At 41.9% G+C, this 69,882-nt stretch overlaps 6 protein-coding genes across 8 annotated transcripts in view; 4 read left to right on the top strand and 2 right to left on the bottom strand.

Moving 5' to 3' along the window:
• mtcl3 (MTCL family member 3) overlaps positions 1 to 6,317 on the top strand; it is a 6,495-nt gene extending 178 nt beyond the window's left edge. The window contains exons 1-10 of the mRNA XM_085366816.1: positions 1 to 548; positions 789 to 1,013; positions 1,147 to 1,305; positions 1,956 to 2,027; positions 2,398 to 2,717; positions 2,944 to 3,103; positions 5,022 to 5,091; positions 5,310 to 5,856; positions 5,963 to 6,092; positions 6,207 to 6,317. The exon at positions 1 to 548 is cut by the window's left edge and continues 178 nt beyond it. Coding sequence (XP_085222942.1) covers positions 1 to 548; positions 789 to 1,013; positions 1,147 to 1,305; positions 1,956 to 2,027; positions 2,398 to 2,717; positions 2,944 to 3,103; positions 5,022 to 5,091; positions 5,310 to 5,856; positions 5,963 to 6,092; positions 6,207 to 6,317 — 2,342 coding nt within the window. The remainder of the gene's footprint in view (positions 549 to 788; positions 1,014 to 1,146; positions 1,306 to 1,955; positions 2,028 to 2,397; positions 2,718 to 2,943; positions 3,104 to 5,021; positions 5,092 to 5,309; positions 5,857 to 5,962; positions 6,093 to 6,206) is intronic.
• Positions 6,318 to 8,039: 1,722 nt separating this feature from the next.
• On the top strand, positions 8,040 to 20,991 carry mtcl3a (MTCL family member 3a). Of its 2 annotated transcripts, XM_085366245.1 has the most exons (8): positions 8,040 to 9,002; positions 9,233 to 9,400; positions 13,595 to 13,897; positions 15,699 to 16,244; positions 16,507 to 16,586; positions 16,802 to 18,629; positions 19,461 to 19,496; positions 19,579 to 19,637. In XM_085366245.1, exons 1-7 carry the CDS (start codon positions 8,583 to 8,585, stop codon positions 19,476 to 19,478), a joined length of 3,363 nt encoding a protein of 1,120 aa, XP_085222371.1. In that variant the 5' UTR covers positions 8,040 to 8,582; the 3' UTR covers positions 19,479 to 19,496; positions 19,579 to 19,637. The 2 variants fall into 2 exon arrangements, with proteins under 2 accessions (XP_085222371.1, XP_085222370.1); XM_085366244.1 differs by lacking the exon at positions 19,461 to 19,496 and having other exon boundaries at positions 19,579 to 20,991.
• Positions 20,992 to 30,583: 9,592 nt separating this feature from the next.
• Positions 30,584 to 34,442, top strand: echdc1 (enoyl CoA hydratase domain containing 1). The gene is made up of 7 exons (XM_085365181.1): positions 30,584 to 30,600; positions 31,766 to 31,837; positions 32,756 to 32,931; positions 33,049 to 33,191; positions 33,297 to 33,349; positions 33,486 to 33,566; positions 33,655 to 34,442. The coding sequence occupies exons 2-7, from the start codon at positions 31,773 to 31,775 to the stop codon at positions 34,070 to 34,072; spliced, it is 936 nt and encodes a 311-aa protein (XP_085221307.1). The 5' UTR covers positions 30,584 to 30,600; positions 31,766 to 31,772; the 3' UTR covers positions 34,073 to 34,442.
• Positions 34,443 to 35,342: 900 nt separating this feature from the next.
• Positions 35,343 to 39,228, bottom strand: LOC146622498 (E3 ubiquitin-protein ligase rnf146-like). Of its 2 annotated transcripts, none has more exons than XM_085365179.1 (3): positions 39,097 to 39,228; positions 38,384 to 38,442; positions 35,343 to 38,021 (listed from the first exon to the last, which is right to left on the bottom strand). In XM_085365179.1, exon 3 carries the CDS (start codon positions 38,010 to 38,012, stop codon positions 36,852 to 36,854), a length of 1,161 nt encoding a protein of 386 aa, XP_085221305.1. In that variant the 5' UTR covers positions 38,013 to 38,021; positions 38,384 to 38,442; positions 39,097 to 39,228; the 3' UTR covers positions 35,343 to 36,851. The 2 variants fall into 2 exon arrangements, with proteins under 2 accessions (XP_085221305.1, XP_085221306.1); XM_085365180.1 differs by having other exon boundaries at positions 39,102 to 39,228.
• A 59-nt stretch (positions 39,229 to 39,287) lies between these two features.
• mdh2 (malate dehydrogenase 2, NAD (mitochondrial)) lies at positions 39,288 to 40,845 on the top strand. Its single transcript, XM_085366242.1, has one exon. The coding sequence runs from the start codon at positions 39,410 to 39,412 to the stop codon at positions 40,421 to 40,423; it is 1,014 nt and encodes a 337-aa protein (XP_085222368.1). The 5' UTR covers positions 39,288 to 39,409; the 3' UTR covers positions 40,424 to 40,845.
• Positions 40,846 to 41,744: 899 nt separating this feature from the next.
• On the bottom strand, positions 41,745 to 54,686 carry rspo3 (R-spondin 3). The gene is made up of 6 exons (XM_085366243.1): positions 54,131 to 54,686; positions 50,195 to 50,389; positions 49,490 to 49,633; positions 49,200 to 49,346; positions 48,872 to 49,057; positions 41,745 to 42,351 (listed from the first exon to the last, which is right to left on the bottom strand). Exons 1-6 carry the CDS (start codon positions 54,225 to 54,227, stop codon positions 42,131 to 42,133), a joined length of 990 nt encoding a protein of 329 aa, XP_085222369.1. The 5' UTR covers positions 54,228 to 54,686; the 3' UTR covers positions 41,745 to 42,130.
• Between the last annotated feature and the right edge of the window lie 15,196 nt (positions 54,687 to 69,882).

Here is a 69,882-nt window from a genome sequence, read left to right as displayed (position 1 = left end):
GAGGAAGAAGTAGCCGAGGTCATTCTCCAGTCTCCACGGGCAGGGAGCGGCAGGCCGGAAGCGCTCCTGCCACCAGAGGCGCGGCTGCTGTCCAGCCTGCTGGTGCTGAAAATCCGACGCAGAGCAGGCCCGCGGCGGCGGCGGCAGACAGAGGAGCCGTCCAACCAGCAGAAGACGCTTCCTTGTCCTCCAGAGCTGATCAGAACCGCGTTGTCTCCGACCAACCCTGCGCATCCAAATCCCCCAAACTGAGGAGCAAAAATCCGAGGGGAGGGGAGGCAACTAGCAACAAAAAGAGCTCGAAAGGCACAGTGGGCTGCGGACCCGGCTTCTGGAAGGAGGGATGCTTGCAGTCCGAGCTAATACAGTTTCACTTGAATAAGAGTTTAGGAAAGAAAGGGACAAAGATGCAGGCGAAATCAGCATCTCCGCCGGGCTCTGAGCCCGAGCTGTCCCCCGAGCGCGACAGTTCGCAGGTGGCTGCGCAGCCAGACCAGAAACTACATGAAGAGCTGGAGAGACTGGAGGATGAAAACGAGGATTTGAAGGTAATGCAATTCTACGCCAGGGTTTAAATTTTCTTAAATAATAGGCCATGGTTTTTCTATTCTTCTTCTTTTTTCTTTTGGCGTGTTCAACAGTCGCACTTGTTGTATTTGCACGCTTACTGCATGATCACCGCTGCTGTAGTGCTGCTGAAAACTACATATTTATGGAAGTGTCAAATTTACCGAACAGATGCTGGATTCGATTATTTCATCACGCATTTCATTTCCACGTTTTATTAGAATGAAATCGAGGAGATGCGGGCAGAGATGGATGAGATGCGGGATACCTTCTATGAAGAAGACGCATGCCAACTGCAGGACATGCGCAGAGAGCTGGAGAGAGCCAACAAGAACTGTCGGATTCTCCAGTACAGACTAAAGAAGGCTGAGAGAAAGAGGCTCAGGATCACAGAAAGTGGCCAAGTGGATGGCGAGCTGCTTAGAAGTCTGGAGCAAGACCTGAAAGTGAGTCTTTGGATGTCCCATCATCCTCATTATCATCATCTAAATTAACGATCAAAACAATGACTGGACCTCCCTCCTCTTTTTAATTTCCTATATGCTTTTTTTCTTTATTCTGTCTTGACTCCTCTCCCAGGTGGCAAAGGATGTGTCTGTGCGCTTGCACCATGAGCTGGAAAATGTGGAGGAGAAGAGGACAAAGACAGAGGAGGAGAATGAGAAGCTTAGGCAGCAGCTGATAGAGGTGGAGGTCACCAAACAGGCCCTGCAAAATGAAATGGAGAAGGCCAAAGAGGTGAGAGGCTGAAGCCAGTGTGTCTTCATTTGTTTGACTATCTGTGACAGTTACACAATGCAAATTGTTACCTGAACCAAAAGTTAGACTATAAGATGCCATTTGAATATCACTGGAGAAAATGTGAAGGTGAGGTTGAAGAACAGGGTTCAAGAGCAGATCAGGCAGTAATTCTTAATATACTTTCAGAGTTTTTCCACAGTTTTCCAATGCTCCAGATTAAAATGAGCTAAAATGTAAGTAAAATAATCCCAAAACAAAAACAGAAAAACCTGCTTTGGGTACTCTGGGTTTATAGCAATATAACAGCCAGGTTCGTTGTCAGTGCAGCAGCTCTACTACCCTGCAGTAAAATTACATATTTAGGACAAAATGTCTTTCTTATGATGTGATGTGTAAGAAATATTCATATTCACAAACCAGTTGTTTTTGGGTGTTTTTCTTCAAGGCTCTAAAATAACAACTGCACAGACAGCAGCGTGCTTTGAATTTGAATATCTTACCAGAAACATTCTGGAGGGCGAGTTTAAGCAGTCCTCTTTTTCCATTAGTGAGTGTTCAGTGTTCCATAAATCTGGATGATATCACTGCCCTCAGTAAGAAAACGCCAAGCTGCCGCTGATGGTGATGTAACCACTGTTTCCCCGCAGCTCTCACTCAAAAGAAAAGGCAGTAAGGACGGGCAGAAAGCAGACAGAAAGACTCCACAGACCCCAACAGAGGTGAGTCAGCAATTTATAAGATTATAAAGGTATAACCTTTGGCTGATATGTTTAATAAAGAGGTTATTTTTCCTGTGTAAATCTCCAAATGAAAAATAAATGTGATAGACTGGCTGGAGAGTCATATTTCATAGTGAGTAAAAGTAACATGGAGTAACATCAAACCTGGATCTTGGGTGTAAATTTTTAAGCAGGCTACCAAAGTCATGAGAACACCAGAGAAGCTATATTGCTACTGTATTGTCTCTGGTTTGTCTATGAGACTAAAATACAGAGAACTTAAAGAATGGGCAAAATACTTAAGACGTACTTTATTTATCTCAAAAGTTGGTAAGTTACTGAATGAAATAAATGTTCCATCTGTTCACAGGAAGAAAATGAAGATCTGAAATGCCAGCTAGCTTTCATCAAAGAGGAAGCCATCTTGATGAGGAAAAAGATGGCAAAGATCGACAAAGAGAAGGACCGACTTGAGCAGGAGCTCCAGAAGTATCGGTCCTTTTATGGGGATGTGGACAGCCCTCTGCCTAAAGGTGAGGCTGGAGGGCCTCCCACCACTCGTGAATCTGAGCTGAAGCTCCGTTTACGCCTTGTGGAGGAGGAAGCAAACATCTTGGGGCGAAAGATTGTGGAGCTCGAGGTGGAGAACAGAGGGCTGAAGGCTGAGCTGGATGACATGAGGGAGGACAGGTACTTGGCACTCATTCATCAGAATCCTGATGAGTCAACCGGCAGCTTAGTGGAATGACATGATAGCTGTTATGAAAAGAAAAACTGGGGACTGGGGAACATTAAATATGTAAATTCTGACAAAGATAGTTATTGAAATTATTTCACGTTTGAATATGCAGAAGCTGGAAGAGTAAAAGCACCCGACGTCCTCATTAACACTGCTCGTCTGCTCTTTACCCCCTAGTCTGGCAGCAGCTGGAGTGGATGGCTCTAGCAGTGGAGGTCAACAGAGCAGAGAGCAGGGTGAGGCTCTCTCAGAGCTCAGGCAGCAGCTTCAGCTGGTGGAAGACGAGGCCGAACTTCTCCGCAGGAATCTAGCAGATGTGGAAGAAGAGAACAAAAAGGTAAAAAATATATATATACAGTGGGGCAAAAAAGTATTTAGTCAGCCACCGATTGTGCAAGTTCCCCCACCTAAAATGATGACAGAGGTCAGTAATTTGCACCAGAGGTACACTTCAACTGTGAAAGACAGAATGTGAAAAAAAAATCCATGAATCCACATGGTAGGATTTGTAAAGAATTTATTCGTAAATCAGGGTGGAAAATAAGTATTTGGTCAATAACAAAAATACAACTCAATACTTTGTAACATAACCTTTGTTGGCAATAACAGAGGTCAAACGTTTACTATAGGTCTTTACCAGGTTTGCACACACAGTAGCTGGTATTTTGGCCCATTCCTCCATGCAGATCTTCTCGAGAGCAGTGATGTTTTGGGGCTGTCGCCGAGCAACACGGACTTTCAACTCCCGCCACAGATTTTCTATGGGGTTGAGGTCTGGAGACTGGCTAGGCCACTCCAGGACTTTCAAATGCTTCTTACGGAGCCACTCCTTTGTTGCCCGGGCGGTGTGTTTTGGATCATTGTCATGTTGGAAGACCCAGCCTCGTTTCATCTTCAAAGTTCTCACTGATGGAAGGAGGTTTTGGCTCAAAATCTCACGATACATGGCCCCATTCATTCTGTCCTTAACACGGATCGGTCGTCCTGTCCCCTTGGCAGAAAAACAGCCCCATAGCATGATGTTTCCACCCCCATGCTTCACAGTAGGTATGGTGTTCTTGGGATGCAACTCAGTATTCTTCTTCCTCCAAACACGACGAGTTGAGTTTATACCAAAAAGTTCTACTTTGGTTTCATCTGACCACATGACATTCTCCCAATCCTCTGCTGTATCATCCATGTGCTCTCTGGCAAACTTCAGACGGGCCTGGACATGCACTGGCTTCAGCAGCGGAACACGTCTGGCACTGCGGGATTTGATTCCCTGCCGTTGTAGTGTGTTACTGATGGTGACCTTTGTTACTTTGGTCCCAGCTCTCTGCAGGTCATTCACCAGGTCCCCCCGTGTGGTTCTGGGATCTTTGCTCACCGTTCTCATGATCATTTTGACCCCACGGGATGAGATCTTGCGTGGAGCCCCAGATCGAGGGAGATTATCAGTGGTCTTGTATGTCTTCCATTTTCTGATGATTGCTCCCACAGTTGATTTTTTCACACCAAGCTGCTTGCCTATTGTAGATTCACTCTTCCCAGTCTGGTGCAGGTCTACAATACTTTTCCTGGTGTCCTTCGAAAGCTCTTTGGTCTTGGCCATGGCGGAGTTTGGAGTCTGACTGTTTGAGGCTGTGGACGGGTGTCTTTTATACAGATGATGAGTTCAAACAGGTGCCATTCATACAGGTAACGAGTGGGGGACAGAAAAGCTTCTTACAGAAGACGTTACAGGTCTGTGAGAGCCAGAGATTTTCCTTGTTTGAGGTGACCAAATACTTATTTTCCACCCTGATTTACGAATAAATTCTTTACTAATCCTACCATGTGGATTCATGGATTTTTTTTTCACATTCTGTCTCTCACAGTTGAAGTGTACCTCTGGTGCAAATTACTGACCTCTGTCATCATTTTAAGTGGGGGAACTTGCACAATCGGTGGCTGACTAAATACTTTTTTGCCCCACTGTGTATATATATCTTGTAAAAAAAAAATCTACAAAAAAATTGAAACATTTCTGCAACATCAAAAACAAACAAACATTTTTTTGCAGTAACTGCGAAAAATGTAAATATTAAAAAAATAAAAATGCTGACAGCTTTCTAGCACCAATTTTCAGGAAAATTGCAACAAACTAGATCTAGTACTTGACATTTTTAATTTTAGCAACATAAGATGGAAAGTGTTTCCTTGTTTTTCTTTTGGGTAAATGACTCTGATTGATGCTAAACACACATCAGGATAACACTGAGTTTCCTCTTCAGGTGACAAGTGAGCTCAATAAACTTAAATACAAGGCTGGGTCCCACGAACCTGGATCAAGACACGGAGGAGGTTTGTATGTTTTTTAATATTCTAAATGCCTGTCATTGATGTTGTAGCAGGAGTCAAGCAACTGCACTGCAAGTAAAGAGGCATCTCTTCTTTTTAAGCTTATTAAATGTGAACCAGGTGAAAAAAAATGTGAAAAAAAAAACCCTCCAGGAGCTGCACATTCAACCCTAATTTGAACTAATGCTCCATTTTCCATTGTTGCATTATTTCAACTCCAGGAGGAGCTGACCCTGCTAAAGTGGAGGCTCTCCAGGAGGAACTGAAAGCAGCGCGTCTGCAGATCAACGAACTGAGTGGCAAAGTTATGCAGCTCCAGTACGAGAACCGCGTGTTGCTCTCCAACATGCAGCGCTACGACCTGGCCTCTCACCTGGGCATCCGTGGCAGCCCTCGCGACAGCGATGCAGAGAGTGACGGAGGGCGGGACGATGACACACCTTCAGCCTCGGCTTCCTCCCCTCGCCTCCTCCCGCCACATCGCAAACGCGAGGGCCCAATTGGAGGAGAGAGTGACTCAGACGAGGTGAGAAACATCCGCTGCCTCACCCCGACGCGCTCTCTTTACTCACCTGTAGATAGTCGTTTTTTATCCAGAAGCCTGAAGGACCGGCAGCAGATGATAGACATCCGCATCGAGGCGGAGAGGCTGGGTCGGACCATTGACAGGCTCATCACTGACACCAGCACTATCATTTCTGAGGCCCGAGTATATGTCACCAATGGGGAGCTGTTTGCTAGGTTGGATGAGGATGAGGAAGGTGGCAGGTAATTGTTACATGAAAAAACTATCACAGTTTTGTGTGATCACTACACTGTCGTAGTCTCCTCCAAATTTACCTGATTTTGAAAGTCCAAACTTGTTCTTCCTCAGGATCAGAGAGCACGAGCTGCTGTATCGTATCAACGCACAGATGAAAGCCTTCAGGAAAGAGCTGCAGAGCTTCATAGACCGCCTGGATGTCCCCAAGCAGGACGACAAACAGGCAGAGGAGCCACTTTCTGTAAGCTGATAAAAACAAGAGTGACTGTCACATTTCCCCCCCACACTTTTCTTCTTCTAATGCTCATCATTCTTCTCTTCACTCCCATTTTTCCTTCAACTGCCATCGCTCCAGATGTTTCAGCCCATCATTTTGCTGATCCTCATTCTTGTTCTGTTTTCCTCACTGTCTTATGCCACCATTTTTAAACTGGTATTTCTTTTCACCCTGTTCTTTGTACTGTAGAGCACACTTTCTGTATCACATTATGTTTATTTTTTATTGCTTCTTTTTTTAAAACATATTCATTTATTTCACTTTTTGTTATGTTGAACACATTACATAAGGTCACACAAGGTACAGTTTTTTTCATTTTCCAAGTATGACCCACTCATCTGTTCAGCTGCTTTCAACATTCCCTGGAGACCACACACCTAGAAGCGACAGTGGAGTTTTAGGTGAGTATGTCATTCAATTTTTCCTACTGTGAAAACCTGTGATAGAATTCCCTTCACAGGTCAATCTAGGTTTAAGATGATTCTTTGAATCAGAAAGAAAAGCTGTCTGAAAATACCTGTGAGGGGAAAAGTTTGTGCCTTATTTATGTGACTACAGGAATAAACACACATCTTTTATGAATACTCTGTCAAGTCTGTGAAAATGCACATAGGCCTACACACACTCAAGCACCCTCCCACAATAACACTGACACTCATACTGTAGGACTACATCTCCTGCAAGTTCTTCTTCTTAGGCAGCTGTGCTGAGTCACCACCAAATGTCAGCCTAATGTACAACAGATCATCACACAGTCACGGGAAGCATAACAGGAGCACTGTCATTTTACCTGCATTAGTGTTGCACTGAGAATCTTACAAAATGCCTCTGGGTGAGTCTGCAAAAGCATACCGTTGGTGAATCTGTTTATCCAGCGGACCTGACCACCAGGACGGGGGCGGAACCGGTCTACTGCTTTCATCCCACCGGTGGGATGTTTTACGTCACATATTAGGGCCAGCTGTGGAGGGAGAGAGGAGGAGAGACGTTGAGGGAAAGGGAGAGAGAGAAAAGGGGGATTTTATTCCAGTTAATGAAAGCATAAATTCAGCGGTAGCCTCTCGCTCTCCGATCTTTTTTAACTGAACCGCCGCATTCCAGTTACTTCAGCCAATTTTGCTGGCTGAAATGAAATGTGTATGTTTGGGGGATGAGGACATTCACTGCAACACTCGGGATTATCAGAGGAAAAACAGGTAAGAGCGCAGTGTTTGGTTAAGCTGCACGTGCTTCGTATTTTTGCGCGTGAACATAGCATACTAACACAAACGCTATGTAGTGCATGTAAATGTAAGCCGCTACTGTTATTTCGCCTGCTAATTACAACGTTAATAATAAAAGCAGCACGAGTTAGCCCACGTTTTACAGGCCTGAAGTTACAGACAAGGCTAGAGTCACAGTGGTGGCTCTGAGGATGAATACAAACACACCCTTCGTCGCTTTCCTCGTGATAGTCACCCCCTCTCATGCTAAAACAGCGGATGAGAAATGGCTAAGAGAGAAGAGATGGCAGGCTTTGTTTACTGGGGAGGTAAGTTTCTTTTGCAGGAGTTTGAGATACCGTGTGTTAGTATTACGCTAACAACAAAAAAAGTTTCAAAAAAAAGAAAGAAAGAAAAAATGTGCGCAGTTTCTAAAGAGTAAAGATTAGCTGTTTTTAGCTAACAGTGAGGTGATTTGTTGCCATGGGTACAACACAAGGTGGCACCTCTTGCGACGTAATTAGAGGAGCCCGGTGTAGATTAGAGCATCTCTTTTACTCCTTAATACCCCTGCAGGCGCCGTTCAGCTATTTGGCTTTAAGGGTATAAACTCATGGTTACAGGGGGTAAAAATACTCCGCAGCTCTTACATCAGTGCACTCCACGATATATTTTTGGGAGCTTCTCCCATTCGCCTCAGAGTGGTTACTGGGTGTCTTGTCATTGCTTGCTCTGGATTGTCGCCTACAACGTCTCTGTGTGTGGGGCAGAGACGCGGCACGGAGCTGAGCGTCCCGGGATGTATTTTTTTATTTTTATTTTTTTAAACATGTGAAATTAAAAACAGCGCAGGTTTAGGACACAGCAGAAAACCTGCAATTTATTTAAAAGAGAGAGCGAGAGAAAATACCGTAGGGATTTGCTGCAGAATGAGGGCTTAACTTCACCCCAGTGAAGATATGGAAGGGACTCGAGCGTCCTGCGTGAGCGCTGCTGTGACTGCTCACCCGAGCGCTGCTGTTTGGCCGACGTGGGATTTGATCGGCTTTGGATAACTTTTTCTGCCACTGGTCACCACTTGAAAAGCAGCTGGAGTTTACGAGAAAGCATGCCGAACTATTTGAAAAATGTTTCCTACGTATCCCATACGGAGAATCGATGGATCTACTTAAAGATTTGCTTTGTGATAGTACTCTAACAATCGATCCAGTCAGGTTATTGTTTTAATGTGTTCTTTTAATGCACTTAAGAAATGTGGAGCGCTTTTGTGAACGGCGCGGGGCTGCACAGTGGGGGCGGTGCTGGCGGGGGATACGTCCCTTCTCAGGGATGGGAGTTTGTCCCGTGCTCCAGGATGGAGAAGACAGACAGAGGCAAGGGAAAAAATCGCAACCCGTTGAGGAGGATCTCTTCCCCACCCACGGTCTTCAGTCAGATCTACGACACGCAGCTCGGTGCTTCCCCCGCAGGTGTAGAGGGTGAAGCGGGGTCCCAGCTTGAGATTCACAGGGGGCAAATGTGGCCAGGTCCAGAACCCCAGCAGCAGCAGCGGGAAGCCCAGCATACACGGCTAAAAAAGAAATTTGAGGATCTAAAAAAGCGACACATACATGACAAAGAAGAATGGATGCGCCAGAAGGAGTCATTGTTGAGAGAAGTGGCTGACATACAAGTAATTGAGAACATTACCACTCGTCTGTCAGCTATACTAAAATATAAATATTTTGTCAGTAGCACACAACTATAAATTGGTGTATTTAATGTTTAATGTTCTTAGATTATTCTTTGGAGTGAAATTGAACGTTTAATCTTTTGTTTGTGTAACCAGCTGTCTATTATCAAACATCCGTCCTCTTCTGAGTTCTTCTGTGATTGTAAAGGAAAAAAATTGGTTTCCTGCAGGGAGGGGAGAACAGGAGGATTCTGTTGGACCTGAAGACGGTTTTAGAAGAAGTGCAGGTGGAGGTGAAGAGAGAAGAAGAGAAGAGAACAGAGCTTCAGTTGCAGTATACCAGAGACAGATGTGCATGGGAGCTGGAGAAAGCTGAACTTAAATGCAGGATTGCACAGGTAAGTGAGGGATGATGGTGACTTTATTTTTAATATATATGTACACACACAGACACATCTTATTTTAATAATTGCATATTTTCTTGTTTGCCCATGGCTGGCATTCATTGTGGTGTAAATTGGACTTGCTGCCAATATGGCAGGGTGATAAGTCACAGTGGCTTCTGTCCAACTCAAGCCTCAGCTCCGACAAAAGATTTGCATGGAGGAGACAAACTTAGTTTTCCCACCGAGCCAGAAACCAACACCAAACTTGGCTTTCAACTGCTGGCTCTGGGAAAATGAAACATTAGCCTGTTTTGGCAATGGATAGCTATTGTTAAACGTGGTGAAAAAGGACAGAAACTACTTGAAGTTAAGTTTGCATACCAGTGCCATGCTGTGTTGGGCACTGTATGGATCACTTGAATGACCATTCACAGCTATTCTTCAAAGCAGTGTGGCTTTAGGGATTTAGCATTTTTTTCTGGTTATATCAGAAAATGGATTTATTTGGCTGCTTTAATGCCTAAATCTTATGAGACTTGTTCTTCCTTTGTAGATCAAAAGAAAGGATACTCTGTTAATATTAAGACTTAACTGCACGCTGACTGCTTTGCATGTCTCTTTGCTCGTTGGAGCTGTAGTTTCTCTGTGATGTTGTGATGGCAGCAGCTTTATCTGCTAGATGAGCCCCATATCATTCCTATCACAGACTTTAAACTGATTGATCTCCTTCTGAGTGAAGTCATGAATCTCCTAAATTCTATAACATGGTGATAGAAATTAAGGGGTTGCTGCAATGATACTGCTGAGAAGTAATAACACTAGAATTAAACTAAGTTCCAGGGATTTGTCAGATCACACACATTGGTTTAACTATCATAATGTAGCTTTTCTGTATGTGAGTAGAGAGCAGACTGTGACTTCTCAGCTCTTCTCTTTGTCCCCCAGGGCCTTTTCACAGTGTGGTTGAAAAATAGCCAAATAAAAACGGACATTTACTGTTCTGCTTTGTGTCCGTAAAGCTCAGTGAACCAGTGTGAGAAAGACAATTCAGTTTCTGCAGAGCATACCATGATACCAGAGAAACACACACTGATGTTTTCACCAAGATGCTGTAAATGTACTGTATTAGAGACTGTTACCTGCCACCTGAGAGCTTTTTTTTTTGGCACAGGTGTCTGTCAGTGTCTGTCCTTGGTATATGTTTGCAAAGGCCTCATAGGAGTTTGTGCCATAGTGTTTTGTGTTTGTGTCAAATGAGAGTATTTAGAATGTTGCCTCTCATGCACACTCACAGTTTTCTGTATGGATTGCACAAACAGACAAAAGTGAAATGTGACATGCTGAGTAAGATTTACTCCATTGTAGTTGTTTGTCTTGATGCCACATCCTGCCACAGTTTAGGTTTTTGGGCACAAAAGCATAAACTGTTTACCAAGAGTAAAAATAAGGCCGCTCTTAAAGATCCAAATCCAAACTATTTACAGCAGAGAACTCTACTAACTGACTTGCAGACTTGTAATTACCTTGCATATCAAATTGGGGTGGGGGTCTATTGTTTGTTTCACTCTTTTCAATTCTGTGTGAACTACTGAACTAAACAAATGTTCGTTGTCTGTGAAACACCTCATAAAGGTTGACAAGAATGAATGCAAATCAATGAGTGGAAGTCAGCCGCACGAACTGGGTGCAGCTTCATTTCACTTTGAAGTGATATGTGAACAATTTCAGCATGGGTGACAAACTCCTCTGTCATTTTCAACATGTTGGTTTCACTGTGCCAGAAGCAGAAGTATCAGTTTTTTTTAGTGAGACAAAGCAAACACATGGTGTACTATGATGGCCAGAAATCGCTAGGGCGCTTTGAATGTGACCTTTGATCACGTTGATGACAATCTATAATAGTAATGAAATGAAGAATATTTATACATGTCACTCTGTGCATGTATGTTTTAAAAACTGCCGTTAAATGCATTCGACTGAGTCATAAAGTTAAAGTGGTATCAACTGAGCTCTTTAGTACAGTATCCTGCTAGCTGAACAGCTAGATGCTGTTTATTTATTAGTGCAGTTTAAGGAGACCTTTTGAAAGCAGTATCAGACTTTAATTTATTCTCTTTTGGTCGTTTTGTAGGTGGTGAATCATAAAGAAGCTGCGAGATTTAGCCATATGAGTCGTTTTTTTAAAGTTTGGCTTCACTGATATGTTTTGTAGATTAATTGCTGTACCAGAGATTATGGGCTTCAAGCCAAAGTGAGTCAAATAAAAGGCTGCAGTATTTTATCAGCAGTTGTATGTTTGTGCTCATATATTCATATATTAAAGGCACATCATTTTCTTTGGTGGGCTTTTGTATTTTGTAACTGCTATATGTTGTTTCCAGATACCAAAGAAGCATCCAGGGTCCCAGGCAGAGGTCTTAGCCCCGATATTTCCAGGCATATTTCCCTGCATGCCACTGATTTATGAATGCTGCTGGCAGCTAGGAGACATCTCATTCTGCTTTAGCAGCCAACGCTCCCTTCTCCCTTTACCCCAGCTCCCCGCCTCCCCTTGGAATGTAACATTGTACAAGCTGTGTGTTCGCTATTTATAGTGGGTCACCCTGGTGACACAGTTACCTTTATATACCCTGTGTGCCATACAGTGACTATCAGGGTGGCCAAGAGTAGTTGGAGGTTGTGTATCAAAACTGAATTTAAGGATGTGAATGAGTATGTTTCCTTGTGCTGGAAGAAATGCTGGTAATCTGCGTCTCTGTTTACATGTTCCTGCAGTATTTCCTTTATAAGACAGTTTGACTTCCTTTGTCAATCATTGAAAACTTTGCTTGGCTCTTTATTGTGACTCCAAGCATGTTATTTCTTTATTTTCACAACTTGTTTACATGTAGATGTTTAAATAGAGTGTGGACAGCACCCATCATCATCCATCTCTAATTGTGGAGAATTTTGAAAAGAGCTACAGGCAGATTGTGTTGACTTGTTTTCCTACTCCATAATTTGTTGATCCCAGGCCACAGGCAAAAATAACACCATGACCGAGGTTTTTGGTTTGTGTCTGCGGATGGACACTGAAATAACGCATTTGTGCAAGCTTATGCATTATCTCCCTCTTTCTAACAAACACTACATACAAACTCACACACGCACATGCACACACACCCAGGCACACTAATATACTGTATGCACAGGCGTTGTCCTGGGCTCTTTCCAGCACCAAAGCCTTTTTTTTTTCTTTTTTTTTTTTACTAGCAACAAAAATGCACATTTGCCACGGAATGCACAGATCTGTGTACTGAAACACCCCCCTGTCCTTAGTTCTGTAAAAAAACACATTCTCTACATCAGATGGGTTTTCCCCAAAACTGCTATATTAAACTGAGGCCACCAGTGCTCTAGTGTTTGTTATTTTCAGGCTAAGTCAGTTTTCTCTTTCTATCCTTTTCTCTTACAGTTCATAGTTTTGTGAGATTTCTTTTCATACTCAGTAATTCGATAACATACTTTCAGTGTCCATGTTTGGCTGTTCAACAGGGAAAATCCCAGGGGAAATGCCCATCCTATCTTATTTAAAAAGGACCTTTATTTAATTAAAACAGAAAATTCAAATTGAATCCAATAAGATTGGCATATTAGTAATGTTTTCAATGCTATTTGCATTGAAAGGAATCATGGTTGTATTCTTATTTGTGTTAAAAAACCATCTTAACACAAATAACTGGATTACCAGACTGTCATTTGACTGAGGTCACATCTGCAGACATATTTTCCTGTGTGTGAAAATGCCATATCCTGCACTGTATCCTGTGCTTGTTAAGTACCATAGAAAAGAAAGTTGAACCCTGAACCTATGAACCTGTGTGTGGGTTCTTACAGGATATTTTCAGTATTCAGTTTTTTTGTCTTTCTCTCTCTTCCTACTTGTGAACCCACTCACACTTATCCCCATGGTGTATTATTCCCCCACTTCCTCCACCTTCTCTTCCTGCCCCACCTTCATTCTCTTAATTCCACATTTAACATTTTCTCCTACTCCTGCCTTCATGTCTTGTCATCTGGCTTTCATCCTCTGGTTCTCCAATTGCAATTTATCCTTTATCACGACTGTTTTCTACAATGTCTCTCCCACTCTTTTTCTTTCTATCTCCCTTCTAACTTTTTTCCTCCTCCTCTGCAAACTGTGCACTCCCTGTCTGGTTCTTTCAGTTGGAGGGTAGAGAGGCTGCTGGATTGGTACGTGGAGGGGTCCAGTCAGCAGCAGGACCTTGCTCTTCAGCTTCACGGTGCACTCGAGAACAGCACGGTGAGACATTGACGACCTGCAGGGAGAGGGAAGAGCAGCAGAGGATCCTGGCAGATACATATTCTACGGCTATGGACCTGCGCAGCCGCGTAGAGCACAGCGAGAGGGACTGGTTGAGAGAGAAAGCTGAGCTGCTGGAAAGGTTTGACATGGAGAGAAGGGAGTGGGAGAGCCAGCTGAAGGATATGCAGAAGAAAATAGAAGAGGTAAGATGCTCTTAGTGTGAAGGTATGTCTACATTTCATTAGATTTGTGGTTAAAGGTGAAAGTTGTCTTTACAGTCACAGTCAGGGAAATTTTGTTTTGCAGCACGTTTATATAACAGTAAACACAACAACAACAAAAGCTTATCACAGAAAAAGTGAAACATCCCACCAAGTATGCAAAAATTACAAACGTTGTATAGTAGTTGTTGAGTAGTAGTTAACTTAGCCACTTTTAATTGTCCATCCATAACAGGAAATTATATGATGTATGGCTTCATATAGCTGCTACAGTGTGTAACACTTCCCTCCTTCACATCCTGTTCACCATCAACTGTGTGAAAACATCCTCCCCGATCATTACAACGGAGTTTGAGGAAAGAAAGGCATTGGAAGAATTAGAGCGCTCTGTTAGTCCTCTGGACTCTGAGACAGGCGAGAGGCAGTGATTAGGACTGTCAGTGACCTGGTGTGCTGCAGTAATGAACTCCTCCATATGTAAACATCTATGTTAGACAAGTCTGCAGCAGTCAGAAAAATTACTGGTTTCTTATTTATATTTGGATAATAGAATGTGCTGATATGGTGCAATTGGTCCCACCTTGGTGTGAAGTTATTCACACTTTTCTAAAGTGCAAATTGACTAATTGAACACAAGTTTAGGAAATCCTTGATCTTTAATGTTTAGAAGTATACCTGTTTATGTGAGAACAGCAGAAAAGGTCATTGGTGCCTTACTTCTAACACTATTGGACATCTACAACAAGCACTGCATCTGCAGAAGTCTGGGCATTGCAAATGATCCCACTCATCTTTTGTGCAGTCTGTTTTCACTTATGCAGTCAGGGAAAAAGGTACAGGACCATTCGCTCAAGGGTCACGCTCCTGTTAAACAGTTTTTGCCCCTACATCAATCAGGCTGCTGAATTGAAACAATAGACTAGACATTACTAGCTGTTTACCATCCTGCTATTTTGCACTATACACATTTTTATTTTTGTTTAAATGTTGTTTTGTTTTTATGTAGTTTCATAAAGTTGAGAAATTAAACAAGTGGATTGAAATCTGACATGCCCAGAAAAGCAGATTAGTGTTTTATACCCAAGTAGTTGGACAGAGCAAAAGCACTGGAACAATTTGCTATGAAAAGAACATGTGGCTCTAATTTGCCCCCTTGAGACCAGAAAATTAGAGAGGAAAACAACAGAGGAATAAAGAAGGCTAAAGCGCAGTAGTCCCATCTAGACATTGCATGATGGGAAGGGAGCCTAGTCGGCATGAATTGCTTACTATTTTAAGATTTCCATGGTAGGAGGCCAAAGGTTATCCACTGTTATTTAAGAGAAGTCTTTGAATGTTATTTTCTTTAGTCTGCCGTGGTCTAAAAATGTTCATTAGCTATCTTGCCTGACTTCTCATCATTTAACGTGAAGTTATCATTATGCATAAGCAGTGGATCCAGAATTTTACTGTATAATCATATGGTGCCATTTATAGGCTTCGCACTGCTTGAGCCTTTCATGAACTGTTTTATCTGTTATATTTAATCTCATCCAAAGGTTGAGGTTGGAGTATGCTGTAGCACACTAGTCTGTTAAAAGATGCATTCTTGTCACTAAATTAATAATATCACTGGATAAAAAAAATGTTATTACAGATATTATTTTTCAAAAATATTTTCATTCCAAATGATATATTTGCCTAGATTAATAACAATATTGCATTTCCTTCACTATTAGAAACCTGAAAGTCTGTCAACATAGCTGTGTAAATTCTGACCTCTATTTCCTCTTCCCATCTCTAGCTGTACTGTGAGGTGAGAACCAAGCGAGCAGGCCCTGGACTGGACAGTGGCAGACCGGATGTTCACAGTGATGCTGTGCATAGACTCAGCATCCGCTCCACCAGCACAGGGTCGAGTCTTCTCAGCGATAACTCCCACTCGGAGCCACTCAGCAGCAGCAGTCAGTCAGAACCAAACAGACATCCATCTTTACCTGGACTTTATCACAACAGAAGCATCAGTGTTGATGGTGGTTGCGGTAACAAAAACAGTCACCACTCCACCTGCTTCCAGAAAGACAGTCTGTGTGATTTTATTGTTGGTAATGAGTTCGCTCGGAGCCAGTATTCACAACCTAAGCTTGTGGATGTATTGAAATCTGCAGGGACTTGGCAGCAAAGCTCAGTCAGTGATAATAAGGAAGATGTGGATACAGCAGAGCTTGATGCTGATTATCACGGAGCCCCAGAATGTGGAGTTAAAAAGGAAAATGTTTGTAAAGGCAATGAGGAAAGAGGCCTGAGCGACGGCAGTGACAAGAAGACAAATACGATTGCTCTTAATGCTGTGAGGGTTTTATCTATTTTTTAATTTGCTATTAACTCTAACACTAGATATATTACATTATATTTATCACTGGTGGTGTTAAACAGTATACCCTTACTCTGCCCTGTACTTGTATTTTAGTCATCACTTGGTGACCTTTTGCAGATAATCCTCTTTATGTGACATACCACCAGCTCTAGGTTTTAGTGATAAAATACTCTGGCATTACACAATATTCATCTTGTCTCATTGTCTTTCTTTCTGCAACGTTTGTCTGTTTCAGGCTCTCAAAGAGATTGCCCGTGTAAGTGAGGAGCTTTGTAGTTACCAGGATGAGATCAGAAAGAAGAACGGAGATAAGAGGTAGATCCCTGTTTTTATGTTAACTCTCTGGCACCAGCATAGGAGTAGGATAATCTGTGTCTGCTGAAGCTCACCATGTACATAGTGTCAATGCCATGTGTGTTTTATTTCAAAGTGTAAATACATGACATTTCTCTTCAAACTTCAGATGTAAATTGTCTAGATTGATTTTGTAGAAAGATACTGGACTCAGTTTACACTTTGTTTGCTTTCAGGAATCGATCTGAATCTCTGTGCCCATCTCAGGAAAGTGACATACTCTTTGGCCATAACGAAACGCGCCTAGATGTGGATGAAGCTCCTTGTGACCTCAGCCAGATCTACGATGATCTCCTGGCCTTGGAGAGGGAAAATTGGATCACTTTGTCTCCAGGTAACACCTGGCAAGTAAAAAAAGGGCTGAGTGAATCCTGGACAACAAATAACACCGATCCAGATGGCTACACAAACACACAGACAAGCCATGGAGTGCACTCTGAAATGGATACAGCAGCCCCACCCATCCCTCCTCGGACCTCCTCCTGGAATCTGAGCACTCCCACCCATCCAGACACAGAACTGCACATCCCAGAATCTCCAATATCAACTGTGAAGAAGTGCCATAGTCCCTGCGCTTTAGTGGACAGAAAGTGTAGCAGCCCATCCATTGTCAGGAAGTTTGGGGCTATGCTACAAGAAAATGAAGGAAAAGTTTTTGTAGATGGTGTGGTAGCATCGTGCTCGGTGCCTGCTAACTCTAACTGTAATATGGCCTGTTGCCATAACCGCTGGTCCTGTGATACAAGCAAGTTCACTAACAGTAAGTTGTCCACATATGGATCTGTGCAGAAAAGCTTCTCTGAATCCAACATACGGACTGCCAGGAAAGATCTGTGTTCAGATTACTGTCCAGGTGTTGGAAATTTAAAAGGTGCTGAGGCACAAACACCTCCAACTGTCAGAGAATTACCTGTAGAGTTGCTCCTGTCCTCACCTGTCAGCCCCAACCTTCAGGGATCCAGAAGAAACATAATGCTGGAACAAAAAACAGCTGAGTTCAACCGAACTTTATTTCAGGCAGAGATGGGCCGTGGGGTCGATGGAGAAGACAGTCTTAATGCAACGAATACCAGCTCAGTGGGTTTCCAACCGGTCCATACAGAATCTGATGTTTTACCTTCCAAAGAGACTAAGTTTGAGCCACATTTTACTGATGCAACCTCTAGCATCATGGGTGTGCATCCTGAAGCAACTGTCTCAGAGTCTGCAATACAGAACCCTGAGGTCCAACCAAGATCAGTAAGATGCACCACTAAACCAGAGGAGGCTATTATAAAGCAAGAACCTCTTTCTGTATTTTCAACTGTTCCACCACAGGCTGTTCTTAGGGAAGCATCAGTACCCTCTCATAATCCTGCACACCATTGTGAGGTCAAGCACAAAGTTCGAACAGCAAGCAGTCCTTCGAAGAAAACACAACACAGAGGAGCAACAGAGGGTCTTTTTTCTGAACCGGTCTTGCCTGCAAGTACTCAGCCAGCTCAGCCTGTGGATGATTCCAGCTCTAAGAAAGAGAATCCCCATGGAGCAAAGGCTCAGTCAGTCAGAGCTGCTGTTTCACTCCAGCAGCTGTCTGCTGAGAACAAACAAAGACAGACGGCACAGCCAAGACATGTTTCAGGGTCTTCCTGCCAGTCTGACTCCTCCAGGCCTGGGCTTCGAATAATGAATGACCATCCGTGGAAACCCCTCACTCTTGCTGCATACCCGAGGCCTGAGGGATCCAGGTCCAACTATGGAGCAGTTGAAAGAATTCTAAAAAATTATGAAAGTGCAGCTCGGGCACAACTGAACCAACAGAACGAGATGCATTCTAACTCTAACCCATTCTTCAGTGCTGCACATGAGAAGAACGCCACAGAACTGGACATGCTGAATGTGAACCCTCTGCCTTTACCTCTTACTTTGAGACACACACAGAGTGCCCCAGTCATGCACCCCAGTCATGCACAGCTAAGCAGCCACAGTGCCAGTGGTGTGAAAGAGATACAGCTTGTAGTGCAGGTGGGTGGAGCTTGACAGAATTATGCACACTTGTATTAATGGAAATGCTTTTTTCATTCAGCAGATCTTCACAATGAAGATGTTAATATAAAGAGAGTTCACTTGAAGAAAGTCTGCAACTATGTATTTAAGTTTGAACAAAATCTATTTAAGTAACACTATATTTTTGGGGCCAGTTGGATGGACCAGGAAGTTGTACATTTTGTTCTGTTCCATTATGAAACACTAGGCAATTACCCTTGACTGAGGACAGCTCCAGTGGGAATGTTGTTTATTTCTGGTATGTGCTAAGAGACAGAGGCAGGCCAAAGCCTCCATTATAATCTGGGCATCTGGGCCATTCCATTGCTTAAAGGCTCTTAACAAAAGGAACTGGCAGTGTGGTATATAAAGTTTAAAAAAGGGAGGTCTGCTCACCCTCACTGGCTTGTCTTTCATCTTTCAATGGTTCTATAGTGGAAGTGTTTTTCTGGCCTTTGTGTTGAAATTACAGAAGTATCTGCAAGAAACCAGCTGACTAAATGCCCTTGGCAGATTGCAGAGTGGAGTGAGCTGAAGTGATTATGCTTCTTTCAAGTCATGCAAATGTTTAAGAAATTGTGCAAGTAATTATCAGCCAGTTTTATTTGACCTCGTGAAAAGAACGTAATTGGAGGCACAACTGAGGAGCACTACCCAAGATCATTCTGAAGTGCTTTTAAATCGGTTCAACTGCAGCATATGTAAGATATTCAGTTTCACTTTCCCCTCGACCACCATGTGTGACTTTTTCCACATAAAAATGCTTTATTTTAGTGTTCCTGTTTGAAATGTGCCTGTTGTTTTCCCTAGGGTCAAGAAGACAACTAATGGAACACATGACAGAATGTAAAGTATCTAAGTGTGTGAATTTGATTGAAGACAGGACGGTGTGATGATCCTAAATGTTAATTCATTTTTTTCCTCTCAGGAAAATGAAGAGCCTTCCTCCACCCACAAGAGCTTTTCAAGACCTGCCCGCCCAGCCAACCGTCGTCTCCCCTCGCGATGGGCCAGCCGCTCCCCCACTTCGTCCTCCTCCACCTCGTCCTCTCCCTCTACCACTCCTGTTGTGCCTCCATCCATTCCCCTTCAGAAGCTCTCCTCTTCTTTTACATACTCACATGCCTTTCACATTGAGACTATCATCATTTGATCTTCACTGTGTGACCGAACCAACCAGAAGCCTTGAATAATAACCTCTGAATTTTGAACCTTTGCTTTTTACTGTTGTATATAAAAATCCGGACTGCCTCTTAGCTACTCCAGACTAAGAAGTGCTTTAGTTGTGAGTTCATCAGCGAACTCTTAGAATGTATGGTATCCAGTGGAGCCTAATTGACCAAGAAAGGTAAGAAAGTGTCTGAAGCAGCTTCAGTAATTCAGCAGTACGCTTTGATTAATCTGCTAGGAATCATACCTTACATCCGACGTTGAATACATCACCTTCCAAGGAATAACACAGCCGGCGTGTCATTTATTTATATTAACCATCTGAAAGGATAATCTCTGCTCAGGTCTGGATTCTAGCTTTGACTAGTGTAGCCTTGCTAATCCATCAACAACAGACACTTCACTTCTCACTCTGATATATAAACTGTATTTACACATTGAAAGTGATGTTGATTCATGATAAAGTGGTTAAACTAAGTAAAATCCAAAAGAATGTGTTTACAATGTACTTTATTTTGTATTTTGCGTGCATCGTGTTTATGTGCTTTTTTAGCACAAAGTGTGATATTACATATACAACATGTAGCATCATGTTGACTTCAGAGATAAAGATGGTGGATTTTCTTTTAGCATTACTTTCTCCCAAACAAAAGTGTCAGTTTTCTGCCTTCTTGATCACTATCTTCAGTACATGCCTGGATTGTACCTTGCCTGTGACTAAAACACATTGCTTGTGGTTTTAATTTTTCTTTACTAAGCAAAAAGAACATTTACTTGATATCAACAGGTTAAATGTGAGGTTTTTTTTATAACTTGGTACCAAAGGCTGATTTATTCAACATTTCCTCTTTTTTTTTTTTTTAATTAAATGCATTGTTTGTAATTACATTTCTTTTGTCCATCCACTTCTGATGTTTTCTAGAGTTTCTGTCAAAACTAATTCTTGAGCTCCTGCTTAATTGCATAACATGGCTAACAATGCATATGAAAGACGTAGAACAGCCTTTTTCTCTACTTTTCCTAATTCTGAATGGTCACATATCAGGACATTACTCAGCTGAGTAGTACAGTATTTTTGAGTCAAAGTGGTAAATCATGAAAGTGATGCCTTTGCTGTTCATTTTGTGTAATAAACATAAGGATTTTGCTTCTCTTTTCACATGACATGTCAAGAGTGTCTTTGTAATATACCTGTAATATATCTAGGATATGCTATATGTGCTTTTGTCATGCTCTGTTTGTTAGCGACGTTTCTCAAAATTGTTGACAGCTTAAATCGTGTTGTGAAAGCAACAGACCAACATAATACAATATGAGAGGCGTGTTATTATACAGTAGAATAGAAAAAATAATAAATTGACTAGTCCCATAAACAAACCCTTTTATTTGACCTATTTAATATGATAAATATGTATAAGCACGGTGGTTAGCACTGTTGCCGCACAGCAAGAAGGTCCTGAGTTCAATTCAACCATCAGGCCGGGGTCTTTCTGTGTGGAGTTTGCATGTTCTCCCCGTGTTTGCGTGGGTTTTCCCCGGGTACTCCGGTTTCCTCCCACAGTCCAAAGACATGCAGCTTGTGGGGGATAGGTTAATTGGTTAATCAAAATTGCCCATAGGTGTGAATGTGCGAGTGAATGTGAATGCCAATGGTTGTCTGTCCCTGTGTGTTGGCCCTGCGACAGACTGGCAACCTGTCCAAGGTGTACCCTGCCTCTCGCCCTATGACAGCTGGGATAGGCTTCAGCGCCCCCCGCAACCCTGAAAAGGATGAGCGGAAGCGAATGGGTGGAAATATGTATAAGCAATGACTTATAACAACAGTTGCCTTGTGGCACTATATGTTGCAAATTAAAGACTCCACAATATTAGAGAGAAAAACCCAACAATCACAAAATCCCCTGTGAGTAAACTCATGATGATGGCGGGGAGGAACAACCCCCTTTTAACAGGGGGTTGTTCTTCATCCTCCCCTGAGTCTGACACAACCAGAGGCAGTAAAGGGTGGGCATTTGTGACTGGCAGGTGGTGAGGGTAAGAAGAAGAGAAAAAAGAAGATCATAGGTAGATAAGGTCAAAACACAAACTACAGGAGAGGGCAGACATTGAGTAATTTATTTCTCAGCAATCAACCCATGCCTGATTCCCAGGCTGCATGTGTCTTCAAACCTTATCCTTTCACTATGAACAATAATTTAGTACATTTTGGACATTGGTCAGACTTTGCGCATAAATATTTATGTGAGAGAAATCAAGTCACAGTGCATGACGTTTCAGCTCACAGAAATGAAGCACCAGAATCAAACGACTGTCTGGCTCCAGTTGCTTCAATCTTGCCGGCCAAGATCTTTGGTAACACTGTGATCTCTTCCTGTGAGTGCAGAGCAACGTGACATGTGGAACTGTCTGTCTGACACTAGACACTATAATGTCAATGTGTAAGCACTTCTGTTCCCACCTTTTCTTTTTGCAGTTTTTCCCCACATTCCTTTCTGTAAATATGTTTCCATCACATGGAGTAAATATGCATTTTTGTGTTTATTTTTTTCCTTGCCTAAACACAAAAACATGAAAAGTACCATGCTATTTATGAATGTCAAGGCTCTGTTTGGTGAATGCATTAGTTATGCAACTTCACACACACTCACACACCCTGAAACCTTGCACTCTAGGCTGACTGAAATAACAGGTGCGACAATGTTGTGGTGCCAGAAATCCTACCAGGGGCTGATATAAATATAAATATTGTCATTCTCTTCTGACCTGCCCAGTCTAGGACCATATTGGCTGTCTGACCTGTTTTACTATGTCAAGGTTGGGCAAGAGTGCACACTTGTGCTATCCTGTAGTCAGATCTGGAGGTTTCCAGATGCTAAAACCATTATATAACCAGTGCTCTTTATCCTGTTGCTGATTAAAATAACACTGAGGGAAAGAATTTAGAGAACAATCTGTATTTCATCAAGGAGGCAAAGAATGATAACACTTAAAATTACCGTCACCAAGTGTTGACACATGAGCTATAAGAGACTACTGGTTATTCTTGTAATAGTTAATGGAAAATTGTCTTTAGCAAGCCTTTATTTGTAATGTCATTAGTGAAAGATCAGAAAGATAAATATCAGAATTTTAATACTGACCAGCAGTTTCACGGCCAGGTGAGGCCTGCTTCCTTGTTTTTTTTTTTTACTGACAAATGAAGTAGACATAATATCTGAGGTTAAGTCACATGAGTGTAGTTTATACCTTTTAACTTAATTTTAAATATGAGATCTAAAGAGATCTACCTGCGAGTGAGAGGTTTATAATTAGGCTGAAAATGCCAAATAAACCTATGAGAGAGATAGCAGAAACTCAATTTGGTGCATCGTTAAAAAGAAGGAATGCAATGACCAGCTCAGCAAGAGGCCTGGAAGACCAAAGAAGAATACTTAAGTGCATAAAGAAAGTATTATTTCAGTGGATAAGAAAAACAACTTTACAGCATCTAACCAAGTCTTGAGGAGGCAGGTGCATCACTGCCAAAGTCTGCAAGAAAGAGACATCCCCTTGCAAATTGTTGACAACAAGGTGCAAACCAGTGATTTCACTCAATTAGACTTAGCCTGCTGGAGGCAACATTATTCTGTATGGGTATAGCAGCCAGTGGAACCAGGTCACAAGCGTTTATTAATGATTGATGAAAGTCAGAATTCTGAGAGTAAACTTTTTTCTCAGAATTCTGACTTTAATATCAGAATTCCGACTTTGATCACAGAATTCAGATTTTTTTCTCAGAATTCTTTTTGCCCCCTTAGAATTCTGACTTTTCTTTTCTCAGAATTCTGTGATTAAAGTCAGAATTCTGAGATTACGGTTCTGACCTTAAAGTCAGAATTCTGAGAAAAAAGAATTCTGATTTTTTTCTCTCAGAATTCTGACTTTAATCACAGAATTCTGACTTTAATCTCAGAATTGTGACTTTACTCTCAGAATTCTGAGATTACAGTTCTGAGATTAAAGTTAGAATTCTGAGATTAAAGTCAGAATTCTGAGGGAAAAAAGTCAGAATTCTGACTTTAATCTCAGAATTCTGATTTTTTTTTTTCAGAATCCTGAGATTAAAGTCAGAATTCTGAGAGTAAGGTCAGAATTCCAACTTTTTTTCTCAGAATTCTGACTTTAATCACAGAATTGTGACTTTACTCTCAGAATTCTGAGATTACAGTTCTGAGATTAAAGTTAGAATTCTGAGATTAAAGTCAGAATTTTGAGAAAAAAGAATTCTGAGAAAAAACAGTCAGAATTCTGAGATTAAAGTCAGAATTCTGAGGGAAAAAAAAGTCTGAATTCTGACTTTAATCTCAGAATTCTGGAAAAGAAAAAAAAAAAGCCCGCTCTTTTTTCTGGTGGTCCTAATCCTCTTCCGTACCATTCTCATTGAACCCCCTTCTCTGGTAAAAGAGAAAATATACACACAAATAAACAAGGCACATGATCATTCAATACACATCATCAAAAGAAGAAACCAAATAAGTATCTATCAACAAATGACCCACTTAACTTAAACCATAATAGACTTCTTTTCACTAAATCCAAAGCTTGCTTTTATCTATTTAAAAGAAAAATACAGTTGTTTCTTATAGTACAAATATAAATCAATTACATCATGTAAAACGATTAATTGTAGAGTAATCCACCCTAAAACCAGCGTGCTTATCTCCCAGAAAACCCACTGCAGTTAAATAAGACAGCTAGGTTAAACTACTTCTGACTGCTGATAGAAGTAGCAAGATGAATTGTGAAGTGTACATGGTAATACGCTCGGCTCAGATTCAGCCCAATGCTGCAAAAATCAGATAGAGCTTCAGTTAGTAAATGGAAAATCAAAGCATACTTTAAAGCAACCCAAGGTTTTCTCAAGGCAAAGAAATTGGATATTCTTCAGTGGCCAAGTCAATTTGATATCAACAGCACATGCTTTTCCATTATTAAATACAAAACTGAATGCAGACAGACGCACCACAAACAAGCAGAAACTGAAGGTGGCTGCAGTAAAGAACTAGCAGAGCAACTCGAGCGAGAAAATGCAGCATTTGTTCTAGACGTCAGGCACACCTTGCCTGCAAAGTTTTTTCATCCAAGTAGTAAAAAGGTTGTTTGTCCAAAATTTGTCCAAAGATTTTTGTAAAACTCATTGAAATAAAGATGAAAGCCTGCACTTCAGCCACATATTGAACACTGTGAACATTAAGCATGTCCGAAAAAAATAACTCAGTATTTCTTAATTGAGAAATTTGTGAGTTGTAAAGAATGTAGTCTGCATAAAAATTGGTTCATAATGTGTTGTTTCAAGTGCATGGTACACATTACAATAGGTGTCTTTTTGTCTGCCAGTGTTTCAGTTGCATCTTGAATGGTCACGTCCCTGTTGCTGCCTCCACTGAAGTGTATCCACAGCCTTACCAGAGTCTCCTGGCACTCTGCCGTCCACCCCCACAGACCTCTAAGCACTCCTCACAGGAAACCTCTGGGCCCCAGAGAACCTCTGGCACCTGCAAACCTGCCATTCTTTGTGCTCTGAAATAGACCCTTACAGGCTCTTATCTCAGTGTAGCTGAGATGTTGCTCACCCTATTGGACCCCCTATTAAAGGGGATTGTGCTCTATATGTGGACAAAAAACAAACACATATTTTAAGGATATTGTCGGTCAGATTTCCAGGAATTGTACTTAAATCAATGTAATGTCCTCTGAGTGTGTATGTGTGTGTGAATGTGTGCCTGTGTGTGTGTTTCCTTATCTTGATGTGTTGGTATAGAGCCATGCTGACTGCGGCACATTCCCCGACTTCCTGTGGAGCCCCAGACAGCTGCATATTGATCAGTACACTGATGCATCAGTTTGAAGGCCACATACAGTAAACACACGGCCACACACTGAAACACACACAGACATACAGGGCATGCAACAGCATTTGTGCATGCATATAGGCAGATGTGAGAAATGCATCCCTGCCTTTCTCCCATTAGTGAGGCTGTAATTTCAGACAGCCTTCCATTATCAGTCCGTGGCTGCATCACTGATATCCAGATGGATAATAAAACAGGCTAAAAGGGCTGAACAGACAGTGACTGAAAGTAGATGAGCACAGTTTGAAAGATGGAAGATACCACACCAGGCTGCTTGTTTATCACACACTACAGAGAGACCAATGCATATGCAAACTGCACAAAGCCACGATGTCCTTTAGGTTCTGCACTTCACACAGTGATATTTATGGACAGGTTGCAGGTTAGCTGACCAAGCTTAATGCACTATGCAGAGCAAGAAAGGGAGTCAACGTGTCTGGAATGCCTTCCTGGGAAGAGTCCCACCAACATTTGAATTCCTTCCCCACTTTTAAATAGACTGGAGAGGGGTGGACTTTTAAACAGAGTTGACTCTATTGCTGCCTTGGTTACAGTGCAGTGTATCCTTGTTGATGACCTTTTTACGTTTGCACTATGACTGTGTCTGGCTACAATAAACCATTTAGGGGAAATTACACTTTGATCCAGACAGCTGCCGCTTGTATGTGCAAAATATTTTCCTTTGAACGGTCCTGTAAAACAGTATGCGATGACAGTTTTAAATAAGGCCACTGCTATCTGATCAGCTGTGGTTCTAGGCATGTGAACGCAACAATATTTTGACAAGTTCTTCTCAGATAACCGTTTTGTGTCAAGTGAAAAGGAATCCTCAGCAATCCGAACGAAATGAGGGGGGTATTTTTGGTTCCTCTGCTCTTTCCACAGAGATGCTATGGGCTGTGAATAGCGGTAGAGGATGTGTGGATTGAAGGGAAGGATTTATGTGTCCACTAACCACATGCCAGACCACGGGGCAGGAAGTGTCTCAGCCTCCTTCTGTTTTTGGCACATATTTTCCACCTTTTCCTTCACCAACTCTTGCTATTTACAGTAAATTATCCTCTCATTCTTATTTATTTATGATTATTCACTCTCTGCAAGCCCATGATTTCTAACTCTTACTCAACCTTCTCTCCTTTCTCCTTCAAATGATGATAAGACTGGGCAAATCTTTACAAACCTCAGTTTTTTCATTGTTGCTGTGACTGTTGCTGTGAAAAAAATGTAATGAATTGTCTTAAAGATGTATTTAAAGGTAATCCTTGGACAGTACTGTGATCTCAGACACATTTTTGTCTATCGCTCACAAAGGTTTTATGTTTTTTGTGAAGCAAATAGTTCCTTAGACAAAGCACATATCATAAATTCACTGGGAACCAAAATACATTCAAAACCAAATAAATATGTAAATATATCAGAATCAGAATCAGAATCAGAATACTTTATTGATCCCTGGGGGAAATTATTTTTTGTTACAGTGCTCCATTTTAAACCAACATTAAGACAAGACAGACAATACGCTAACTAAGAATAGTACAATATATACATATATATACATACATACATACATAAGTCACTTATAAATAAATATTTGGAAAAGAAACATGTGTAGTTGTAGCAGCAAACAGTGTGTTAAGTGGATGCGTTGTACAGGGAGATGGCCACAGGCAGGAATGATTTCCTGTGTCGTTCAGTGGTGCTTTTCGGTAATCTCAGTCTCTCACTGAACGAGCTCCTGTGACTGACCAACATGTCATGGAGTGGGTGGGAGGTGTTATCCAACATTGTCTTTATCTTGGACAGCATCCGCCTCTCCGACACCACCTTGAGGGAGTCCAGCTCCATCCCCACAACATTGCTGGCCTTACGGATCAGTTTATTAAGTCTGTTGGCATCTGCGACCCTCAGCCTGCTCCCCCAGCATGCAACAGCATAGAGGATCGCACTGGCCACCACAGACTCATAGAAAATCCTCAGCATTTTCTGGCAGATGTTGAAGGACCTCAGTCGCCTCAAAAAATAGAGACGACTCTGGCCCTTCCTGTAAAGTGCTGTGGTGTTTGTAGCCCAGTCCAGTTTATTGTCAATGTGTACTCCAAGGTATTTATAGTCCTCCACAATGTCAACACTGACCCCCTGGATTGAAACAGGGGTCAAGTGTTTCCTGGTCTTCCTGAAGTCCACGATCAGTTCCTTGGTCTTTGCCACGTTGAGCTGCAGATGATTCTGCTCACACCACGTGACAAAGGAGTCGACCACAGCCCGGTACTCTGTCTCATCATCCCTGCTGATGCATCCAACCACCGCAGAGTCATCAGAAAACTTCTGAAGATGGCAGGTCTCTGTGCAGTGGCTGAAGTCTGTGGTGTAGAGGGTGAAGAGGAAGGGGGAGAGGACAGTCCCCTGTGGTGCCCCTGTGTTGCTAATCACCTTGTCAGACACACACTGTGGGAGACGTACATATTGTGGTCTTCCTGTCAGGTAATCAACAATCCAGGACACCAGAGAAGCATCCACCTGCATCGCTGCTAACTTATCACCCAGGAGGGTCGGCCTGATGGTGTTGAAAGCACTGGAAAAGTCAAAAAACATGACCCTCACAGTGCTCGCCGGCTGGTCCAGATGGGTGTAGACACGATTGAGCAGGTAGATGATGGCGTCCTCTGTTCCGAGACGAGGCTGATAAGCGAACTGAAGGGGATCCAGATGTGGTCTTACTATGGGTCGCAGCTGGTCCAGGATGAGCCTTTCCAGGGTCTTCATGATGTGGGAGGTCAATGCCACGGGCCTGTAATCCTGGGGGCCACTGGGACGAGGCGTCTTTGGTACAGGGACGAGGCATGATGTCTTCCACATCACCGGGACCCTCTGCAGACTCAGACTCAGCATAAACAGTTTATGAAAGACTCCACACAGCTGGGGGGCACAGGCCTTGAGGACAAGGGGACTCACTCCGTCTGGTCCAGCAGACTTGCCTGAGTGAAGTCTCCTCATTTGCATCTCAACCTGGTATTGAGTGAAGGTGATGGGTGGGGGAGGGGTGTCAGGAATCTCACAGGAGGCAACATGTGAAGAGAGAGGCTGGCACAGTGGTGTGGCTCTGGATTCCAGGCTGACTGCAGGTGAGGTTGTGGGGGTGGGAGCAGACACTGTGGTGTCGAATCTATTGAAAAACAGATTCAACTCGTCGGCTCTATTCTCACCTCCCTCAGCTCCCCTGCTGTTGGTTGGCCTGAATCCAGTGATGGTCTTCATGCCCCTCCACACCTCTCTCATGCTGTTCTGCTGGAGTTTCCACTCCAGCTTCCTCCTGTAATTGTCCTTAGCCTCTCTGATCTTGTCCTTTAGTAACACCTGGACCTTCCTCACCTCCTCTTTGTTGCCCCCTCTGAAAGCCCTCTTCTTGTTGTTGAGGAGGGCTTTGATGTCCTTAGTCACCCACGGCTTGTTATTTGGGTAACAATGAACAGTCTGAGCTGGAACAATGGAGTCGGTGCAGAAAGTTATGTAGTCTGTGATACACTCAGTAAGCCCATTGATGTCCTCGGCGTGAGGCTCACAGAGTGTTTCCCAGTCGGTCACCTCGAAACAGCCCTGTAGTTCCGCTATTGCCTCCTCTGACCACCTCCTAACAGTCCTGGTGGTCACAGGTTCCCTCCTCACAATTGGCACATAGCGGGGGGTGAGGTGAATCAGGTTATGATCTGACCTACCAAGTGGGGGGAGGGAGGAGGAGCTGTATGCATCCTTGACGTTAGCATACAGTAAGTCTAAAGTTTTCTCTCCCCTGGTGGGACAGTCCACATATTGTTTGAATGTTGGTAGTGTATTGTCCAGTGATACATGGTTGAAGTCACCCGAGATCACAATAAAGGCACTCGGGTGCTGAGTCTGTAGCCGAGCTATGGCAGAGTGGATAGTGTCACATGCAGCTGTGGGGTTAGCAGAGGGGGGAACATAGACAGCCACCAAGATGACGTGAGAGAATTCCCTGGGTAAATAATACGGCCTGAGTCCAACAGCACACAGTTCAGTGTCCGGGCAACAAATCCTTTCTTTGATTGTTATGTTGGCAGGGTTACACCACCGGTTGTTAACTAAAACGAATATGCGAATAAATCGACCCCTTTGCCATTATAGTATTGCTGCTCAGGAGAAACTGAGCGGAATCTTAACCCTCATCTTGATCTTATTCCAGCCACCTATTTCATATGTTTTGCAATGCCTACTTTGTGTATACAGTTTTGGTTGTTTGACAAAATGTTGACATAGTGCTAGATTAGAAAGAATCCACTGCCATGACCTGCTCACTGGTGTCAAGTAAAGATGTTTTATACTATAAATCATCACCGGTTATAATAGGGTTTTACCATGAAAACCCACTGTACAATAGTGACAACTTTACATAGGTCATGTTATTATGAATGCCAAATGCCTGTGCCGACATGGAAATATGAGTCCTGGGTGCTTTTTGAAGGGCTGGTGTCAGTGCTACTGAATAAGGGCATGTCTGCAAAAGCCAGAGTCTCAGTGTGCAGTGTTTACAGACATGTGATAAAGAGCAGGTCTCTTTGTGCAGTCCATAGGCCTATGATGGATAACATTATAGTTCAACAATAAATTATAATTTTTTTTAAATATTGTTCAGTCTATGCACCAGCATTATATATATATATATTGTTTCTTTAAAAAAATATAAAATCTGTTTATATATTTATTTTATTTAAAAATGAACAAAAGTGCAGGAAAGGAACATGAGTATTACTCCGCCCCCTGGTGGAGGACTTAAACACCTACAGTCACACGCTGGCTATCGTATTTGTTTCCTGAGTTCTAGTTTCTAGGGGGGCAGATTTCAAAGTGACACCACCGGACTGTCATAAAGCAAGGTTGGTTTCGTGTTAAGTGTTTTATAATGGAAATAGCGACATGGTAAAATTTTATAAACGAATTTTACGGAACATATTTCATTCGTTATTAAAGCTAGAAAAGGACTGCTAACCCAGTGTATTTCATTTGCCAGCTGTGAAATGCTTCACCTCTAAACAGAACCGTATAAAATGATTTCAAAGTTTGATTCTTCGTCTGGGAATTTTATTGATAAATTGTTTACTAACTCTTTGTGTTGATACTCTTGTATCGTACTGCAGTAGTTTCAAAGATGTTTTCCTACATGTACTGTATGCCGGGCTGGTTAATACTACAGACATGTTACAGATGTCAAAAGCTCCGGTTGTTTTTGCCCATTTCATCTTAATGCTAAAAAAAAAAAAAATGCTACAATACATTTTAATGTTCCTGTTTCACAATATGTTGTGGAAAGACAGTTTATGTGGGTTTGTCTCTGTACACAAACACAGTGGGTTTTAAATCAAGCAATCAACATGTTATTAAAAAGCAGATTTTTAGCTTTAATTCAAAGACTTTTGCAAATATTTTGAATAAACTGTTTAAGAATTACAGCAATTTATACACATACACATTTACCTATTTTCAGTTTATGAAAAACATTTGTGAAATGCATTAACTGAAAGCTCAAAGTCTGAAGTGTCCATTACATATTCCCACTATGATTCTATATAAAGTGATCTGTCTAAGTTAGGGGAGAGGCAAGGTATTGATAATAAAATATGGCACTCTATCCAGTTTAATTAACAGAGGTCTCTACTTCATGATCCTTCATGGTGGCATTAAAGTGAACTACAGTTAACCAGCCGCAAGTGAAGAAGACACATTATTAAAGCATATCATTAAATCAAGCTTATTATTATATTAAATACTGATAATATGCATTGATGCCATAATAAGGTGAATAAATATATAACTCCTGTTATGTGAATCTTTAGGGCTCTTTTTATTCACTTTCACTCACACAGATAATGTGATGTGTTGCTTATTATCATCTTGCAAAGTATCCTAGTATCATTTTATCATGATACCATCAGTATTGTACCTAACGGTGTGTCGTATTGTTTGGCCACAAGTCTGAGGCAATTTCACTGAATCTAGCTAAATGCAAATATTTTCTCTCTGTGTTTCTCTGCCATCATGCAGCAGCAGGATGGTCCTCTGTGCGCTGAGGCAACAGGTCCTGAGGTGCAGCAGTCACTGCAGAACCTGGGCCAGGTGATGGAGACTAGACATCATTGCTCATCGCTATAATGGCAACAGCAAATAAAGAATGTCAACCATGCCAAGTTAAATCCATTTTACTTGTTCACGTATTAAAAATGATGAAATTCATGTTGATCCTAACATCACAATTTCAGCTAAACTGGATTATATATTTACCATTTATTTGCATCACTTAGTAACATACATCCCCCATGCTGATTTAAACAGAGGTTGTAGTTGTTGTTTTTTTTTTAAACCATTCCTTCTTCCTCTGTTTGTGAGTGTAAGCATGCAGTTTGACCTTTGAGCAACAAGAATCTATTTGGCTGCTTTGTAAAAGCTTTCTTTAAATGACTGTTATTGATATCTTAACAATCAGTATCATTAAGCTCATTTAACCTGCAGTACTCTCTGGTCATATCAGTACAATTTAATAAAACCTTATCAGCTAAAGTCCTAATAAATGGTCAATAAAGATTTGGGCCATGGATCACATGTGTTATGCAGTGTGTGTCCTGCATAACCGCTTTCTTAAAACCCTTCCATATTTTCATTAAGATTTGATATAAGAGTATAGCTAATGAATGGATATTACTGCCTGCTCTGTGCTTTTGTACTTGGAAGTATCTTTTTAAAAAGTAGACTTTTAAAGAAATAGGCTCTTAGGTAGGTAAACTTACACTAGCCTTGCACCTTACACTTAATAGGATGTGATTTAAAAAGCACTGATAGTATGCAGACATTCTGTAACTGTGTTTAAAATTATTAGAAAGTCTGAGATCTTTCATGTGTAGACCCTTGAATGACTCTGATGCCATTGGTTTGTACATTTAACATGACTAACATGTCATTTAACTTTAACGCACATATAAATAAGAATGGAGTTTAAAGACAAAAAGGCATTTATTCATCCATGAGTGTTTCTCCAAGGCTGCTGCAGAGACAGAGGAGTAGCTGTGTTTACTCCAGCATCCACGGCTTCAACCAGGATGAGATCAAAGAGAAGCTTCAGGCCTTTCATGGAGGCTCCATTGATCTGCTGAAACAGGACTCTGGCATTGCGGTGCTGACCATCAACAACCCATCTCGCATGAATGCTTTCTCTGGTAAGGTTACTTTACATTTGACGCAGACTGACAGATAAAAATTAGCCTCCCATAAATATTTGTAAGTGAAATTGCACTTTGGTTTATTGCCTTGATTATTTTTTGCCCTGCTGGCAGGCAGTATGATGATAGATCTGGAGGAAAGGGTGAGCCAGCTGGAGAACTGGCCAGAGGGCAAAGGCCTCATAGTTCAGGGTGCGGCTGAAACGTTCTGCTCTGGGTCTGACCTTAACGCTGTCCGAGCAATATCTAACCAACAGGTAACAAAGGGGACAAATTCTTTACTGCATTCATGTCTATCTTGGTGTGACTGTCTGGATTCCTCTTACTGAAGATGCCTAAATGATGCTTTTCTTGTCTCATAGGATGGGATGAAGATGTGTATGTTCATGCAGAATGCTCTTACGAGGCTGCTCAGGTAAGGACTCTAGTTTTCCTCTCTAGTGCTTTTTTGCAAACTACAACCGTTACCTTTATGCGCTTAAAGGGGTCTTAGTTTAGTTTTTATATAATGTGCACCACAGTATGCTTACAGGAGCATTTTCTTAGTGTAGGCTCCCCCTGATCTCTGTTGCTCTGGTGGAAGGGAGAGCATTGGGAGGCGGTGCAGAACTCACGACTGCCTGCGATTTCAGGTAACGCTCCTGAGAAGTTTCCGTTACATAACAGCATTTTATCCAAAAGCTAATAATCTAGCATGCGTATGTTATTCCTTTCTCGCAGATTAATGGAGGCAGGCAGCGTGATCCAGTTTGTCCATAAACACATGGGTCTGGTCCCAGGCTGGGGCGGTGCTGCCCGACTTGTCCACTTGGTTGGAAGCCAGAACGCACTGAAGTTGCTTGGCGGGGCTGTAAAAGTGGATCCCGAGCTTGGCGTAAACATTGGACTGGTGGATGGAGTCCTGGAAGGCCATCAGAAAACAGAAGGTGCTGCCCCTCTCCTGCAGCAGGCTGAAAACTGGCTCAGTCGCTACACAAAGGGACCTGCCCCAGTGATCCAAGCTGTGAAGAAGGTGGTGCTGTCAGGCAGAGAGCTTCCTTTGTCTGAAGCTCTGAGGACTGAGAAGGACATATTTGGGACGGTGTGGGGCGCTCCGGCTAACCTGGAGGCCCTGGCGAGCAAGTCCAAACACAAATGACTTTTGTGGAAACTAATTTTAGGGGACTAAAGTTATATATTTGTTTTGATTGAGTACTTTTACTAGGTGCATCTGTTCAAGTGCAGTGATAGTGAGAGATGAGTCATTGCACAGTGCTGTGGTTGTGATTCTTGTTGCATCTCTTTGACTTTATGCCTACAAGTTTAGATGTTAAGAAGCAAAAACACCCACTGAAGCTTCCTTTTTTAATGTTGTATACAGAACTTCCAGGTAAAGTAAATAAATACAAATCTGGATTATGCATCTGCCCCTTTGCTAAAAATACAGCATCTGTGGTGCACTGTCAAGTCATAAGAAATGTAGTATCATTCCCACTGTGGAGACTGAAATTATTGTGATTTGTTTACACTGGTGTCCTTGATAGTAACAGTGAACATGCTGTATGATCCTGTTGTGTTAGGGATTTAATTTTCTAAACCCTTTCAGTGCCAATTCAGCAGATAAACAGTCTGTATCCTCCAGCTCCTCTGACTATGCAATTATGGAAATGATTAGATCACTCCAGGCTGATTAACACTGAAGCAGTCAAGACAATGAGGTATAATCAGCATGAGAAAGACTCATCTTTCTGTAGGACAGAGAAACACTGCAGTAGTTTATATCTTACTTGTAGTTTATATCAGCTGATTCTTCAGATTTCCTCAGTGTCCATGTCGCTGTGGCCTATTAGGAAAACCTTGGCTGTAGGAATGTTTTCCGAGTGGGTATCGCTGCTTTGCGCAGTAGCTCTCATCTTCTGCATTAGGAACATTCAAAATTCTGAAGCGCTGGGCCAATTAAGCATTTCAGCCAATCATAGTAAATATCATAAGTTGTACCCCCCCTGAGTGTGTTGTTCATTTTTCAGTAACCCGCAGAGCAAATAAGGCTCTGTAAAAAGTACAAATGTTCAAGGACTGCAATGGAAAAAGACAGGTCCCTGGAGCTTGCTGAGCTTGTACCCCCTGTTCCCCTTCCAAAGGTCATGTTTCCTGGCAAGACAACCAGCTGGAGTGTTACTGTCTGCTGTGGTCAGAATACCAAACACCACGGATGTGAGTGAAGGGAAGCCAAATACTTGGTGTAGAGAAAAGGTGGATGAAATGTTACGTAAAGTGTCCCAATTGATTGCGCTACTTTTAAAATCAGGATGGAAATATTTTCCCAGACTATGCACTGTCAGAGACGCCAAAACAACAAAATACAGTCTCCAAACAGAGCGAAATAACTTCTGGATGTTGAAATGACACTTTATTCTTAAATTACGAACCATAAAACAAACAAAAAGGTTACTAAGCAAAAAAAAAAGGTTACACAATGATTTATTCTTCCAAATGGAAAGTTTAAAACTGAGCCGATGACTGAGGCATGTAAGAAATAGAAAACCAATGCAACTTGAAACTTCTGCAGGATGACCAATAGCAATGGTATAGATTTGTTCTCTTACTCCCCCAGACATAATATATAAGAGGGTTTACAACCATAAGAAATGCACAAACACAAAATTAAAACATTTACTCAAACTGAAAACATCAATTCTCCACATCCTGCCAACCAGTAGTGTTTAAGTAACTCTCTCTTCAAACACGCACAGATTAGAATACACATTTATTGAGAATACTTTAATCTGGGACACTAACATGGAAGCTTCAGAGGCATCAGCAGCTTTAAAGGCACAATGCTGCTACTCCACAGTAAAATGCCAATTCTTCAAAGCTGGGAAAAGTTTTACACATTCATTAAAACATCTTAGTTGTCATAAAACTGCAGGCGAAATCAAACACAAAATCTTGGCATATAGCCAGATAACCTCAGGTTTCCAGATATTCTAGGTTGCTAATCATTAAGTGTCAAATTTACAATCCCATACAGTTTAAGAGCATCGTGTTGAAAATGTTTCCGTTCTTCATCATGAACAAACTATATTCTTTCTTTTCAAACCACAATTAGCTCTGAAATGAAAGACACTTCGAAAAAGTTCAGTTAAATTAAAACTTTAAGAAAATGCTTCATAATTAGTTAAATGTGAAGGAGACTGTTGAAGTAAGGTGGAGGCTAGGAATAAGGTATTAAGGGTTAAATTCTCTGCACGAGTAGGCAGATGACTTGAGCTCTAATGAGCTCATTTCTGCGTGCTATGTTAGCTGAGAGAGTTAAGTGCAGATGACCAGAATGCAGCCGTTCATAATGGCTGAGTTCCAAAATCCCATTATGCCTTCTTTCACTGGAAGTCACAAATCTGACTGGGGCTAACACTCTGCCCCCCCTCTGGGTGTTAGCTAATAAATGTAAACAGGTAGGTAGGTTTGGCCGAAGTCACTTTTAACTTCCACTTGCCTGCAATTTGAAAAAAGCAAACTTTATACACCTGCAGCCAGTAGTGCACAGACTGATTACAGCCAACTCTGTTGCACCTCCCTCAAATGATGTGCTGAACAGAAAACGCTGTGTATTCATCTGTTTACCAAGCTGTACCTTCTCTCTCTCAGAATGAGAACACTCAGTTCCAGAACATGAAAACAAACTTCTGCTGACTCTGTATTTTTGTGATGAGACTGTTAGAATCACGCAGATACCTCCAGATCATTGTGCTCCCAGAATGGGGCATACAAATAGAGGAAAACGTGGTTCTGTTTATTACTGGATGTGTAGTGCATCATTTCTCCTGCAGAAAGTATTCCACCCCCATTTGATCTGTGACCAAGTGAACGACAGCATAAAGCGAGGAACAAATTAATGAGGAACACAGCCATTTGGTGATAATATATTAATGATCGCTTCACACCTCAGTCACTGTACACTGGCCATCAGGCATTCTGGACCTTCCACTGCTACTGGATGAGGGAGACGGGGAGGCAGACTCTGAATGAGGAGGGGCTCTGTTCTCTGGATTCAGTCTTTGTCTCCTTGGCCTACCCTCCCGCGGCTCCACACGCTCTCCATCTCCCCCGTTCTCTTCTTCATCCTCCTCATCCTCATCATCACTCCAATCTCCAGAGCCAGACTCATCTACAGAGGTGTGAGGGTCAGAGGACCTGGAAGGTGAGGCCTCCTCCTCCTCATCTTCCTCTCCTTCCCCAGCCTCAGACCGCTCATGAGAAGGTGTGGGCCTGGGGCTGATTTGCAGCTGGGAGAGAGCATCCTCCAGAGGGGGGCTAGTACTGGGGCCTGGCTGACCACCGAGGGAAGTGGGAGGTCTGGCAGGAGCTGAAGGGGCTGATACAGTAGAAGAGATACCTGTAACCTGTTGCTGTATATTTGTTAGTGTGGTATCAGCCCCATCAGCAGAGTTCTCTCTACTTGTAGCCCCCACGGCCCCACTAACACCCTCAGTGTCCAATCGCAGTCCTGCCACCCCCTTCTTGGGAATGTCTAAAACGTCTCTTTTCATCTTACGTCTGCGACCGTGCTCATTACGCCTATACTGCACCATGTTCTCCAGGTCAGCTACATACAAAAAACCAGCAATGAGCATTTCGGCTGTCTTCTTACCCTTGGAGAAAGCGTCCTCCAGCTCACGGCTGGTTCGCTCATCATACTGCCACCAACCATTACGCCCCTCATAATACCAAGCGTGATCACTCGCTGCCCCACCTCGACCTCCTGCTGATGCTTTCAGCTCCTCTGGAGAGAGAAGTGTAGGCCTTTCCAGGAAGTCATCAGGTACTTCTTGTCTACAGAGAGCACATCGTTTGCTCTGCCAAGATGCTCCCTTTACACACAGGAAACAGAAGACGTGATGGCATGGCAGTTGGACTGGGTGGACGCAGCTCTGCAGACAGATGGCACACTCAGGAACTGATAGAGCTGGGGATGAGTTGCTGGAGCCAGAGCACGATGATTCTGCACTGTTCCCACTTCCACCACCACTGTTGCTGCCTTTCTTGCTGGATGGGAGTGAGCTAACAGAGTGGTCTACCTCTCCACAACTAGCCATCATGAGGAAGTACTGAAAAAAAACCCACAAGAAATATCATAAAGGAAAATGTTACAATGAATGTGTTCTACCCATTTGTTTATTAGTAGTGTTAATTTCAATACAGATGTATATTGTGTGAAATTATTAATATTACTGGAGATATTATTCTGTGGCTATCATGCCTAGGTAAATGAATATATCTTTCAATGAAATGGACACTATGCAGCTGATTTTTCTTTTATTTTTATTGCTGTCATGACTTCACTTAACACAATGTTACTGTCACAAATTAGCAAACAAATAAAAGGCTAAATAAAACCAGCTTTTAATGTTGTCTAAAGGCACACTGGTACCATCACAAAATTCAAATACACTATCCATTTTGGACTTACTGGAATGAGCTTAGTGCTGATGTATCATCAGGAGAGCTGTTCGACCTTGAAACTTGCCACTGTCAAAACGAAAAGAGAAGTGAGTGAAAATGTGTTTCATCTTAAAATACATACAACTGTTCGGTACAATAACAAGCCATTTCTTATATGCATACATTTCCTCCCAATCAAACCCTTCAGCTCTGGCGTTAAAACCGATTACTTACAGGTTGGGATTAATTCACTAGTTATAAGTGAAACCTAAGAGGTTACTGTGTGTGATACAAAAGGCTGCTCAGTTACCTCACAACAATCAGTGAACTGTGCTTTGTGACTTAAACCTTCTATCGTTAAAGCAGGGCTAGTGACAAGCACATTATTTAATTAAATTTAACGGCTAACGATGTGATGGTTATAATACTCACAATAACTATTAATAGTATATATAAAAACTTGTCTGGCTGATTACCCAGCAGCTGGTCAAACAGTACCGTTTTACTTGTAAAACGAGTCGAACAATAACGACACAGAGGCTTTTCTCGACTGACAAAGCTTCCATAACAATGAAACCTGTTGTAGTTAGCTAGCCCTGGCTAATCTGACGGCAGCATTGTGACTCCAGCAAATAGACGGCGTTCATTTGATGGCGCTAGCTTATTTTAGCAGGGGCGACATAAAGAGTCAGAAGACGTGTTTTTCTCACGACACAAACACCGCAACGACCGTACACGTACCGTACCGCTGTGTTGAGCTGGTTTTCGTTACAATTCTTTTGATGGTACTAATGTCCAATTCTAATTTGCCCACTTCTGCTGTTCACTGGCTTTGTTTTCCTACGAAAAAGAAGCTGAGACAAAGACGACGACGCAGCCGTACGAACTGACGCAAATCAGACGTAAAATCGCGCGACCATTATCTTCGACGCATGACAACTCGGTAGTCTTCCGGTTTGCTCGTGGCTAGAGGACGTTGGTGTCACGGAAGAGAGGGGCTCCGAAGGCGGTTCAATTTTCACTCATTTCAGTAGCTGAATCAACATTCAAGAAGATGTTTTCCCGTGCTGTGAGACCTACCGTTAGCCTTGTGCGGGGCTTGGCCACCTCGTCACAGAACAACGCCAAGGTGGCGGTGCTCGGGGCTTCGGGCGGCATAGGCCAGCCGCTATCGCTGCTACTCAAGAATAGCCCCCTGGTGAGCCACCTCTCCCTGTATGATATCGCTCATACACCCGGAGTGGCTGCAGACCTCAGCCACATCGAGACGAGGGCCAAGGTGACCGGCCACATAGGCCCCGACCAGCTCGGCGCTGCGCTGCAGGGTTGCGACGTTGTGGTAATTCCAGCCGGCGTGCCCAGAAAACCAGGCATGACCCGCGATGACCTTTTCAACACCAACGCCAGCATTGTGGCCACCTTGACCGATGCCTGCGCCCGCACTTGCCCTGAGGCTCTGATCTGCATTATCTCCAATCCCGTCAACTCCACCATCCCGATTACATCAGAGATAATGAAAAAGCATGGAGTGTACAACCCAAACAAAGTGTTTGGTGTCACAACCTTGGACATTGTAAGAGCTAACACCTTTGTTGCAGAGCTCAAGGGCCTGGATCCTGCTCGTGTTAATGTGCCGGTGATTGGAGGCCATGCTGGGAAGACCATCATTCCTCTCATTTCCCAGTGCACGCCTAAAGTGGAGTTCCCTGCTGACCAGCTCTCCGCCCTGACTGAAAGGATCCAGGAGGCCGGCACAGAGGTGGTCAAGGCCAAGGCTGGAGCTGGATCTGCAACCCTCTCGATGGCCTATGCTGGCGCCCGCTTCACCTTCTCCGTCCTGGACGCCATGAATGGAAAAGAGGGAGTGGTGGAGTGTTCCTTTGTCAGGTCTGAGGAGACAGAGTGCAAGTACTTCTCCACACCTATCCTTCTGGGGAAGAACGGCATCGAGAAGAACCTTGGCCTCGGCAAGTTGTCCGCCTTTGAGGAGAAGCTGGTTGCTGACGCCATCGGTGAGCTGAAGGCCTCTATCAAGAAGGGCGAGGATTTTGTCGCCAACCTGAAGTGAACAGTTGACCCCCTTAAAAAACAGCTGTGATTGAGAATTTGTTCAGTCTATTTAAAGGCATCTGGCTAAATTTCCATCTGTCAGTGTCTCCTCTGTCGTTTTTGATTTAGACTCATCTTGATTCAGATACCATCCTTTTGAACTTGGTTGTATTTGTCATGTATAATTAATGTTCTCTTCTCAAACATTGCTTTATCTTGCACTTAAGATTTGTGTACATACTGTAATGTTGTAAAGTACATTTAAATCAGAATTTCATATATTTTCATGTGCAACCCCACATTAGTGGAGACTTCTTTGCTAAATGAATGAGGAGGAAATACTGTCATGCCTGATGCAAAATGCAGTAGATGCTGCTGTTGAGCAAAAATAATCACTCCACCAATAAACAGTTTAGCTTTAGAATGTTTCTTTATTTATTTTTGCATAAAATGGCTTGAATGGGTACACCCAGATGTGACTATCCTACATTTCATATCTCATATTCGTTTACTTGTTTAAACTGACCAAATTTGGTTATGGATTATTCAAAAATGCACACAAATTTAATAACGCACTTTAATAAATTCAAGTATATTTTGCCAGAGTAGCTTCAGCTACAGAAAGATGGGCTCCCAGTATTTTCTTTTTTTTTTTTTTTTTAAAGTAAGTTTTTAAGGCCATAGCTTCTTACTACTGCAATCAGATTTAAGCCAAATGGAGAGCGTGGCATCTGTGTACTGAGTTTCACTTCCTAGTTGAGATCAGCTAATATTTGTTTGGATTGCACAAGATGAAGGTGAAGGGGCAAAAAAGAGAGATTAAAGCAGTCACAGGTACAAACCCATTATAGTTTTATTTGACATACAAGTGTTTTGGTTTCTAGTCGGAGCTGTATTGAGAGCTTCTATTTACACAAGAAAAACCAGTGGTAGATTAGATTTATCACTTATCTGGATAAAATTAACATTTCCACCAGACATGCATACACTTGAAACTTTATGACCATAATCCTTTTATTCATACCAAGCGGGTTCCCCTTTAGCTGGCCACACCAGATAGTTTGCTTACAGTGAATATTCTAATGATCTTGCAAATAATTCAAAGATGCAGTTGCCTACAAGGTAGGTCACCCTCAGCTGTAGTGATTATGAAGATGTCACGAGATGGAAAGAGCAAAAAAAAAAAAAACCTCACTTTTTATCTTTATTTTTTCTTTACAAAATCTGCACCAAATAAAGAGATCTAAAGAACAAGAACAACAATAATGAGAATTCTTCTACATAATGCTGGAAAATCTACATTCAAAATCCAAGATGCACAATGTTGTACCAGAGCCCTATTAAATAACCATTTCAACAAACGTGTAATGTCTTTGTCTCTCATTACATTTCTCTGACAGTCCTCCACACTGTCACAGACAATTCTCAGTGTTCTGCAGTCCCAACAGCAGTCTCAGCAGTGTCTCCTGGACTTTTCATAAGAGACGCTCTCAGCGGTTGAAGAGGAGCTGAAAACAATAGTGGCTCCAGCCTTTTGGCTGAATGTGCCCCGTCCTGCTTGTGCATAAACAGTATATTCAAATCATACAGGTAGCAGCAACACCCCTGCAGAGAGAGGTTGTGAGTGGGGCAAACAGAGGTGAGGGCGGGGAAGTTTTGGAACACGAAGGATGGGAAGATGACAGAAGTAAGGTGGTGAGGCATTGGATGTTATCTCCCCCGAGCACTACTGGATAGGGCCGTCTACAGGTGAGACTAGCTCTGTCTCATGGCCTCTGCGGTGCCTGTGCTCTGTTTTGTTCCTGTTAACAGAATCTTCACGTTCACCCGTGTCTCTCTCCTTCTCTCGTTCCCTTTCTCTCTTCCTCTCCCGCCTCCCCTCCTGATTCTCCTTATCTTTCCGGTTGTTGCGATTCCTTCCTTCTCTCCGCTCATTCTTCTTCCGTCCTGAAAATTAAGAAGACCAAAAAAAATTAAGATTTGCAACGTCAGTGGATTGTGGGAGGTGTCAGTAGAAATGACTGCACAAGTATTTTCACAAAGGAATTTGGAATAAAAATATTGTTAAAAACTGCAGTAAATGTAGTAAGATGTCAATAATATTTCAAAAGATTGTCCTGCTGGGAAACCTCTGTGAAGTAAGAAATGCCAATTCCAGAAAGTATGCACTTGAAAGTAAAGCATTGTGCACAACTTTCATTTACAGTGCAACATGCTAAGGTTCTCACTAGATGTCAGTGTTTAATCAGCGGAAGCAGCTACACTGTCGGGTCTATCAGCTGTTGCAGCCCTCTCCGTGTGTGATGAGTAGACCTTTGTCCAAAATAGAAAGCCTTTAAATAAACCCCCAATTTATCTGTTCTTGCAACACCATCTCATAAACAAAACAGAGAATTTTGGAATGTTGAAGGTTTATCTCTGCTCGAGCCATAGTTAATAATGATAATAACAAGATCCAGCCGCAGGGAGTTTTGGAGACAGGACCTGCAAGTGAAAGCAGAGGAGGCCCTTTCCTGTTGTTGTACTGCTGCCGCTCATGTGTGAGTGGAACGGAGCAGCACGGCCTGCTCGGCTGTTGGCTGGCCGGTCGGGGATTGTGAAACTGCTGAAGTCGGCAGTAGGCAGAGACACAGGGAGAGGGGAAAGAGAGATAAAGTGGGAGAGAAAACGAGATCCCTGTCTCTCTCCTGTCCGCTTCACGTTCACCCCCCAGCCTTCCTATGCTCATCATCTCCCACTCCGTTCATTAATCAAGGCAGGTGTCTGCTTGGACCAGGGATCAAGTCTGACCCACACATTTTGAGCTTGTGATATGAAGCTCTCTCTGCCAGCTGTGTTTAACCTTCTAGAAATAATGAAAGAACAAGAGGACAGGAGACAGACACCACAGTGAGCAAAAAGTAAGTAAAAAAAAGAACAAATTATTGCGAAGACAGGTGATTTTAGTGATGGATGGTTGGATAGATGGACGGATGTAGTAATCTGACTCACTGACTCATTCGGGGTATGCCCCCTGTCCTCTGTAAACACAGGAAGTCCCCTTTGCTCTCATTGTTTTCTCTGCCCTGACACCATAACTATTTACAAGTTCAGTGGATTAGTCATACTGTAGCCCCTGTGCTTTTGTCGAGCCAGAAGAGAAACCTAATCCATGCCAGTGTTGAGATGATTACGAGAGTGTTTATCAAACCAACCTGCGTTTGGTTAATTGGAACAGTTTCTGATGGGCCTTTTGTAAACTGTGTGTTGACATGTGTATAATGGTCCACAAATGGGACACCTTAAGAGGTTCTGGAACATTTTCAACCGACATTTAGCACATTCCCAAAAGTCAAGTTTTGATGAAAAATATCACAGAGTCTTAAAAGACTTTCAGTGAAGGATTTTTTGGCTGTGGGGAAAACACATGAAACACTTCCAGTAGCGTCATAATGTGGAACTTGAGCACATGGGCCATCAGCTTCCTAAACCACCGTGAATTTAGCTTTTCTTTGCACAAAGACTGGAAGCGATCGGAAACAGTAATTTCTGAACAATGCAAAGGTTGCTACTTTTTTGGAAATAAATGGAACGTAATATGTAATTTTTTTTCCTGTTTGTTTCAGGATTTAAATTGGTTGCATGCATTATTTGGTGAGGTTCAGAGGCACTGACCGGCAGATTTTTAAACCTTATGTCAAGTCCTAGGGGCCAGAATTGGTCCAGCAAAAACTCCAATCTGCCCCACTGAAAGGAGTACATAGGTTTTGAACTTTTAGCTGTATTTTAATACATTTTACAGCTTTTCCTATTAATAAAGACCTCCCCCATTGCCATTCAAACTGTGCCAAGGTAGATAAGAAAAGATTTTCTGTAAATTAACCACAAAAAAAGAAAAGGAAAATAGGTCTTTTATAAATATAGACAGTCTGGATGATTAGTTAAGTATCTTTATGCTGACAGAAATGAGTTTCCTTTGATCCAGCCCACTAAAGATCAAAGTGGTGATAAAAAATGAGTCTGACATCCCTGCGCTAGATGATCAAGTTAGCAAGCGAGCAGTGTCCTGGCATCTCAGCACATAGCTGGCATGCTTGACAGTCATATACATTTTGATATAATGTTAAACCATTAGTAGTAGCTACTCTTTACGGCTGAGCCAGTTGTGGTAACTGCCACAGCTGGGAAGCAATGGAAACATTTATGATTATATGACATATGACATTTCTGGCAAATCTGGATCCAGTAAATATCTTGCCTGTAACTACTCTCAAATTCAACATAAGACGCCACAGATGACAAACATTTGTCTTTTGTTGTAAGTTTCCTGTAATCTATCATTAAGGATCATCTGGAATATTTGCAAAAAATATGTGAGTTGGCATTTACAGGAGCTTTATACGGCTCTAAGATTAATGCTGCTCTAGTCCAGTAACATGGGATATATAGGTTATAGCTTAGGGAAAGCTGGGCACTGAGGCAATCATATTTTAGGGGAGGGCTGTGCAATCCTATGGAGACACCTCTGTTATCAGGCCATGTTATTCCCTTTGAAATGCCTGCCTGTACATTATAAGTTAGTGTAGATCTGCTGAACTGGCTATGATATAACTGCAAGAAATCTGTTACAACATTGTCATAAAGGACAGGATTCAAGAGGGCTTTACTGACTGCATACACAATACTCCCTCTCTCTCTCTCTCTCTCTCTCTCTCTGTGTGTGTGTGTGTGTGTGTGTGTGTGTGTGTGTGTGTGTGTGTGTGTATGCTGGAGCAATAAGTGAGCAAGCATGCTACACTAAAAATATCAAAATAAAAAAACAAGCAGAAGTATAGAGTGGTGAAGGAGGAATAAAAATCACAGACCGTATTAGACGACTCTGTAACTGTGGTGAGAACAGCAGACAGACAGAGATCAAATGAGAAAGTTAAGGGGCAGTGAGGGTAAGGGGAGGTTTGTGTCTATGTATGTGAATATTTAGTAGGGGCACTGTAGGTTTTATGGTGGCACATCCGGGATGTGCCACCATAAAAATGTATTCTGTAATGGAATACATTTTAAAAGTAACCTTCCCAACACTGCACATCCCCTGTGGCAGGCGTTCTGTCGTCCGGGGAGATTTTGGCGAGAGCCAGGCGGGGATTATAGGCTATGGGCTGTCCCATAAGTGGAATGTTGGCTGCATGGTTGGCAGAATGTCATGGGGGTCTGTGGGTGTGTGTAAACCTCCGCCCTCGCTGACTGCTTGCTGTTAGTTGGCTCAACTGTCTCTAATATGCATGAGTGTCACTGAGGGTGTGTATACTGGAGTAAAAGGGGGGCTAAGGTCCATCCAGCTACAGCGATAGTGAGGTGAACTGCAGGCTAATTGAAGGACAAATCAGACATTACAACTATTGAGAGAGAAGGCAGCAAATGAGGTTGTGTATGTCAACATCAATAAATTAGCTCTGAGACTTAGCATGTCTGCTTCCCCACAGTTTTACACCTCTTCCGATTTTATATCACTAATTTAAAAACAGTGCTTAATCAGACCCAGGTGGCATTTGGGATTTTGAAATTGTTCTGCAGCTTTGCGGATGTAGGAGCTACAATAGCTGACACCTTTGGAGATCAAAAGCTTTTTTCCCCTAATATCAGTCATTTTGAAACAATGCATATGAACTGTGCTGTGATTGGACACATACAATCTATCATGCATACACATATTTTGTATATATTTACATTTATTTGATTATTTATATTGAAACAGGTTTTAAACAAGTTGCTAAAGTTGTCGTTGGGTTAGTTCTTTGTTGCACTGCAGCATGTGACAATTCAAAGATATACTTAGGCTAAAAAAGTGGTCAAGGTAGCCATTCGTGTTACCTGAATCCTTGTTGCTTGCACGAGTGGCAAAAGTACAGACATTCTGTACTTAAGTAGAAGTGTAGATACTTGTGTTAAAAAGTACTGTTGAAGTACTGATTCAACTTCTTTACTCAAGTAAAAGTGAAAAAGTAAAGTCTCTGAAATGTACTCAAAGAAAGAAAGTAAAAAGTAGTTGCTTAAAGGACAATTTTGCCATCCATTTATATGCACAGGTAATAGGACCACAGGTAAATGCCTGGAATGCCACATTACCAGTCCATTCCTGGGGGCACGTGAGAATGCAAATGTCAGCACGGTTAGATGGGACAGTAAGCAGTCTTTAACCTGCCCAATCTTGATCTAGTACACCTGAGTGTTTACATACTACCTCCTGCCATGTGCTACATGTGAGAAAGGGTTATTTTTGACAGTTTCCTGGGATGAGTCGCGCAACGTCATCTGAAGATTACATGCAAAATTATGAACACTTACCCTGCAAAGTACAGCACAGCCACTACCTTCTAACTGGTTTAAACAAAAAAAAAAGAAGGAAAATTATCTTGCCAACATGTCAACATTTACTGATTGTGCATGCCCGTAGCCTTTTATGAACTGATTAAAGGTTCTGTCGCATATTTCCTAGATTTAATACACAGACATTTGGACACAAAGTATCACAAGAGTTTAGGTTTGCGGTACAGATGAGTGAAAATAAAAGCAAGAAGAATAAGGAGAAAGAAGAGCAATGGTAAAGAAAAAAAACAACAGGGTCAGGCCAGATTGGATGAAATGAGTGAAGGACTTAGTGTTCTAATGTGGAAGAGTAAAACAATGTACTGAGAGAAGCAGGAACAGAAGAGGATAGAAGGGGGCGGAGGGACAAAAGAAGAAAGTGCAAAAGAGGAGAAAAGGATGAGGACAAGAGGAAGGATGTATCAGTGTCAGAGAGCTGTTGGAGGATTACTGGAGGCTCTCTGAAGTCAGACCACTGACCCTCTAGCGTGTGCAGAACGTAAACAGCGGGTAGAGGATACACCGAGGCAGATAATTAGCTCCCACGCACCAGGGTTTCTCTTGGAGCTGGGGCAATCGGGTTATCCCACAAAGGAGCAAAGTCGATAAGAAGGGTCTGTACTGTGTCTGTGCACAGATCTTTCTTTCTTTCTTTCTTTCTTTCTTTCTTTCTTTCTTTCTTTCTTTCTTTCTTTCTTTTTCGTTCTATCTGTCGCTCTGTCTCTGTACCCCTTTCGTCAGTCTCTGGGTACATCAACAGATCCGTCGACTCTACGCTAGACTCTCGGCACCGACCCCAAATGACTGGGTGCGCTAGCTGGGAGCTTATATGGGGGTCTATGTTTTCTTTGGTTTGTTGGGGAGTGTGTGTGTGTGTGTTGGGGATGATGATGAGGGGATAGATCAGTGAAAAGATACAGATAGGAAATGTGTGAGAGAGAGACAGAGGGCATATTTCACAGTCTGCCTTACAAATCACGCCAACTCAGTATACTGTCTTCACAAATTACCACTCTGAGTAATGGCTGTGTAGTTATTTCAGTGAGACAATGCTGGTATGTGTGTGTGCCTGCATGGAAATGTGAGTATGTGCATCTATCGCTCTTGCTTGAAATGGAGAATGGCACATCTATATCTGGAATTGTTTGTGCCTGTGTTGGTTTGCATATGTGTGTGTGGGAGAGAGTTATTGCATATGTGTGTGTGTATTGGCAGCTGTGGGGATAAACCAATACTGATCCCCTGGTCGCCGCGTGCCTCCCAGGGGGAGGATGTTGATGTTGAGCTGGCTGTTTCTGCTCCAGAGTCAACTGCTTTTCTGCTGCATCACACACACACACACACACACACACACACACACACACACACACACACACACACACACACACACACACACACACACACACACACACACACAGTGTTTGTTCTGTAAGTGTGAGGCCCCAGGGGGCTGGATCTCAGCCTCCTACCCTGTCTGCAATCTGTCATTTAACACTACAGAGCCCAGGCGAAAAAACAACCAGCCGTAGCCACCAACCACCTCAGCAACCACACGCTCAGTACGCACAACACAAGATGATTGTAAATGCACTACAGCTTCGGGTTTAAAAGGGGACGAGCCCGTCTGAAAGCAGTTTGCACTCTATTCATTAGAAATAATCACGCTATCCCCTGTTTACTAGGAGCACAGAAAGCGGTTTTACTGTTTAAAATCCAAAGAGCTCTCGTGGGTAAAACACGCAGCATAGCCATTGCAACATCACACATGTGTTCTCCCCACTGTCCTCACTCTAGCGACAATGACAGTCCTCTGAGTAAACAGTCGTAGTCCTGAGCGGAAGAACGGCTAGCTCTGGTTGTTCAAGCTTAAGCAGTGTGGTCTGGAATTCATAGAGAATTGAAACCGTGCCATGTAGCTCAAATACAATGTTGGCAGTAAGTGTGATGGGTCAGCAGCAATTACCAAAGACAGTGTAATATATAGTAAGCATCTTATTTGATAATTCCTTCTGGGGGGGAGGGTTGTGTGTTTTTATGTCGCATCACGTGGGATTTAAGTTGGGCACAAAAGCAGTGCTACTCTGTCACAGCATCTTCTCAGAAATTATGTTTTTTTTTTCTTTACCTGGACATTTCCTCCTCCTGACCATGCACTCTCTGATCTCAGAGACCTCAGGGCAGGGTTTGCCAAAGGACGACGGGTACTGCATGACCTGCCTTGTGCGGGTCTCCTGGCCCCGCTTGAAGCCACAGGTTCTACCAGATTTCGAGCAGGGGCTCCACTCGCTCCATTCACCCACCTCACAGTGCACTGACAGGAGGAAATTGGCAGAAGGGGAAATATAAGGATAATAAATATTTTGCAAAATTTTGACATGGGGTTACTCGCTTTTTCAAAATGGTTATTTACCAGACATTTTTCTTTAACATATCCACACTCACACTGGACTGACCTTGCGGTATGCACTCCATGAGTTTGTCATTGGGCTCATAGTCCTCTGGACAGACATGGTGACACATGCCACTGAGCTGGTATAGGCCCGGTCGGCACTGCTTACACATGTCGCTGCTCACACATGACTCACAGTCTGCAGGACACTCTGCACAGACAAAATGTAATCTGGCATGTAATATGTTTAATGTAGTTCTATATAAACTAGTTCTGCAACCCAAATAAATGAAATAAAAGGCGAACTTAAAAAAAAATCCCCATGCCTGATTAATGTAAACTCTGAGTACTCACTGAGAATACACTCCCTCTGTGCGTCGCTGCGGACCATGCCCTCGGGGCAGTTCTCCTGGCACTTGCCCAGGTGAAGGTAGAATCCAGCTCGGCAGTGCGTGCAGAAGTTCTTGTTGAAGCAGGAGTCGCACTCCGACCTGCACTCTGACGGAGAAACACAGACCCACCGCCAGCGTTTATTTAAACCATACAAGTTATCGTGTGTGTCCTGCACGTTAAATATACAGGGTGTCACTGTGTGTGTGTGTGTGTGTGTGTGTGTGTGTGTGTGTGTGTGTGTGTGTGTGTGTGTGTGTGTGTGTGTGTGTGTGTGTCAGGCTGGAAAAACAATATGGGACACTGCGGGGAAATTAATGTTTTACAGGCTGGATCATGATAAATGATTTTAAACAAAGCAACTCTTGATTTCATATAATGTCACCAAAAGGAAACATGCTAACAGGGTCAGTCTCATGTTTTTCACTTGTTCAGGAACATGTAGGCCTCGACTTCATGCCATACTACACTTCACTAGGCAGGACATATGATTTAATGATGCACACAAAGTCAAGTTACGCTTTTAAAGGCACCATATTTAGCCTGAATATTTCAGTGCTTGTGCTCGTTCAAATTTGGATGTTCTTTTTTCATTGGAATCATGCAGTCAGTTAACATATCCATAAAAATTCTTTTAAAATTTTTATATTTGCAGTTCATTTGACTCACTTGTACAGGTGTTTCTTTCAGGAGAGCGTGTGCCATAAAAGCCTGGCGGACAGGAAGTCATGCACACCCCGATCTGCTTCATCCCAATCCTCTCCAAATGCATGAAGAAGCGCGGCTTGCAGGAAAGACAGCCATTGTAGTCAGAGCAGGTCAGACAGCCACCCTGCTGGCACCCTGAGCTCACACCAGAGATCGCTGTCGAGAGGAGAGGGTGGATGGGTTTCACATTAGATATAGATCTCACACACAAAAATATTAGGATTCTTATAAAAAAGGAATATTTATGAATAAATATGACATATTTTTCCAGATATTTTAGGGCAACTCAAAGTTCTGAGTGCATGTATAATTCATTCCTTCAATGTTCCACCTTTTTGTATAAAAAGGCAAAAAGAGAGAGAATACCAGTGCTTTTCAAAACTACAAGAGTGTTGCTTTTGTTACAGAACCTTTTATATCTTTTTATAATTGAGGCAAAACTCACAACAAGCACTTGATATCTGAGTTTTGCATTCTCAAGTTTCTGTCTACGATAGCTTTAAAATCTTGCAGTGATGGTAATAAAACAGGGAATGAAATGAAAATGGAGAAAAGGTTAAAATCCACATTTTTAAGTGTGAGGCCAAAGGTAAATTTAGCTCCACCAGGAATTAAATATATTTACAAGGGTTGCATTACAGAAGACAAACCACTTAATGTCACATTAACTTAAAGCCCAGTGCCAATGACAGCAATTTATTCCATATTTGCAACTCTGTTTATGTGCATAAGTACTGAAGTGTTTAGTTTATGTTGATATATATTCAAGAGTAGAGTTGTCCTCCCCAACTATATACCAGTTTGAGATGATTCACCACACTTTGTCTTCCATGGATGAAAGTACAGGTTGTAGGTTTTAATCATTTTAACTGTATGTTGCAACTTTGTCCCCGGCATGTTTAATGTCTCTCAAATTCCAACATGTTTGCATCAGTGTGATAGTATTTTAAGTAAACGAATCATAACAAAGGCTAATAGTGACAAATTGTAGAAATATGACTTCTTTGAAAAAACATAACAGTCTTATATAATATTTGCTCTTTGGTGTCTGATTTAAATTGGAGCACAATGAACAGCGATAAAGTGGACAACCACAGAGGTGATTTACTGAATACAACCTGACATGCACACCAGGTCCCAGGCACCTACAGTGTTGCTGTCTCCATGAAGACATTGGTTAACACACTTCCTTAAATAATGGCATAATGGAGGGTTTTGAGAAACCCTCGCATGGACAGCTATGTGACAGAAACATATTAATCCATACAAGGAGTGACTCCTGTGTGAGTATATAGGCAATAAGAGTCTTTGAGAGATTTCCCACGTTTTATATACTATTATATTCACCTGCGCTGCTGCTTCTGTTTGAGAGGTGTTGCCATAATCACATATGTTAGGTAAATTAAAAGCAACCCCTGCAAGAACGTCAGGAATTGGTTTTCCTCCCCAGTCTTGGCATTGCATGCCACTGGCTTTCATTGGCCAGCATTTTCAACTCAGGGTTTAGCTGTCAGTTTACCATAGATCATGGATACTTTGTTTGAAATATCCTGACTATCTTTACAACCGCTGTCCATTTGCCCACATGTGTTCCTGCCAAGTTGCCCTGATCCACAGAAGCCTTAAAACACAGGAATTTGGCCTTCCCCTTGCTTTTGCACCAACGAAGCCTCAGTTGGACAGTGGTAACTTGCATAACAACAAGAGTTACACATATAATAAACACATTTGCACACATACACATTTTGTTTTTCTTTTTTTTTGCAACCCCCCCACTTCATTTCATCCATTGTGTTACATGCTTACCTTCATGCCTCTCAATTCACCCAGGCTTTACTGTGCACAAACTCTGTTGTTAGCCATAAATCAAAGCATCCTCCATGAAGCTGAAACGTCTTCATTAACTATAATATTAATGTAATTCCCACTATTAACCCGCCCCCTTTGTTTCTGGGTGAATCATCACAGACAGGAAGCTCACAGCTTGGGTTCTGTCTCTGTGTGGTGATTTGGACCTGCTAACTGAATGGTCATTGACCCACCCCCACTCACTCTTACCCCCTGCTTTCCCTCTAATGTCTGTACTCATTCACCCTTTCACCAACTAAACCCTCCATCCTCCCTAATATCTGCTTTCTTAGAGGAAGTTGGGATTCATAGAAGGGCCTATCAATTGATGGTTACTGAGTCAGTCTGTAAGAAAGAAGATTAACCTACTCCTTAACACAAAAACCAATTAACATTGGGTCAGTATGTCAATATATGCTGAGGTTACAATTTTTTAAATCTTTTTGAGTAAAACAACATATTTTAGTGTATCGTCCTGCACAGAAGTTGTTGACGTTCTCGTTTCATCTCTTTCACACTCTGCTGAGAGGCTCTTTAATATTGTTTAGAGGGAAATAAACACAGAAAGTGAAAATATGCGGGGGGTCTAAAGCAAACACTGATGTCTACATTTGTGTGGTACAAACACACGTTTAAGGGAAAATAATCAACTCATTACATGCCCGATAGATTCGACATCTATCTGGTCCTGTGTGCAGGTCTGAGCTCTGCAATCCAATGTAAAGAGAAACAGGTGTAGTGAGATCTTTTAGCCCCAGGTGGCAGGGATAAAAACATCACTCCGAAGGTCCATTGTTGTAGATCACAGACAGTTTTGACCATACTGGCAAGCGATACATGGAATATTCCAGTTATCACCGCTCATCTCAAACGGAGTTAGTCACAGAGCACATCTGGAGACCCTCAATGATAAAGTGTGCGTAGGAAGAACAGAAAAAATACTTTATTGATAATTATTTCATAGTGTCATGGAAAAAAGCTGCTCATTGCCCAAGAGAGGAGACATATTGTTGGACCCCAGAGAGATATATGAGAGCCGAAATACCTTCACAGTCAGTGTGGAACTTCTCTGCTGTTTGCTGGAGTCAGTTTTGCATTGACTAACATTTTGCACAATTACAAGAGTTACATTTTGAATTCATATTCACCAGAACATGAATCCATCAGAATGTACCCTGCTGATGTGCACCAACAGATTAAAAAAAATCTCCAAAAAATGTTTTTTAATACTTTATAGTATAAGGCAGCAAATTCACGTAAATCTCACTAAGTATATGAGCTAAAGCTTTATTATTCACCAACCCTGAAACCAAACAAACAACAAACTCCGCGCATGAAGTCTGCTCCGCTGACCGCTAGAGAGCGACGGGAACCACGAGACCGAGCGCACAGGGAGGCTGCTGCAGCCTTCAGGTGAATGAATCCAATTAAGGAAAAGGGTTTTAATAGAGAGCTTGATTCGCTCACCCAGTCTAGGCACGGGCAAAATATATACATTTAATAAAAAAAAAAAAAAAGAAAAAAAAAAAAAAAGGAAATACCAGTTTTCCAAATTAAGCAAACATACATAATTATTAAACTCCATTGCAGAAATTAGAGTTGGGAGTATGGGTGATGGTAATGTGTTGTTGTTGTTTTAAGTATTTTGTTTTTATCTATTTATTTATTTGTTAATTATTGCTTTTAATCCTGTTTCATATGCAGAAAAATTAAATGTCACCTGAACTTTTATTTGATGATGTTTTGATTTGGTGATCACTTTAAAAGCGCATCAGGAGGATTGTTTGTTTACTTTCATATCTGTCAATTTATTACACGGCGCAAAATTAATGTAACCGATTAAGAAATCTGACCAAAGACTAAATATTGGAAGATTTGTTTTAATGGCAACAGAATGTACGATGCAGATCTTCGTAACTTCGACTGAAATCGGTTAATAAATATTGTTGAGCATAAGCTGAAATTAAGTGAATATCAATTAAAAACTAGAAGAAATAATATACAAGCCTAATAATGGGACTTTGTGGCGCGGAACAGCACTTTACTCACGTTTATGTTGCCGGTGCCTGGAGCTGCTGTGCTGCTGACAACCAATGTAATCCATGCAGTGCAAGATGATCAAAACAAAGGAGAGTTGTAATTGCATAGTAGCCCAGAGGTGAGACTCGTAAAGCCAATGTCAATGTTCGCCAAAACACTTATTAATAAGATTCCGTTTTCTGTCCCCAGACGAAGACAGAGGCGGGATTGCAGGTAATTCCTAGACACAGCGGGACCCCCAGCAATGTGGTGATATGTGGTGATGGTAATGTACAGTGGCCCAATGATGCCTGGGCCGCTTAGACTGTAACATCCTGGATAAGGTCCACATATGTGCCAAGAAAGCCAGACTGAGTTAGGGATCCGTTATCCTTGTAGTTATAAAGAACATCCCCCCCAACAAAAAAACCCCAAACAAAAACCAAACAACCACGCCAAAAAGATGGATTTTCATCCGTTGCGAGGAGGAGAAAAGTAGAATCAAACATCAGTGAAGGTCGCAAAGAAAAAATAGAATGATTAATGAAGCATTATCGTGACTCTCGAGAAGTTTGAGGGATTAAATCCATTTGTAGAACTCCAAATGAACCTTTCCCTCCCTCTCCAAGTCTTTCTCAGAAGAGAACCGTGCGTCCCGGTGTACAGACTGCGCTAATATGCCGAGGGTCTCGGCTTCATCTGACCATCAGCTGACGTAAAAGCCACTACAGGACCAACAACAGAAAAGACAAATTAAGTTTTTACGTTAAACAGCTCGCGTTGCTCTAACCACCAAGCGCACACCTCCTCCTTCTCGCTGAGCTACAACTGAACCAAAGTAAATCTCCACAGTTTCAGCGCTTTTCTGCTTTGCGTGCAGGACCCATTCACTTCCCTCAGCCCGCTGATGACTTCAGCTATCTCTCTCTCACTCTCTCCCTCCCTGTCGATCTCTCTCTCTCTCCGAAGCTTGGGATATGCCCTCTAAATAAACTTTGGAGTTCAGAGAGAGAGAGAGAGAGAGAGAGAGAGAGAGAGAGAGAGAGAGAACCTTGTTTTTCAGTGAGGGTTTAGTAATGTGAGCTGTTGCTTCTCTGTGATTCCTATTTGGTTTTGCTATGAAGCTTTGGATGATCATTACTCAGTTGTTAAAAGATGTCATCAGATGTATACTTGAGTTTTGCTAAATCTTTTGTGCAAATTAATTTCTGTTTGATAAGCAGAAGAAAATGATAGACGGATGAATGAATCGATGGGTAATTTCTACATCTCATAAAGGAGGTATTTCCCATCCTAAATAATATAATAAAACATTAGTGCCGATGTTTTTGAAGATGTTTTTGCTTTGGCTGACATTCTTTGGACAAATTCATATCAAAACAGTTTTTCTCCCACTGAAGTGACATTTTAAAGTCACTCCAGTCGTACTGAAGTCTGCTGAGTACGTATCTGCCAAAAACTGTTATTTCATGCATTTGAAGAGTTGTGAGATTGCTTAAATGAGGCAAGTGGTGCAAAATGGTCTCATAACGTTCTTGATAAATGCAACCTTTTTCTTTTTCTTTTCTTTCTTTTTTTTTTTTGCGACAGGGAGGGATAGTTCAGCAGGGAGGTAGAAAATCCCCAAAAAGCAGTAGCACCTCACTGTATTGCCTCTAGAGGGAGTTCCATAAAAGCTTGTGGCACAGATTCTGCACAGAAAAGCACGGGGATCAGTAGGTTATGGGGAACTTTACACTTGACCTTTGTTTGATGAGTCACCGTGTTTTTTCTATTTATACAATGTAGAAGATTATTCAAGAGAATAACAGCAAAGTTTAAAATAGACATGTAACCCAAGAATAATATTCAAATCTTGTTTTGGCCTCAAATTATTTAACATCAAGGAAATATAAATACACTATCAGTCAGTGATACATATGTTGGGACGACCTAAGCACGCAGACGCAAACAATGCAGGTTTAGACATTTTGGTGATAAATTCTGTTAAATGGATGGACTTTGTGATTTACCTCTACGTTTAGTGAACTACAGCCTCTGGAGACCAGAGCAGAGCAGTGGAAAGGGCAGCTGAAGCTTCATTTGTCTAACTAGTGTGTTGATGTTTAGGGGAACAGTATCCATGAGTCCAGTGCTTTTCCTCCCTGTGGCTTCTGGTCTTTCATCAGTCACTGTGCTGAGGAAAGCAATACAAACACAGTGTGGACTAGTTCTTTATAGCAATACTTCCCTGTTTGCCTGTCTGTACTAACTCAGGACCAGGACGGTGAGACATAACAGAGATTGATGCATTGTTTTAAACCCTTTCACCTCCACCGAGGCAGACTCCTGGATCCAAACTTTGCCACAGATGCGTTAATGTGGAACATGTGACTCTAATACACACATTTGTGTCTTCTTGCCTTCCTTTTTGTAAACTGGTGTGTCTTTGAGCAGCGGCATAGTAACGCCTTTGTTAAACTTTGTCAGACTATGAAATGTAATCTCATGTGTCTCTCTTCCATGATTTTGCAAAAAAAAAAAAAAAGGGGGGGGGGGGGTGTTGCAAAAACATTCAGATACAATGTTATGAAAAATTATGAAATTTGCCACCTTGCTTCCTTTAGTCCCATCAGTTTGGTATAAGGGATATGGAAGAATAATGCTGGTCTTTGTGTGCCAGTCTGAGCAAGCCCATGGGAATAGGCACGTGTGTGTATCTGTGTGTGTGCGGGTGTCTATGTGGCACTGGGGTGTGGAAGGTTAAGGTCACTTGGTCAGTCCCTGAGACCGTCCAGTGAGAGAATCACTCGACACCTGTAAATGAAGTCGGGCAGGTGCACAAACCCTCTCGACCAGCGATGGATGTACGCGACAAGATTTTTTTTTCTTTTTAATACCACATCCAGTCCTATTTTAGCCTTAATCCATTTTAGGCATTGTACAAGACTTTGTACCATTATACATGATGACACAAAGTCTGGCACAAATTAAGGTTAGCATAAAGAACTTTTAAATTCCCAGCTGTTGCTTCTGGTGTTTTGTTTAATAATATGTGTGTCATGATCCTGGGTCTGCTGACCCAGCGTTTTGTGTTTAGTTTATGTAGCTTCAGGTTTCCTTAGTTCATTGTTTTCATGCCTAGGTGTTTCTAGTTATTTTCCCCTCGTGTTTCCACTATGTTAAGTCTCCCCTGCTTTTCATGTATTTCATGTCTGTGGCTTATGTTGTCAAGTTCAGGTTGTCATGTCTATATCTCACTGTGTTTCCTGTTTTATTGTGAAGAGGTCTGGTGTGTCTGTGTTCTTTTTTTTTTTTTTTTTTTTTTTTTTTTTTTAAATGACATCAGAAACAGCAGTATGCGACATTACGTGATGGCAGAGCTTCAGTTCATCCTTTGTCATTTTTTTTTTTTTTTTTTTTAATAAATAGGACAGGGGGAATGAATGAGAGAAAGAGGGGGAGAGAAAGAAAGAAAACCAAAGGGGAGAAGAGACGGTGAGAAGGGGGGGGAAGAGAGAGAAAAAAAAAAAAAGAACTCCTGGGTCACCTGTATGGAGAAAAAACAAAAAAAAAAACAAAAAAAACAAACAGAGGAGACAGCAAACAACAAAGAGCAACATAATAATAGAGAAAACAAAGCACCATCACAATAAACTAGCTAGCCATAGATATCAATATTTACTAAATAATAAACGATATTGTGCAGCACGCAAGATAGACAGCGCACAGTGTGCTTTGAGGTAGCAGCCAAGAAAGCTTTAGTCCGCGTCTGTGAATACCCATGTGTGCATACCTGTGTGGATCAGCATGCTTGCATTCCAAAGGTTTCTCCATGTAATGATCTGCTAGGGAGTGTGGGGGGGCCACAGCCCCGTCCTCCAGGGTGTGAAGCGGGTATGGAGGAGATCAAAACTCCAGACATCCAGAGGCCCCCAGAACACAAGAGACCATGGAAGACCAACAGAGGGGCAGCCGCGCCACTGTTCCAGTAAGAGCTGAGGAGAGTCCCAGATGAGGGCTCGCCCAGCAGCCGCGGAGCAGAAGTCAGGGGGAGTTGCAGTGACGCGCCCGTGAGCTCCGCCGGCCCCCAGCCGCGCCTGAGTGACCGAGCCCCAGGCCGAGAGGCCGGGGGCACCCCACCTCCAAAGGGGCCCGAGCGAGCCCCAGGCCCCAGGCCCCGACAAGCGGCCGCCAAGGAGTGAGCCGGTGTGTACCCGGACGCCCACCCCCAGACACAAAGAACCACCAACACACCGACACCTGAGGGAGTCCGCCACCGGCAGGGGAAGTGGTGGTGGGTGGAGATAGGCCTCCAAACCTTGGAGGGCCTGAGGTGTCCCCAGAGAGGTGGCGTCTGATACCCAACCTGACATATAGACACAGACATACAGGCACACACATACACAAACATCCATTCCCACCCTCATGTCTGTGTTCATCATGTTCAGTTACTCTCCCCCTGTGACGTAATTATGTTCATGTGTCAGCTGGGTTCCCATGTGTTGCCACTTCCCTCATTATCCTCCTGTGTCCATTTAGTCTGTGTGTTCTCAGTCATTCTTTGTCAGGTCGCCCGTTGTACTGGTCCGTTGTATTCGTCTGTTGTTACTGCTCCGTTGTTTCTATGTCTCCGCTCCAGGTATCCCTGTCAGTTCGTCATGTTTAGAGTTTTGAATGTTTCGTTTTAGTTCACCCAGTTTAAGTCATTGTTTAGTTTTCATCGATTCCCTATTATTTTGTACCCTCGTTTCTTGCCTTAATAAACGGCTTGTTTTGTTATTCACATCTCATTTCGGTCTGCGCTTGAGTCCTTCCCTGCAACATACGGTCTGCCCTAGCCAGACCGTGACAATGTGCCTAATACTGACTAGAATATATTGAGTCTGGGTTGATCTGTGGAGCATTAAATTCTGATCTTATAGTCTCTTAAAATATTTGCTTCCAGTATATGTTAACAGCAAAAAATGCATTTGCTGCATAATGGATGGGATCAGTTGTTGAACCTGCTGCTTGTCATCCAGCCTTCCCTAAACAGTTAAGCCACAGCCATCAAACGTTCAAACGTCCTAAAAATGAAAAGACATTTTGAAAGAAACACACACAGACACTTATAAACTTAAAATTAGCATCAATTTGGATTTATGTGACCACCAAAAATGAAACAATAAAACTTGCTCTCCTTTTAGCTCTGTTTTGGTTTCTATTACCACCTGAGTGAGAAATCTGGTTCTTCTCTGCATTCACCAGCTAGTTGCTAACTTTATCTGTTTTCATGTTGGGCAACCCACAAGTTTTGAATATAATCTGCCTGTTATCGGCCATGCACGGCCTACCAGTAATCTGTATCACATCATTCAATGCTGAAAAAGTGTAAAAGTCTTCAAACAGTCTCGGCGACTAGGATAGTGGTGTAGTGATTAGCTCTGTCGTCTTACAGCAAGAAGGTGCAGGATTTGTATCCGCTTGCCAAGATTGCCTGTCTCTTTCTAATAACACATAATGCGTGTTGCTCTCTATTTATTACGTATTACAACAGATGATAACCCAAGCAAGATTGGGATACCTACTGGTTATTGTGGCGCTATAACAACTAATCATGGCAATTTGATGGGCTTATAACACATCAATCAGCTGAGGTGATGTGTGCCATATATAGCTGATTTATCATTTTTTTAAGCACTCTTCTGTTGTTCAGTTGTTCCTAACAATGTTCGCATCAATATTCAGGTGATTTTCAGAACATGAGAGACTGAACTTTAATGCATGTGTGGGAATGTCAAGAGCTAATTACTTTTGCCATTTTTGAGTTTAGGCTATAAATAAGCCAATCTTTAATATAAACAGATATGTGCTTTGTTGTAACCAATGACATTGCACAGCCCTCATTAAGAAGCCATACTCGTAATCTTTAACTGCATCAAAGGATTGAACATACCACAACATCACAAAGCCATTACCTATGATCTCCAAAATGTTCATTCCCAGGCCTATGACTCATAAAATTCCCATTTGACAGTGACAATGCTGATCAAGTGTCCTGTCATCAGCTTAGGAATTAGGCTAGTGTGGACTTTTCTGACATTGCATCTAATAAAGCTGCAGATATCCCAGCAGCTATCCCGCACATTCTTCCTGCGTGAAGCAAGCAGAGAGGGAGACAGTGACATGGGGCAGCAGAGGGTGTACAATGTTATGAAAATAGACATGCAGGAGCACACACACACACACACACACACACACACACACACACACACACACACACACACACACACACACACACACACACATAAATAAAGGCTCTAGAAGTTCCAATAAATACATAGTGATTCTTGAAATTCTGTTAGACACAAAGACAAGGAGGATTAGATTCGTATAAACAAGGTTAAGACAGGTGTGTGTGTGACTGTGTGTGTGTATCTGTGTGTGTGTGCTGGGGTGATTGAGGGGATCATTTCATACTAAGAGGGATTGAGAAGGTAGTCAAGGACAGATAATCACTGTGAGCAAGAGCTGTCAGCTGTACACACAGTGGGAAAGCAAGTTAGAGTTTTGCATAGAGAAGGTCAAAAGAGAAGGGCACCATAGCTGTGTGTGTGGGTGTTCATGTGGGTATGTTTGTGTTTGTGAAAAGGAGACAAATTACCACTGATTCTCAATATTTAAGCGTGTTTCCCTCAGATAAGCAAAAAATGCAAAAAATACACACAGATCCGTGTTGAGGATTGTGACTTTTTGGTAAATGTGCTTTGCTTTCGTGCCAAGAGTTTGATGAGAAGTGTGATACCATTTACATATCTGCCAGGAGATGATTAGCTTAACTTAGCATAATGAATGGAAACTGGAGGAAATGGCTATCCTGCATCTGTCAAAGCAGCAAAGCCTACCTACCACGTTGCATTTTGCGCAACCCCCCCCCCCCCCCCCAAACGATGTACTATACAATATCCGAAGTGCGGAAACAATCTAAGTCTTAAAAACTAGAGTTAAAGGGGATAATGTACTGGAATATTTCTTGGCTGGTAAATGTGAATTCCCAGCAAGTCATGTAAAACACCAAATTGCTGTTTTTAGACCTGTGTTTTGTTACCTTTCTGACACAGCCAGGCCTGTTCTTTTCATGTTCTCCGCTTGTGCAAAACTAAGCCAACGCTATGCTTAAAGTTGCTTGTAGACATATGAGGGGTATATTAATCATCTCATGTTTTAATCAGACTATTTAACACGATCCTGGTGACTGGTGACCCCTAAAGAGACCAGCTGACAGAAGAAGAAGAAGATCAGTCATTTCATTCACCTCTGTAGGACAGTCTCATTTCTCAAAATGTTGAACTGTTACATAAAGAGTTTTTTCCTTAAGTTTGCTTAGTAAAAAACATATTTTTCTTAGTTTTTAATATGTGCATGTTTAAGTTCAAAATGTGCCTGTTTAGCACGAGGGTAATCAGGAGTGGCTTTTTAGGTGTTTTCTTTTTTTTTAAGCCTCTAGAAATTAGAGGAAAGAAAGCAACCCCTTTTTATCAAGAGTGAGAAAGTTTCAATATTGTCCCCGTTCTTGCTGCCTCGGTTTTGGGTTTGTTATGAAGCCATGCGAGACATTGACAGCGTACAGGGGATCAAACACTGCTTCCTAGGAAATTTTAATCACTGGAGCACCACCAGCTCTTTTTTCCCCCATCACTTGTTGCCAGGCAACAGGTGTGGGAAACCCAAGGTATTCTGTATGTGTGTGCGTGTGGTATATCTGTTGAGAGGAATAGGAGGGTACGCAGATCAGGGTGTGTATAGAAAAACCTTGGGGCTATTTTATTAATCTGCATGGGGAGCCCTTTCTTTCACTGCTCATGCTTTCTAGCAGGCGGCCTGTCTGCCCTCGACTTTTGTCCTGTGATCTTTCAGCTCTGCAGGAACCCATGTCGCCCTCCAAGACAGCCTGTGTGAGAGTAGCTGTGTGAGTGTGTGTGTGTGTGAGAGAGAGAGACTTTCAAAACCCTCCAATCGTTATGGAAAGTTTGCAAAGCCACATCTCTCTGGAAAAATCTAGTTTAACGTGCAAATACTGTTAATCACTTTTGTTGACTTTTTACAGAACACATGGTTCAAGAACAGCCCTCGAGAAATGTCAAGATTACTCACTATAGAAAGTTGAAAGAAGGCAGATGGCCTGAGCTTTATTTTTCTAGTGAACAATTTCCTCTCAATATAAGGGCTCTAATGGAAAGAGCCTGAATTAAAACATGTGTGAAAGTACAATTTCCCCCTTTGCTTCTCACCCAGGCAGAACAACCCTGGTGAACCGCACTGCAAAACGAATTTGTCTTTTTATTAAGTAAATTAATTCAAACATTTCTCCATCCAAAGAAAAAAAAAAATTAGGACTCTTTCCCCTTTTCCAGCATTGCTCAGTGTTGGCCACATCTGTTCGGCCCCAATTACCAGTGGCTAATGTTGGGTTGTTGATTTCAGGAACTGTTGAGACAGTGCGGTTTTAACAGTCAACAAATAGCTCCTCAGATGTTCCAAACATTAGGTCAGTGGAGTGATGCTTCTCTGAAATGCACTGGGCAAAACATAAATCCTGTTGCTCTTTTGCCAGTGTTTTTTGACTTGGTTCAGTTGGTTGTTTTTGCAAGGGAAGTATAATTCCATATAACTGGATGCACAAAAACTACCTGTTCCATAGTCAGCCAAGCGCAATTTTCCAAAGAGCTTGTATGGGTGCTACAAACAAGAACACTGAAGACTTTTGAGCAAAACTAACTGCAGACGTGCAATTGGTCCTGTTATTTTGTGCTTACTAGTGCCAAACAAAACATGCTAACAATGAAAATTGTATCATGCTAATAAAATTTTGAGCGCATGTAAGGCTGAACTTGTTCAACTTCTTAGTTCATAGAGTTTGCACTGGCAACATTTATGAGCACTAAACAAAGAAAAAGGTTAGAGGTCAGGGGAATGTCTTTAACTTTGGAGGGATTTGGCCTCCAGATTACTGGAAAAGATCAGAGGTTCTTCTTGTAGTTGGCAAGAACCTATATAATCTCCCAGTTTCAATTACAGTTAGTCACTGTAAAACTTCAAAAGTTGATCCTCGTAGAAAAGTTAAGGAGTCACCAAGCCCTTTTCCTGTTAACCATGACTGCTTGTACAACATTGCATGGAAATCCATGGCTGGGATATTTTGTCTGGGTAAGAGCCACAAGATTAATGTGGGAAAAAAAAAAAATCCATATAGTGTTTTTCTTGTTTTGCTATGTCCCCAAATAAATGAAGAGATGAAAGTTTGTTTTTCATTTTGCCCAAGAAATGGCCCGCCTTTTATTATATAATATCTTTGCAATAGTCAGAAACCCAAATACAAGGAGACAGCAATGTTTACAAAAAAGAACAGGAAAAAAAAGCTTCACTTATCTGTCAAAACTCTTTTCTGGTTGAAGTTGGTCACACATTGTTATAGTAACCAACAAAAAAGAAAGAATCTCTCCACCCAGAGGCCAGAGGCTCTAAAAAATTAACAAGTGTTGATTATTTGCACACAAGAAATCCATCTCATGTTTGAAAACCAGTCATATAAAAATACCCGGGACCCATAAAACAGCTGGATTCATGGGCTGGTGTTTTTATAATTAAAGCCAAAGCTTATTTCTACTAATGACCAGAGTGGGAGTGTTTAGCGGGGACAGTACATGTGTGCCGCACACAGGGAAAATCCAAATGATCTGCAGCAGTTATAGGAAATGAAGTAAAATAAGAAAAAGAACAGCAAAAATGATTTAGGGGTTGAAATGTGAGCATGAGGGAGGTCTTTAAATGTTCCTGCAGTGCTAAACTGATCACAGTTTGATGATGACTTGACTTCACTAACAAACTAAGGCAGAGGTTATTAGTGCCAACGCAGTAATCAAACAATATCTGATTTATATTGAAAATATTACTGTTGTTAATAATAATTATTTTCAGTTCTGAAACAGAATATAAAACCTGTAATCACAAGAAATTTGAAAAGGAAAGCACAAAGTTTTCAACACTGGAACTATCAACCACTACAATTATAATAAGGTCATATAAAACTGTGACTGTTCCCAGAATTTTGTTTAAAGTCATCATTACTGTGGAGTCTAATTAGGGATGTTTCTAAATGTGCTCTCAATGTACATGTGAAGCATGCCTACAGTATTTACCCAGAGTGAACCTAAATGCAGCTGGACAGCACACATGTGAAGCACATGAAGCCAGTAAAACAAGACTGATTCTGCATCCAACCAAAAGAGCTGGGCAATTGAATACAGTGGCTGTTTATAGCCAGTGATAATGGCCTACATATAAAAGCAACAGTAGGCTAATTGTGCTTGTGAGCTTGTGACATACGGTAGTTCTGTCCTTAAAGAAGTCGCATGACGCAAAATGTCAAGTACACCCTTTATCTGATATTTTGTGTTAAAATATAATTTTTTGCTTGATGATAAGTGCAGTTTAAGCAAATAAATTCCAGTGTGGTTAGCCAATAGAAAGTTAGGTAGATAAAAGATCTGGAACTGATTAGAAGTGCTCCAGTTGCATTTGGTGGCTACTCACTGCAACACCCAATGAAGTCCAGTGACATGTGAATGCAAGTGAAGGAGGCCATCATTAATCTGAAAAAATAGAATTGGCTTAATCAACAATGTGGTTCAATGTTAAAAAGAAAGAATTCACTGACCAGCTCAGTAAAATCAAAAGTTCTGAAAGACCACAGAAGGCAACTAAAGTGCATTTAGAAAAACAACTTTACAACATCTAACCAAGTCAAGAACACTGTTGAATAGGCACGAGTATTATTGTTAAGGATGTCTATGATTAAGAGAAACATTTATGAATGGAATCACAAAGGGTTTACACCAAGGTGCAAACCACTGCTTACTCTCAATACCTAACCAGATTGCACATCGTCAGAAAATATCTAAAAAAGCTCGGTTCTGCAGAGTACTGAAATAAATCTTTGGACAACAAAATCTCGGAAACCAAGACTAACTCGTAGCAGAAACAAATGTGGACAGAGACAAACAGTTCGTGATCCAAAGCATACCACATTATCTGTCAAACGTGATGGAGGCAATGTTATGGCATGGGCATGTATGGCTGCCAGTGGAATTGGGTCATTAGTGTTTACTGATGAAGTGACTGTTCATAGAAGCAGCAGGATGAATTGTAAAGTGTAAAGGGACGTACTCTCTGCTCAAATTCAAACAAATGCTGTATAAATCGGACAGAACTTCACAGTGTGAATGGATAATGACCCAAAGCATGCTGCAAAAAGCAAACAAAGAGTTTTCTCAAGGGAAAGAAATGCAGTATTCTTCAAAAAACAGAAATCAAATGGCATCTGAGGGTGGCAGCAGTCGGTGCGTGGCAGAGCATCTCAAGGGAGGAAACATTCCAGGGATCTCACCAAACAAGCAATTTGTGAGATCCCTGGAATCTACACGTCAGGCAAATATTGGCTGCAAAGATGTTTCATTTAATTATTAAACAAAATGATAAAAAATGGTGGCAAGGTGATTAGCACTTTTGTCTCACAGCAAGAAGGTCATGAGTTCAATTCCACCATCAGGCCAGGGTCTTTCTGTGTGGAGTTTGCAGGTTCTCCCCGTGTTTGCGTGGGTTCTCCCCGGTTACTCCGGCTCCCTCCTACAGTCCAAAGACATGCTGTTATTGGGAAATGGATAATTGGAAACACTAAATTGCCCATAGGTGTGAATGGGGGAGCAAATATGAGAGTGAATGGTTGTCTTTGTCTATGTGTTAGCCCAGCGATAGACTGGTGACCTGTCCAGGGTGTACCCTGCCTCTCGCCCTAAGACAGCTGGGATAGGCTCCAGCGCCCCCTGCCACCCTGAAAAGGATAAGCGGAGGCAAATGGATGGATAAAAAACAAAAATAAAAGCTGAAAGTCTGACCTCCAATCAGATCTTGCTTGATTTAAAATCCACTCTGATGGTATATGAAGAAAAAAACTTCAAAAGTTACTTAACTGACTAAAAACCTTTGGACCTTACTATAAGATGATGTTTTATTTATTCTTTCCTTAAAAAAGTGAAGATTACAATAATGATTTCTGCACCGATCAGCAATCCCGCTACAACGCCCGGTCGTTTTGGAAGTGTGGACAGCAGGCTGGATTCCAAAATGGGTTTTGGATAATCCCCAAATGACATGAGTTCTAGTGTGCCAGGGCAATTATTTCTCTGACTGAATCTTGAGCGTTTACTGTTTATTAAATGAAGTTTTGGCATATACCATTTTTTTTAATCAGTGGACCTTTATGTTCTCAGAAGAACTCTTATCCAGGTCGAGGGGCAATCTTACCTAGACATACACTGACATGCAATGTGGGACTGGCTGTTGAGAGGGGCTAATGCAGCACAGATCTGGGGGCTCGGAGGGACTATGGTTGGATGTGAGTGATATGGGCAGGTTTGTTGTACTTGGACGATTTGTTTGGCAGAAGATATTCTCATCCTTTATCGTTACTGAAACGAGCTGGCTCTGATGGTTCACACCAGGAAATACCACTTACCTTACTTTACAATAATACGTGTTTTATAATCAGGTATGCTTTAGTTTACCTTGGGCTATGCAACTGAACAAAAAGAGAAAGGGATCTGGCTGCAAGTGCAGACACACAAAAACACACAGAGAGAAAGAGAGAGAGAGAGAATTTGATGGATATCATCGACCTCCTAAGAGATGACTCATTGTCACTTCAACTTGAACTTACTGGAATATCCAAATTATCAACAGGTGGTAAACATGCTGTGGAAGTGTTTGCCTGTGTGTGTGTCTGCTGTGTGACCTTGTGAACCAAATATGGGGTGCGATTCAGGGAACAGATGGAAACACACGGCTAGGCCTCGAGCACTTTTGAAAACATTTTAGCATGAACATTTTACAGTGCGCAGATATATATTATGACATCAAAAAGGACTAGTGCAGTAGCAGTGGTTAACAGCAGCTTCTTCAGTCTCAGAGTGATTATAAGCAGTGACCTCAAACAGAACTTTTTGCTTGCCTTATCGACAGCCTTGCCCCTTTATTTTCCAGCCGTTAATTTGTCTTGGACTTGTAGTGATTAGTGTTTTCGACAAGTGAAGAAAAACAAAAAGCTCAACAAATTGTTGCCAGCAGCTGTGGCCTAGACTGAATTAGTTGATTCATGTGTTTGTTATAAGGTGTTAAATCAAAGTTATTAGGCTATAATCATATTTTACAAGACATGACTAGCAGCTCAGTTCCTGGCCGCTGTCGTGTCGTGCATGCTTGGTTGTGGGAGATAAAAACATCTTCTATGCTTTTTTTTCTTCTTCTTCTATGCTCTGTGCCAAAAGGAATTTATGATTTCCTTGATTGTTTTTCTTTCTTTCATTCTGGTTTCACAACATCTTCACAGCCAGTGGTTGTTGAATTATTTACATCACGTACCACGTTTCATTTAATGCATTTTTTTTTACTATAGCACAGAATTAAGACAACAGTCACCTTAAAGCTGGGTAGGGTAAAGCCCCTATAACATGAGAGTGAAAACACCAACAATCAGATAACCCCTTATGACTAAGCACTTGGTGACAGCGGGAAGGGAAAACCAGGCTCAGGTAGAGGTAACCATGACCAGCTAGGGAGTGGAGGGAAAGAGAAGAGAGCAGAGCGAGACAGTACAAGAGATAAACTTAATTAAAAACTATTATTTAATTGCAGCAGTAGTATATAAAGACATGGGCAGTTAAAAGAGGTGAGTGAAGTGGTACTCATATAGTTCTTTTCTACTTTAACTGAGCACTCAAAGTGCTTTACACAACTTGCCTCATTCGCACAAGCACTTTTTTCTATGCTCTTTCTGCATTACACTCTGATGGATGCATCAGAGAGCAACTTGGGGTTAACATCTTGTCCAAGGATATTTGGCATGCAAACTGGAGCAGATGGGGCTCAAACCACCAGCCTTCTAGTAATTGACTTTCTCTACCACGTGAGCTACATCCACCCCAGCGAGAGAAGGAGGGAAACCCAAGCAGTCTAAGAGATGATTCAGAATCATCAGTGTCAGCCTTAACCATAAGCATTATCTTAAAGAAAAGGTTAAGTCTAATCTTAAAAACAGCAATTGCATCTGTCGCCCAAATCCAAACAGGGAGCTGGTTCCACAGAAGAAGTTGAAGAGTCTGACTTTTAGAAACACTGGGAACTGGATAGCCAGTGAAGAGAAGTTAATATATCAGTACTCTCGCTGCCATGCATCGGATTAACTGAAGCTTTTTCAAGGAGCATTTGACTCCTCCTTGAAACAGCTGACAACTGACAATAATAAATTGCAGGTGTCCGACCTAGAAGACATGAATACATGAACTAGTTTTCAGGATCATTCTGAAAAAGATGTTTCTATTTTTAAATAGAATAAAACAGTCTTACATATTTGTTTAATATACACATTGAAGGACATATCTTGGGTATAAATGTCTCCAAGATTCCTCACGGTGTTGCAATCAGTGGTATCGACTGCTCCTCTAAGGTCTGGCAGGACATGCACACAAATGAGTCCAGTATCAGAGGCCATGATCATCATTCAGAACCGTCAATAGCGCTCTTTCTTGTTTTATTATGCACTGAAATGCTTCAGATACACCACTTCTCTGCAGATGATCACCCAGCTGCTTAGAACTAGACTTTTAAGAAATTAGAAATTGGCCTGTAATTAAGATAGACTCATCATGTTCATAACTGTATTATCAATTAATGGTAAGACTTTGTTGAGAAGTCTTGTAGAAAATGAACTGTAATGGTTTAGTTTAAGTAATTGCTGATGTTGGAGCGAAAGGGTCTAAATAAATACCAGCAGTTTTAAAAGTTGCTGTACTTGATGATACATCAGCAGGACAGCTGTGAATCATTATTTCTAGAATGGTTACATTTTTTGTGTTAAGAATTTCACAAAGTCATTACTAGTTAAAGCTAGAGGAACGCTTTAACTTTACTTCTGGACTTCAAATATTTACAAGCAGACATTGCAACCAAGTTACTTGGATGTTTTTTGGAAAAGTGGAACATTTTAAAATTGCTGGATTTGTTATGCCAGCTGTGAAATACCTACATTAGATTGTTGGAACTTTAAACACTAAATCATGTGAAACACATAAATGTCATAAGTCTTTTCGTGGTGTTAATATCCATGTTGTTTGCATTACTCGACTATTTCTTTTAAATTCAGCTATGATAGCTTAACAACACTTAATCAAAGACATAACCAGAAAGCGGAAGACAAAGCAGAAAGCTGAGAAAGAGAGGAAGAATGCAAGAAGAGACACAGAGGGTGGGGGAAAGATGAAAAAGCCTCTGTCTGCAAATAAATCACACGCCAATAGCATCCTTGTGTGCCAAAGTGAGTGATGACAATGTAATGTAAGACACAGAGAAACTGAATTAAGCAGAGTAACCGTGAGGCAGACATTTTTTGATGTTTTACTGTAGATTAAAAGCCATGAGGTGCATCTCCCCTGGATTAAAATCCACAGTGTGACACTCTCCCAGGCTGCAGTATCAAGTAGTTGCCGTTCAGGTAATCAATGAGTAATTTTTTAGTGTCAGTACTTAATTACTAAAGATTTATGGGTGTGCACAGGGGTGTTGCATGAGAACAGAAAAACATGAAAACATGAAAAGCAGTCTTGCTTGCCCAATCATAAAGCAGAGCAGTGTGAAGAAGATTGACAGGTTTGGGTGGAACTTTACCTTTATGTCCAACTGGTCTCACCAAATCATGTCTGCATGTTTAC

This window comes from Diplotaxodon limnothrissa, linkage group LG11, assembly GCF_057381915.1.
Source record: "Diplotaxodon limnothrissa isolate DT_005_m linkage group LG11, D_limnothrissa_male_GT1.1, whole genome shotgun sequence".
NCBI classification, from domain to species: domain Eukaryota; kingdom Metazoa; phylum Chordata; class Actinopteri; order Cichliformes; family Cichlidae; genus Diplotaxodon; species Diplotaxodon limnothrissa.
Note: the sequence above shows the minus strand (reverse complement) of the source record. Positions and strands in the feature narration are given on the sequence as shown.

Excerpts from the sequence above, each read along its gene's own strand:
- mtcl3a (XM_085366244.1), top strand. The coding sequence starts at position 8,583 with ATGTGGAGCGCTTTTGTGAACGGCGCGGGGCTGCACAGTGGGGGCGGT. Across the intron at positions 13,898-15,698 it reads TGCAGAAGAAAATAGAAGAG|CTGTACTGTGAGGTGAGAAC; the intron begins GTAAGATGCTCT and ends TCCCATCTCTAG. Across the intron at positions 16,587-16,801 it reads AAGAAGAACGGAGATAAGAG|GAATCGATCTGAATCTCTGT; the intron begins GTAGATCCCTGT and ends GTTTGCTTTCAG.
- mdh2 (XM_085366242.1), top strand. The coding sequence starts at position 39,410 with ATGTTTTCCCGTGCTGTGAGACCTACCGTTAGCCTTGTGCGGGGCTTG.
- echdc1 (XM_085365181.1), top strand. The coding sequence starts at position 31,773 with ATGGTCCTCTGTGCGCTGAGGCAACAGGTCCTGAGGTGCAGCAGTCAC. Across the intron at positions 32,932-33,048 it reads TCGCATGAATGCTTTCTCTG|GCAGTATGATGATAGATCTG; the intron begins GTAAGGTTACTT and ends CCCTGCTGGCAG. Across the intron at positions 33,192-33,296 it reads GAGCAATATCTAACCAACAG|GATGGGATGAAGATGTGTAT; the intron begins GTAACAAAGGGG and ends CTTGTCTCATAG.
- rspo3 (XM_085366243.1), bottom strand. The coding sequence starts at position 54,227 with ATGCAATTACAACTCTCCTTTGTTTTGATCATCTTGCACTGCATGGAT. Across the intron at positions 49,058-49,199 it reads CATGGAGTGCATACCGCAAG|TGCACTGTGAGGTGGGTGAA; the intron begins GTCAGTCCAGTG and ends TCCTCCTGTCAG. Across the intron at positions 42,352-48,871 it reads CAGGAGGAGGAAATGTCCAG|GACGGAAGAAGAATGAGCGG; the intron begins GTAAAGAAAAAA and ends CTTAATTTTCAG.
- LOC146622498 (XM_085365179.1), bottom strand. The coding sequence starts at position 38,012 with ATGATGGCTAGTTGTGGAGAGGTAGACCACTCTGTTAGCTCACTCCCA.